The sequence below is a fragment of the Leuciscus leuciscus genome, assembly GCF_965113295.1.
Source record: "Leuciscus leuciscus genome assembly, chromosome: 7".
NCBI lineage: Eukaryota > Metazoa > Chordata > Actinopteri > Cypriniformes > Leuciscidae > Leuciscus > Leuciscus leuciscus.
In genome coordinates, this window is record NC_138731.1 from 8,576,121 (window position 1) to 8,648,209 (window position 72,089).

Sequence of the window (72,089 nt, forward strand, 5' to 3'; positions counted from 1 at the left end):
AGACGATCTGGCACGCACTACTGTTGGCTTTTCGAGTCTGAGCTATGCTCACAGACTCTGTCTCTTTAACCGGTACACCTATTTTACAATAAAATCATCCTGGCTCTTCCAGGCCCAATAATTATACTTTCATTACACTTTTTATTTTTATTTTAATATGCCAGATAACATCCCATTTGTCCCAACACATATTGTTACAGATTATAAGCCCTCCTTTTAGCCTGCATATTTCCACTTCATGAAACTGTCTTCTGACAATGTTAGGTACATTTCTTCTGTTTGTTTAAAGATATTAATATAAACTTGATATATAGCCTGTCTATCCAAGTCCGGTGGTTTAAATTCGTTTTAGCACTCTATCATTCGTAATATAGAAAAACATTTCTTAGCTGTTTGTTAACAGTCATTAATCATTATTAACCATTATTCAGAAGTGTTATTCTGTAATGTTATTACATGTACACATTTTTCCACTTCATGTTAGACCTACCTCAGTCTTTAAGTTTTAACCATTTTGGTCTATCTCTATAGAGAAGCCTCGTTCCATTTTCTAGAACCTTTGTGTCTGCCTGAAAGGCTAGTTTTCATTTTAATACATGAGAATCTCCTCATGTTAGATATCTACATTGCTGGATTTCACTGCTTGCCCTGTCATAAGCGAAGCGTCCTCCACTAACAGGTCTTATCTTTTAGCCAGTCTCTGCCTCTTACTGTCTGAGGCCAGCCGTTTGAGACTTTCTGTCTCTCCTTTTTCACGGCTTTCTCAATCTTTACGGCTCTCTCGCTCATAAAGTTATTTGTTCTACGCGCGTTCAACCCTTTCTGGGCTGTCTATAAATAATCTCTGTTCAACCCTTTCTGGGATTTTCCTTTAAATAATCTTTTCTAGATTATTACTTTCTGGCTAAATTTCTCTTAGTCGACTTTTGTTTTAACCCTTCTGGGTTTTATTATTATTACATTAATCTTTGCCCTTTCTGGGTATGCATTATAGCATTCATTTTTCCACTCTCACGGAATTTTATTTGTATATTTTCCACTCTCACGGAATTTTATTTTTATATTAATATTTGCCCTTTCTGGGCTTTATTATAACAGTAATATTTTCCCTTTCTGGGTCTGTATTTTTAAATACTATCTTTTCCAGAAGTTTCTCTTAGACGTCATTTATTTTAACCCTTTCTGGGTTGTTCCTTTAAATAATCTTTTCTAGATTATTAACATTGTTGGGGTCTTACAGGTTGCCTTTTAGTTGGTAATTTACTTGCATTCAAAGTTCGTAACTCCTATACTCAAGCGTACGAGTGCGGAAGCGAATGGGCAAGCATTGCTCGATCGACCGTGGCCAGGGGTCGATGGATCAATGCCCCTAAAACGTTGGGCGCCATGTTTTACGGTGTGTACTTTACTCTTAACACCTTTTACCTATTTATTTATTATTCTCAGGTAAGGTAAAGAAAGTCAAATCTGACCTAAACCGTAAGCGTTCAAAAGGTAATTTGGTCAGAAGACTCCTCTGTGGTATGTTCTCATTAATAGTCTTCCAGCATCATAAATCTAAGTCTCAGTAGGCAGATTTTGTAATCAGTTAAATTTCTTTTAATTGGTTACTTTTCTTTTTATAATAAACAAAAATACAAAAGGCGAATACAACTTAATCGTTTAAGTATAAAATACAATAGTCATGTTTTGAAACAAAGGTGTAGTAAGCTCTGGGCTTCTTATCTTCTGCTTGGGGTTTCTTGTCCTCAGCTCTGGGCTTCTAGGCGTCGGGGGCACTGGCGTATCAGTATCCCAAGAGACAGTCCGTTCATCAGTCTTTTATACTCCTTGTTTACAACTGGCATTTGGTTGACACTCCTCCAAAGTTTCCCAGATCCTTCTCCAGTCAGGTGCAAGCGGTCCACCTCTTCATGTCCTTGAACTACAGTAAACTCAGCTAAGATGGCTGAGTTCATTTAAAGTTGTAGGAGTCCTCTAGCGCACACACATAATCGCAATTTTCTGCTCCTCTTAACATGGGTTGGCACAGTCACATATACATAACCAATTACTGTACATCTATGCCAAAACAATATAAGCCATCTTTTACAAACAAAATAAATAACAACATTGAATGCAATGCATTACACTGGCTAAATATGTGTAACAAAAAGGCATCTATAATAAATAAGGAGGCAGGTAATTGCATTTTCTTGATATTATACAACAATATATATATATATATATATATATATATATATATATATATATATATATATATATGAAGACTTAATGATGCAAAAGCCTCTCAGTGCCATCTGAAATTTTCTTCTAAAACAAGCATTTTTATCAAGCTTGTATATTTAAGTTCAGTAATTACACTTTAATGATAATTAATAGGTACTTTCATTGCCATTTAAGTGAAATAACTGAACATAAACATACAAGCTTGATAAAAATGCTCTTTTAGAAGAAAATTTCAGATGGTACTTAGAGGCTTTTGCATCTGAAGTCGTCATATATATAAAATTATATTATTTAGATATTTTTTTATTTAAATTACTATTATTATCATAAGTAGATAGGCTATCTTTGCAACAAAAACAGAAGAGACAAGCATTATTTCTGCCATCTGTAGCCCGAAAATTATTGCCTGTCCTTTGGTTTGTATAATAGTAACTTATACAACTACATTTGGATTATTAGACAGTATCGAAATAAAGTGAATCTGCAGAGTGTTGCATTCAAAGGCATGCAATTGACACAGAGAAGAAAGAGTAAAACTCTTCACATGTGCTCGCGCTCATGACTGCTACTTAACATCTGAACACAAAAAAAAAAAAAAAAGAAAAAAGGTACATCGACGGATCTTCTTCTGTCTGTTCTCCAAAATATAATCAAATGTATATTTCTGCAAGCATGTTTAAACTGGTTAACTGTGTATACGGCAGGCAAAGCCATTCGTTTTCAAGTCGAGTTCGTACGCCACTGCGCAACAATACACACAAACTACCGCGGGATGGCGGGTGTTCATAAACAGTGAACAATGGTAGCTTATTTAATGTATAAATTAATGTATATGACCAAAAAACGGGTAATGTCATACTTTCTAGTAGTGCTATCGTGGCGTAGGCTATAATCTGTTTGGTTGTAAAATGTATTACCTGAGTGAAATGAAATCGAATATATCGTCCTGTGGACTCATTCATTCACAGACAGCATACGAAGATGTTCAACTAATAAAGATCTTCATCGCTGGCAAAAATATGATGCATTTGCAGATTTGCTTTCACTTGACTGTACTGTAGGTCCACGGCCACTTCATCCAACGCTCTTGGTGTTCTTAAATCTTCCTGTTACGACTCCGAGTCGAGTGTGAATTGAAATCGCTTCAGACGATTCAGTGCGTGCAGGAACTGAACAGATCATTCAAACTGTTTCGCGAACCGATTTAGACAGATCTGCCAACTTGTTTGATGAAGTCTTTGAACAGAATCGACTCAACAGAGTGATTCATTTGTGAATTGAGCATCGCTCAAGCCCAGGGGTCTCATTTATAAAACTGTGCGTAGGATCCCTACTAAAAGTTTACGTGCGCCCAAAAGCCAAAAATGGCGTACGGCAAAAAATATTCCGATTTATAAAACCGTGCGTACGCACACCTGTAAGCAATGTTCCCTTTATAAATCACAGATCACCCGCAGATGTGCGTACGTGAACCAGCCTCATATCCCGCCCTGTACACGCCCATTTTTAACCATAAATAGTCAATGCAAATCACCTCATGATTGTTGATCGGCATGTAAATGAGATTGGAATCCCATATGTACCTGGAAAACTGGCATGCGACCCGCCAATTAATTAATCCAAGAAAGTGAAAACGTGTATTTCTGTTACTTTGAATAATGGCAACAGGTGAGAAAAAAGGAAAAAAACTTAATTTCTCAGACACTGAGATTGAAACACTTGTAGGGGAGGTGGAGGCTCGGAAAACTATGTTATTTGGTGGCCACAGCAGTGGGGTCACTAATAAAAAGAAGCAGTGCGAGTGGCAAAGTATTGCTTCTGCCGTCAATTGTGTCAGTGGGACAGAATGGACAGTTGCAGAATTAAAGAAAAAATGGTCCGACCTGAAGGTATACAAATTTTTTACCAACATGTAACCGGGTGGTCAGGAAAAAGAAACACACACGGCAACAGATTAACTTATTTGTATAGGGGTTTTATCTGACTGCTGTTTATTTCCTTTAAAGAAGTTACAGCGGTCGGCGGAAACACAGCTGAGCAAAAATAAATAAATGTCAAGAAAATAAGAAAAATTACTAAATACGAATTATTACTCAAAGAGTCGCACAGTGAAATGACACTGTAGACTTACAGAAAAAAAAAGAATAATAATATGATGTTTCACCGGTTCCAATGTAACAAAAAAAACAAAAACAAAAAAACTTAGATTACCAACAAATGAACACTGGTTGGAAACCAGTACGGAACAAACACTCCCAAATAATTTACTTTAGAGTGAACACGAACAAAAAATATCTCCTGCTTGTTCAGGCTGTATAGACAGTCCAAAAGAAAACTTAAATAAATCTCTTACACTTCACCAAAATCCCGAATCCTTATACAAAAATGGTCAAAAAAATGAGGTAATGACACAGTAAAGAATACGGTAGTGCTATGGTACAAAGAAGAGATAAAAGAAACACATTAATAAAGTCATCTCATCTTTGCTCTCACAATAACCACTTTTCTCACATGAACTCACATTGTTAAACATTAACCCCCTGAGGTCTACGGTATCGCCGGCGATACCAGCTCGCTTTTTTTTTTGTCAATGTAAAAGAAACTCATAAATACTCTGTTGACTTTGATTTTCCATAGGAGTTTCATACATCAATCGATTCTGTTAAATGTGTATTATTTTTGTGTATACTCACAATAAAAACAAAGTGTTGTGCTTTTTGACAAATAAAGAAAAATAAACACGAAGCGAGTTCTGCCTTCTCTCTGCCAGTGAAGTCCATTCTGAAACGCGTCCGAAAATTAACAATAACTGAGCGAATACTCAGTCAAACAGGCATACAGACACACAGGCATGAAGCTTGAATTTTCTTCTTTTAAATGAAGTAATTTATATAAAAAAACAAATATTCTAATCTTGTGAAATCTGTATTAAAAGAGAGCGATTCCAGTCGAGCTCATCTCATCTCATTACGTTATAATCGGCCCCGCCCACGGAGAGCGCGCGCTATTCAAACGCAAATGACTGAGACGATCCCATACAAACTGTGAACGCCCCCATATCAGCTCGAGAAAACACATCAAGTTTATTCAGATAAGTGTAGTTGTCTACACTGTCTCGCAGCGCTGTGAGGAATAATAATAATGGAAAACTTACCTCAGAAGTGCTGGTATTTCGAGGAGCAACGGATGGAATAATGTAGTAAGTTTTTTTTTTCATTCTCAAGTAAATCGCGTTTCTGTGTGAATGAATGAACGAAAGAGATGCGCTGTTTACCACAACTCGCAAAAAGACGGTTTAAATTTGAATTGCGTTTCTGTGTGTGAATAAATGATCTGCTTTTAGCAAACTATTTAGCTATACTGAGTAAAATCGATTGAAATATGTTGAAATAAAATGTATTTGTATAAGCAACGTATTAAACTGCAAATTAACATTTATATTCCTTATAATAAAAACGAAAGACCTATGTTACAGACATATGAAAGACAACATTTCGTTGATTAGTTTTGGATAGATTACACATTTTTACTGTAAAATATCTGCCACCTCAAATAAGCTTTTGTTTGCCAATTTTTGCTAATATGTTAAATATAGTATGTTTTGTCAATGTAGGCTATATTCGAAGTTTGAAATATGTATGATAAAATGTATACTTTAATTTTTACAAAGAAAGATTACACTTCAATTGTTGTTGTAATTGTAACCTTTTTAATAAAAAAATATATATATTTACAAGGTAGATGTAAACAAATTTTAAAAGGTAAATATAAGCATTTTCTTTAAATAATTTTTATTGTGTTTTATTATTGACAAATTTGGGGAGAGGATACATATTCCAAAACTGAAAATACAGTATGAGAATTAACTGCACAATTAATAGACATGTTTTCCTTGGATATTATACAATTTGCAAGCAAAATTTGTAAAAAAAAAAAAATTGACATGCTTCCAACTGTGAACCAATTTGGTAGAATATATATATATATATATATATATATATATATATACTGTATATATATTGCTCTTGCATTCTTTCTTGTGGCTATAGGTGACACACCTGAATGAATGGCTCATTAAGTATGCGGGCCCCATTGTCTCCTGAGGTGTGAACCACTACATATGCATGATGCTGTTGAATGGTTGACGCCCCTTGCGCATATTGCCTTTACAAACAAAAAGTGTTTTACAAGATTTAAATCAATGTATTGTGTTATGTGAATGATAAGGGCAGGATGATTTTCACATCATTTTGAAGAAAAAATTCTAGGCAAAGACATCAATTAGTCAAAAGTCTTATTGACACGTATTTAGTATGTGTTTTGTGGCCTTATTTCAGAAACTTTAGTTTTTAGTTTTTTCAATAACCATGCATAAACATTATTCTCTCAAAAATACAAACATGTACATGCATGTTGCTCACATATTATGGTAGCCCTGTTTGTGCTAAATAGAGTGTAATTATACCTTTGCCATTAATATGTTTATAAGCAACTGAAAAAAGCACAAATGTCAGGGCATGTCAGAACATCTCAAGGACCCCAAAAACCCCTCAGACCTCAGAGGGTTAAAACAAGAGTTTTAGCAGCACTGATAACATTTGTACCATTCCAGATACTAACACATGAATAGAAAAATACTGAACTTACACTGGAAATTTCCACTATCATCTGACACGAGGTTCACGTGAATCACACACGATCCGATCTCATCTACAAAGAATTACACATCAAAAGTTTACACAAACAGGTCTCTGGTTCCCTCGGATATCAAAGAAAGGTTTTACAGTAATATTTACCCAGACAGACAGCATCACTTCATAATAAATCTTCCCGATGCCAACACAACGACATTGCACTCGGCTGCTACATCAGATTATCACGAAATGGCTGTTCCGTTCACGCACATGCAAACAGGAAATCTCGCGAGCAGAGATCGGTGATCTCTTAAAGGGGCCATACCCTGTTTTAACACACATTAAAAACATGCTGTATTTATACCTCTGGCCACATTCTCCCCTGCTGAAACCCATCATTGTCCTCAATGACATTCAGTGCTGGTTCCTCACCTCATTTACTGCTTCCCTAAAAAAAACACTACCAAGGCTGGTCAAAACCTGGGAAAAGACTTCAGGGCTGATCGAGACAGAATTTCAAACCGACCTGGGTTCATTAAATGGGTTTGGATGCACACCAGCATTGACACGGCTAGTCCTTCTTGGTGCAGGGACCGGTTTCCTTGGCACAGGTCTATCTGCAACAAGAACAATACCCTCTTCCCCCGTGTGCTCTAACTCCGAGGGTAGCTGCCCCTCATTCTCCAAAACACAATCAGGTCCCACTGCTAACGTTTCCTCTGCTGACCCCGAGGCTTCCATTTCCACATCTCTCGTCTCTTCTATGTGAGGCAAAGTAACCTCTTCCAGTATTACACACTCTGGATCAACAGGTTCAGCTTCCACTGAATCAGAGGGAAACTTAGCTACTGGAGCTGTCACTCTACTCCATTCCTCCGCTGTTTCAACCACGGGTCTCTCGCACGGTCGCAAATCAACTCTGTGGACCTGTTTTTGAGGACCTCCCTCTACAGGCTCAACCGTATATGTGGTACCTTGTACCTCTACTACCCGGTACACAACTGGAGCCCAGGAATCCTGTATCTTGTGTCTACCTACAGGGCGGTGACGCAAGTACACCGTCTGCCCAACACCAACAGATGGACAGTAAACCTTGTCATTAAATGGAGCCAATCTCTGTGCCGCTTTCTGCTCTGCAAATGCTCTCGCCTTTTCATGAGCTTCCCTGAGTCGGCTCTGGTGAATTACCAACCAATCTTGCCCTCTACTTACAGGATGTTCCTCACCCAGGAGAGCATCTACTGGAAGGCGTGGTTCTACACCAAACAACAAGAAATAAGGTGAATACCCAGTTGTAGCATGTGGGGTTACATTATATGCATAGATCAGCTCAGGAAGGTGTTCTGGCCATCGCCTTTTCTTTTCTGGAGAAAGCGTTCTTAACAACTCGTGGAGCGTTCTGTTAAACCGCTCGCACTGAGCGTTGCCTTGCGGATGGTAAGGGGTTGTACGCGTTTTCTTTATTCCATACAAGCGACACAGCTCAGCCACCACCTCACTCTCGAAATTCCTTCCCTGATCAGAATGCAACCGCTCTGGTACCCCGTATTTCATGAACCACTCCTTCAGCAGTATCTTCGCTGTAGTATCAGCTCTCTGGTCTCTGGTGGGGAACGCCTGTGTAAATTTCGTAAATACATCGGTGACAATCAACACATTTTCACGACCATCCGTGGCAGGTTCAAGCACAGTATAATCCACGGCCACCACCTCCAGCGGTCTGGATGCTAAAAATGGCTTCATAGGCGGACGGATTCGCGGCTGTGGCATTTTGGTTAAAATGCACCTGTGACACCTTTTAATCCACCTCTCGACATCCTTGTACATGCCGACCCAGAAACAACGTTGTCTCAACAGGTCGAGTGTACGCTCAATGCCTTGATGTCCCATCTTATCATGGACACTGCTCAGGACTTGTTCTTTTAAACAGGCTGGCAGAAGCAACTGTTTGCACTCACCCAAATCATTCACTACCCTGTAATACAGCCCATTCATCACTTGGATATATTTCCACTGTTTCAGCAGTGACAACACAGGCCTAGGTAGGCTGCTTCTCTCTAGATTCGTTGGTTTTCTCTGACTACCCCAAAACTCATTGAAGGAGCCCAAAACAGGGTCACTTAGCTGAAATTCTTTCAACTGAGCCTTGGTGTAACCTGGAAGAGCAAACATACATTCCTGGATGTCACTTTTCCCGGGACTACCCTCCTGTGCACAGATCTGTCTAACCTTACAGCACTGGCCACCCACAATCAACAATTCAGGGTCCAAAGGTGTACCCTTGTTGACTACGTTACAAATGGCAACACAGTCATCCAACTCTTCAGAACTGTCAGGCTCCCCTGCCAACGGGTGCCTCGAGAGGGCGTCTGCTGCGACATTATGCCGTCCAGGACGGTACTTGACCTCAAAATCGAAAACAGCTAATTGAGCCACCCATCTTTGCTCGATGGCACCCAACTTCGCTGTCTTCAGATGACACAACGGGTTGTTGTCCGTGACGACCACAAATTTCGCACCCCCTAAATTTTTCTGAGACAGCCCACTTGAGAGCTAGCAGTTCAAGCTTCATACTACTATAATGCCTGTCATTTTTCTCCGCATTACGTAGCCGACGACTTGCATAGGCGATCACTCTCCTAGAGTCACCCTGCTGTTGGTAAAGGACAGCACCTAAACCGTCCTTGCTAGCATCCGTCTCAACTACGAATGGAAGAGAGAAATCTGCAAAACCTAAGACTGGGGTCGTAGTAAGATTCTCCTTTAACAGTTCGAAGGCTGTGCAACACTCCTCTGTCCAAAGTGAACAAAACTCAGGTCTCTTCACCATACTCTGTTGTCTCAGACAAAAGTTCACCAGGTCATGAAGAGGACCTGCAATTTTAGAAAACCCTTCAATAAATTTCCTGTAATAACTACAGAATCCTAAAAAGGACCTTAGTTCTTTCACTGTACTTGGCGTCTTCCATTTCCTCACAGCCTCTACCTTTCCTGGATCAGTTCCAATCCCCTGAGCAGAGATCTGATGACCCAGGAACTTGACCTGTTCTTGGAGAAAACTACACTTATCAGGCTTAACTTAGAGTCCAGCCTCCCTTAACCTACTGAAAACCACTTCCAGCCTCTTTAGATGTTCCTGGAAAGTAGATGCATAAACCAGAATATCGTCCAAATAGACCAGTATAGTTTGAAATATCAAATCTCCCATTACGGATTGCATGAGGCGTTGGAATGTGGACGGTCCGTTACAGACCCCAAAGGGTATACGGGAGTATTCGAATATGCCAAACGGGGTGGTGAACGCAGTTTTTGGTTGGTCTTGCTCCCTCACGGCTATCTGATGGTATCCGCTAGCCAAATCAATGGTTGAAAAGAATTTCGCACCTTGCAACGCATCAAAACTCTCATCGATGCGAGGCAAGGGGAAAGCATCTCGCTTTGTCTTCGCGTTTAAGCGCCTGTAGTCCACGCACAATCTCAAGTTCCCATCAGTTTTCCGTACAAGTACTATGGGTGACGCATAAGCACTACTACTAGGCTTAATTACCTCCTTCTGGAGCAGCTTAGTAATATGCTCCCTGACTTCACTATACTGGGTTGGTGGAATGCGACGGTAGGGCTGTGTTATCGGTACATCATCTACCAAATGGATCTCGTGTTGTACTTTGTCAGAAAACCCTAATTCCTCATCACTTAATGCAAACACATCCACATACCTCAGTAACAAAGCTTTAAGCTCAGCCTGCTGCTCGGCAGTTCCACCCAAACACAACCTATTAAGGAAGTCTGGTAAGCCCTCTGTCACCACTTGCCTCTCTTCTGAGCTTACTGTAATCTCCTCCACCCCAGCCTCAACCCGCTGGAACTTTACTTCACAACCCTCTCCAGAACGTAAGGATTCAACAGAAGAGAGAATACCTAGCCTGGTACGAGGCTGCAGCCATATATCCTCTGTGGAGAGATTCACAACTCGTATTGGAAATAACGATGTTGTAGTGGAAACAAGGGAGGGTACCACTATCAAACCCTGAGGGAGGGGAAACTTCCCTGGTTCCAACAACAGGTTGGAATAGCCCCCTGGACAACTATCCCCCCCCCTTCCTTTGACTATCAAGGTCGACATTGACCAAGCAGGAATATGCACTGTCTCCTTTCCAGCTATATGTGCAACAATCTGTTTCTTAGCTCGACTGACACTTTGCATCTGCTGGAAAACTTCTCTCCAGTCAGACTCTAACTCCCCACCTAAAGTAGTATCAAACTCAGCATGCACTAACTGCCTACACCTACTTATAATATTCATGCCGATGAGTGCCGGCACCGCAGAAGAATTTCGTCCATCTCTTACAACCAGGAATCCACACTCAGGCAGGTTAATACCCATAGTTTCCACTGGTAGTTCAAGATAACCCAAATACGGGATGTCCAATCCATTAGCGGCAGTAATTCTTAACCAACCGGATGTGGGAAGCATATCCTTATCTTCACCTGCCAAGTGCTCTTTAAAGAAGTGCTCAGTAATTGTACTGACTTGGCTCCCCGTGTCAAGTAGACATGACACATTCACACTTCCAATTTTCAGGTCAACTACTGGACACCTTCCCACAGCATGTCGGAGTAATCGATCACGATTTGAGTCAAGGTAAGTTGAGCCAATAGCTTGCCCTCGCATCGCCTGGCTCATAGCGACCGAGGGTGTGCATTTCCCTGCTGTAAGGAGGATGACTCATCGTCCTTGACAGCTGGTTTGTTTTTTCTCACACAATTTCTCGCTATGTGCCCGACACCATTACACTTAAAGCAAATAGGTTGGCCGTCATCAGAAAATCTAGGCTGCATTGTAGATTTAGGACGATTTAAAGATTCTGGCTTAGGACAGTGTAGAGTCAGCCTCTGAACAGCTTGAGTTAACTCCCCTATGGCTTTGCCCTGCTCTGCTACTACTTTCAGAACATCATCAAGAGTAACAGGGCTTGCTACAGGCATCACCATAGCCGCACACTGAGCTTCTGTAGTCTCAGAGCTTACACTACAATTACTGGCTACCTTACTAGCACGTAATTTGGTATCTTCAAGAGACCACATTAATGCTTCATCCCTGACTTCAATCAAAGTGCACTGTGGCTTGTCCCTTACCAACTTACGAAGTTCCCTTCGGAGTGCTACATCCCTGACTCCCTCAATGAACTGGTCTCTTAGAGCAACATTAGCATTGGCAATGGCATTAGGAGACTGCTTTAAAACAGTATTCAATATCTGTGAAAGTGCATGAGAGTATGTACGGAGGTCTTCACCCTCCAACTGTTTGCGAGTATATAATGTCTGTAATAGCTGGGCCGGACTACGTTTTTCTCTAAAGGCCGCTCTCAAATACAAGAAGATGTCCTCTGTTCGTGGAGGCTGCCCTCCTTGCCTTAACCTAACCTCTTCCACAGCAGCACCTTTAAGCAAGGAAAGAACAAAATCAGCTTGATCTTCAGGTGTCTGGTTTCTTACAAGCAGTACTCTTTCCACCTCTTCAATAAACTCATCCACATTTCTACCATCTTTGCCTAGTTCGCCACTAAAAGGCTGAATATGACGTTCTCTGGGCACATACACATAGGACCTGGTTGGTTCTCTACTCAGGTTGCTAATAGCTGCCATAGCTTCAGCATGTTTTCTACTGAGCTCTTGTATCTGTTCTTGCACACTAGCCACTCCCCCTGCACTAGCCACACCATGTACTCCCGCAGCCTCTTCCTCTGGCTGTAACATGTTGATGAAATTTTAAAAGTCTTTTCACAGTCCTTTCCCCAGCACAAGTCCTTGTTAAATGCTCTTTGTTTCTCAGTTCAAAGGATATGCTGTCCGTAATGTGTATTTAACACTTTCTTCCTCTTCTGCAGAAGACCCGTCACTGGCTCCCGATCCGCAGCCACACTTATAGTTCAGCAGCAGACAGCGATGTCTCCTCTTCCTCCAGCTACCCGTCCCTTGGCCTCAAAACCCTCGGCCGACGTCTCCAGCAGCTGGATGAACACTGCACAGTTGACCACTCTGACTGCGAGTCCTGCACTCAAGTACCAGCCACTACCGTATTCAAAAAAACAAAAATACGCTCGACTCTATACTGCTCCCGACCGTCAGATGACCCCACTCCTGGTACCAAAAATGTAACCGGGTGGTCAGGAAAAAGAAACACACACGGCAACAGATTAACTTATTTGTATAGGGTTTTATCTGACTGCTGTTTATTTCCTTTAAAGAAGTTACAGCGGTCGGCGGAAACACAGCTGAGCAAAAATAAATAAATATCAAGAAAATAAGAAAAATTACTAAATACGAATTATTACTCAAAGAGTCGCACAGTGAAATGACACTGTAGACTTACAGAAAAAAAAAGAATAATAATATGATGTTTCACCGGTTCCAATGTAACAAAAAAAACAAAAACAAAAAAACTTAGATTACCAACAAATGAACACTGGTTGGAAACCAGTACGGAACAAACACTCCCAAATAATTTACTTTGGAGTGAACACGAACAAAAATATCTCCTGCTTGTTCAGGCTGTATAGACAGTCCAAAAGAAAACTTAAATAAATCTCTTACACTTCACCAAAATCCCGAATCCTTATACAAAAATGGTCCAAAAAATGAGGTAATGACACAGTAAAGAATACGGTAGTGCTATGGTACAAAGAAGAGATAAAAGAAACACATTAATAAAGTCATCTCATCTTTGCTCTCACAATAGAGTTTTAGCAGCACTGATAACATTTGTACCATTCCAGATACTAACACAAGAATAGAAAAATACTGAACTTACACTGGAAATTTCCACTATCATCTGACACGAGGTTCACGTGAATCACACACGATCCGATCTCATCTACAAAGAATTACACATCAAAAGTTTACACAAACAGGTCTCTGGTTCCCTCGGATATCAAAGAAAGGTTTTACAGTAATATTTACCCAGACAGACAGCATCACTTCATAATAAATCTTCCCGATGCCAACACAACGACATTGCACTCGGCTGCTTCATCAGATTATCACGAAATGGCTGTTCCGTTCACGCAAGGCAAACAGGAAATCTCGCGAGCAGAGATCGGTGATCTCTTAAAGGGGCCATACCCTGTTTTAACACACATTAAAAACATGCTGTATTTATACCTCTGGCCACAAACATATTACATTTGTGTTTTATTAGGCTATATACCTATATAAATAGCAATATTGATTTTCAAAAAGTTTTATTTACATGTGCTTACAGTATGCAAAATATGCAAAATATGTGAAATAAAGATTCTCATTCATTCAAGGTGGAGGCAAAGAGAAAACTGTGGCTGCAACTGGTGGGGGCCCAAGTACAGCTGATCTCACATCAGTGGACAGCAAAATCGCGGCTATAATTGGGGAGGTCAGCGTGTGTGGTATTGTGTCGGAAAAGGAGGGAGACACTGACGTGACTGAAACCACAGAGGAGCAAGGTTAAACAGATTTTTAATCATTAACGCTGTGTGTGGAGTGATAAATGGATAAATGCGCTCTGCTCTGCGGATTTGAAAATGGGGTGAGGAGCCAGCGTCTCAGGGGGTAGCCACTGTCGCCCGCAGGTTATAATTATATTAAAAACAAAATTGTTACAGTTTCTACTTTTTAATATTGTTAAACTCACCAAGAAGCCAGCCATCACGTACTGCGCCTGCATTTAGTCTGTTCCCTACACTGCTATGTGTCAAGATAAAGGAATCATGTGTTGAACCAGGCCAGCGTGCCACAATGTTTGTGAGGGTCATGTTGGAGTCACATATGATTTGCACATTAATAGAATGCACATACTTTCTATTAACATAAGAAAATTCATTTTCAGATGGTGCCCTTATAGCAACATGAGTGCAGTCAATTGCGCCGATTACATTTGGGAAACCAGACATTGCTGCAAATTGCATTTTAATTTCGGTCTGTTCTCGCACAGTGTAGGGGAACCTGATGTATCGACTTACCATATTAAGTATACCATTCAAAACGACAGATATTATGGCACTCAGGGACGGCTGTGATATACCAGACCTATAAGGTGAGATGATAGATTCCAATAGAATTATTTCATATACAAAAAGGTCTTAGAGACAAATTTGAGGATTACTTATAGTTTTTTTTATATAAATAATTTACCTGTCTGCCAATTCCTGCTGGAAACAGCCGGTTGCCAAGAACCCCAGAGTGGTGAGGACTTGTATTTGGACTGGGATGGCATGGTTCCGGCGTGTTGCCCTCTCTAATACTGGACCCAATTCAGCACATAGATCCAAGAGCACAGCTCTAGGGAATCTAAATCGGCTTATTAGCCAGTCATCATCATGGGCCAGGAAATCATCATGGTCCCTGAAAACTCTTTCTCTCCTTATTCTGCCATTGGCGTAATCCTCCAACAGTGCCAGCAGTGCCATCATGAAGCATTACATACCCGGGTCACCGGAGGATTTATATGTTTCTAGCAAATAGACTGATCGTTAACACCTTGACAAAATCACATAATTAATTTGTGGGCGAAAATTTAAGACGAAAATGTTATAGTGAACACATGCTTCTTGACGGTTTTGTAATGAACACCGTAATAGTTAGGACCGATGATGAGTAGCGATTGTGCTTCATGACTGTATTTGCAGACTTTGACATTTTATGATATATGTACATTAAGGAAAATATTTCCTTTTTACACTGTGTTCTGCAGTTCTCTAATAAAAGGGTATTTCAAGCTATTCTGTATCACATGTAGTCGCGCCATGTCCTCCTGCGCTCCCGTTGTGGACAATGTGACTGTAAGGCAGCACTGATTATTATTTTTTAATTTTTTTAATACATTTTGAATTACGTTTGGATTTTACTAGATGTATATAGCCTAAAACAATCAGCACAAATAACACTGTTGGATTTAATCTTCATGATAATGTGGATATAACGTATGAAATGGAGTGAAAATTAAATGTCATTAATTCTTATAATCGTTCTTCTCACATTTATTTTCTATAATCTAACTTCAGTTCACGACCTCACCATCTGTGTCGCCAATTCCCTTTGTCTCCAGAATATGCGTACGCACGGCTCAAAGTTTGCTTAAACATTCTCCCGTCAAGTTTGTTTTTGATAGATCACAACCTTTGCGTGGGAACTGGCATACGTACGTTTCCAGCCCCGTTTTGTGCGTACGCACGCTTTATAAATGAGACCCCAGAAAAGAGATACAGCGCGCTTGGAATAAACTACGCATTTAACAACACATATTGCATTAAAATAAAGTAACGAGAGGAACGTCGCCCAATGTAACGAAGTAAAAGTACAGTTTTTTCATTAGAAATGTACTCGAGTAAATGTAACGAAGTAAATGTACTTTGTTACTACCCACCTCTGAACACAACAAACCCGGCCTGTTAGCCTGGATGCCAGCCGAACTTAGCCCCGCCCACAACATTTTTAGGTCGGGAAGTTCGGTCTGGACTCGCTCCGTTGAGGAGCTATTATGCCCGAACAAAAATTGTTCGGACCAATCAAATTGTCAGGGCGGGCTTTATACGATGATGGACAGATGAGCAATGTAACGTAATCATCCACGTCACCAATGAGCGCTTGGGTTGAATTCGTTTACAACAAAGATGACTGCCGCTGGAGAATTGTTATTTCACGAGTTCACACTTACAAATAAGTCAGATAGAATAAATGCATATTTGGTATGCTGTCCGAGGAGAGGCTCCGGGCTCGGTATTCGGCCCGAACCCAAAGTAGGCTACTCCCCCCGTATTCCTGGCTGTGAAAGAACAAGCCGAGAGTGAGGGGAGGGATGCTGAAAACTGTCAAGGATTGTTAGGTGAGTTGACAAAGTGAATAAATATATGCTTCCTCTCATGCTGATAGTGTAGACCAGACGGTCATTGTTTGATTGCAAGTTGATTGGATTGATTATTTGAACGTGCTCCTCTCGAACTTTGTTTATAAAACATCATGTGTAGATTCCGCCATCGCGTCTGTTATAGAAGATATCAACAGCGCATTAATTTTAAAAGAAGAACAGAGAACCACGATCAAGGCATTTGTCGATCGGAAACATGAATGAAAAACATACGTCACTTACTCCGTTGCTCTGATTGGTTATAGGTCTATCCAATTGAGTGCAGAGGCATTTTCCTTCCTAGTTCGGTTGAAACACGCCCCATAATGAAAGCCCAATGGAGCAGTATCAGACTCATATTCTGACTAGACTCTGAGTATGACGACGTCAGGCTACCGGCCTGTACTATCAGGTGTAAACAACGGAAGTCAACAGGTGTTACACTGAAAACAGTCTGTGCTGCAACAACAACCATCCCAACACTGACAATCTGTCCTTAAGATTTGAGTAGACATTTGTCTGGGCCAGATCATGAATTTCTTGGACTTCCTCAATGATGGTCTGAATTACAGATGAAGGTAAAATAAATTTTGCTCGCAGTTTCAAATAAAACAAAGTCAAATTCTTCAGAAAAATATCTTCATCTACACTTTCAAAGACCTCACATGGCTCAGGCCCCTCACTCTCATCTAGAGATGTACAGGGCTGACAGACAGTTTGTGGTGGGTTTGCAAAAACTGCTTCATGTAGAAGCTCAGGTGGACTATTTTTGTGTGTTCTTGACATATGAGATGCAAATGTGGATTTTACACTTAATGTTCTCTCACAACTCTTATAACGACATTTTATTTCTCTGCCCTCATCAATATGGCATTTTAAATGCTTAATTATGTCTGTGACGACCTGTGTCTTTAATAGGGTTTTCCCCAGCATTGGAAGGATTATTCCAGCCTCCTACCTGATAATAATTACTACCTTTATTTCTAATTTAATTGAGCTTTCCTTGCTACAGAAGCGTTCAGTCTTTCCGCTTGCAAATTCCACCATGTAAATAGCTATCTGCCATGGCGTGAGCACAACTGGCTTTTGGGAATGGGAGATGAGACTCTGGTTGGTTTATTGCACATTACCCCCAAAACACACCCATTACTCATTAAGAGAATAGGGTTATTCTAACCCCTTTTCCACCAAGGCAGTGCTGGTACTGGTGCTGGTGCTGGTTCGGAACCAGAGCCTAGTTTCAAATCGGTTCTTAGTTTTTTGACACCCAAAGCACCAGCTCTGAACCAGTTAAAGTGGTTCTTAAGTAGCACCAAAACATTGCTGGGCTAGAAGTAAGAACTGCTTGCGTCAGGGGCTGGGTTACCGTGACCCAAGGGTGTAACTTTGGTTTGAGAAGTGGGGGAGACACAAAATGGTGGAAAATCTTTTCAAACTTTAAAAAAAGCGAGAAAAAAAAGTTTTTTTTTGCAATTTTAATCCCATTTCCTGCATTTACATACCTTTAGGGACTATGGTGATACAAAATAATTAAGTTGATTATAATGATAAATTCTGCCAAAAAAGAATATAGTAGGCTACTAAAGTATAAGAAAAATATGTCTGTCTTTCTTTATTGTTTAATAGGCACCAATTGCCAAGACTTGAAAGAATCATTTTCTAAAGTCAAACATTTTCACCATTAATGTTTTGTGTCAAAGTAAAATTTAAATAATGTGAGACTCAACATAAACAACATAAGGACAGTATATTTTAAATAATTATTTAATGGCATCTTTTTACGAATTGAGGCCAGTATGACTGATATTAATATAGCTACTGATGTCATGATGAAAATTATTTTTTACTTTTGAAAATTATAACAACTTTTAATGTAAGTAAACTTAAAACAATTCTCACATAAACCCAAAAATAAATGTAATATTTACCTGTGCCCTGCCTGTCTAACATATGAAATATACAGAAATTGAATAAGGTTATCAAACAGTCCACACTGCATAAATTATTCCTTATTAAAGCTACAAACGTTGTCAAGAGCAGTGAGTGATTTTCTCTGTTCCCTTTGTTCTTTGGTTAACTTTACTGACAGACAGAATTAGTTGCTGCTGTCACTTTAAGATCTGCCACTGCTGACAGGATCTCACGCATCTCATTTTCTCATTTACTCTTATTAATTTAAGACTTTATTTAACTAATTTAAGACTGCTTTTCTGTTATGAGGATACTCGACAAAACAGACATTTTGGTATAAATGTGTGTTATTGTTCGTTCAAGTGCGAAAGAGAACTGCCCAGCAAAACTGATTGTAGCGCGCTGTCTGTGCGCTCGATACTCGCGCGAGTGTGTGTGAGGGTGTCAAAATGGACATTTTGGCATAAATGTGTATGTATAAAGGTGCCATTCACACACAGCGCGATACCTGCTCATTATAACTTTCAGTGAGGTATTTTTAGTTTGTGCAAGTGACGTTCCTGGACGTGAAAGTGGGGGTGACACGAACGGGATTTTGAAAAGTGGGGGAGACATCAAGTCATCTTCATTTATATAGTGCTTTTAACAATGTAGATTGTTCCAAAGCAGCTTTACATTGATAATAGGAAATTAAAGTAAAGTGTTTTGGCTTTACAGCAACTCTAGAATAAAGTTATTGTCCAGTTAAAGTTAGTTTGATTGATTCACTTCCGTCGCAACGATCATTAGTTATTAACTTAGGGGCTGCTAACACAACACCATTTTAACAGAAAACTCTTTCTGAGCAAACTTCAAAAACGCGAACCAGTGAGAACACCGATGGCATGCACATGCGTATTACGAGTTCAGTCTATAGGTATGCGCGTTTGAACATGTGCGCAGGCGTGTAGTCCTCCCCTACAAATCAACCCTCAACAAACTACTTGTCTGGCCTTAAAATTAATAATAGAGAATTTTTATCGCTTCCACGTAGCCACGCGAACCGGAATTATCCCGACAACGCTTTATCTGTAGACAGGTAAAGGTAGGGCTGGGCAATATATCGATATAAAAAATATATCGATATATTTTTAAACGTGATATGGAATTAGAACATATCGCATATATCGATATAGTTCAAATTTGCGCTGTGATCCCTACTCCAAGCAAGCTGCTGACCCGGAGCTCTCTGCACTGCTCCCCGCGCCCCCGCCATCGCCCCTCCTTTTCCACTCTGCGTGCGTGTTTAGAGCATGTTATGTTATGAGAGGCGGAGTATGTTATGTTATGAGAGGCGAATCATGACTACTTCAGAAAACTCAGCACAATAGGAACTACCAGGCAGTGACATAAGTGAACGCTGAAATAAAGTCTTTCACCTCAGAAAAACTGACTTTCTTGTCCTGTCAGCCGTTATGCTGTAGGCTACTCGTAGCGCGCACACTCATCAATTGCACGCGCAAGTGCGGCGGCGCGCGCTGTCAAGTCAAGTCAAGTTTATTTGTATAGCGCTTTTCACAATACAGATTGCATCAAAGCAGCTTCACAGTATTAAATTAAAATAATACAACAAAGTTTGTTTCAAGAGGAATTTATTGATTGATAAAATTAAATTAAATATCCCCAAAATATCCCCAACTGAGCAAGCCAAAGGCAACAGTGGCAAGGAACCGAAAAACTCCATCAAGTGACCTAATGGTGTCCTAAAACTCCATCAGGTGCCTTAATGGAGAAAAAAAAAAAAAAACCTTGGGAGAACCCAGGCTCAGTCGGGGGCCAGTTCTCCTCTGGCATTGGATAGAGGCCGGATTGTAGTTTGAACTGTAGGATTATATGAATGCCTGGCTGAAGAGATGCGACTTTAATCTAGTTTTAAACTGGGAGAGCGAGTCTGAGCAACGAACAGTATCAGGAAGACTATTCCAGAGTTTTGGAGCCAAATGTGAAAATGCTCTCCCTCCTTTGGTGGTTCTGGATATCCTAGGTATGACCAAAAGCCTTGAATTTAGTGATCTTAAAGAGCGCGATGGATTATAGGGCGATAGAAGATCCGTTAAATAGACTGGAGCTAAGCCGTTTAGGGCTTTATAAGTCAGTAGCAATACCTTGTAATTAATACGGAACTTTATAGGTAACCAATGCAGTGATGATAAAATCGGTGTTATATGATCATATTTTCTTGATCTCGTAAGAACTCTAGCGGCGGCATTTTGGACTAACTGTAGCTTGTTTATTGAGGATGCAGGACAACCAGCTAATAAAGCATTACAGTAATCCAGTCTCGAGGTCATGAATGCATGAACTAACTTTTCTGCATCAGAAACTGATAGCATATTACGTAGCTTAGCAATGTTTCTAAGGTGGAAAAAGGCTGTTTTTGTAACATATGAAATATGATTTTCAAAAGACAGGTTGCAATCGAGTATAACACCCAGGTCTTTTACTGTAGAGGATAAAGTAACAGGACATCCTATGATGTTAAAGTTGTATTGTGCGAGGTTTTGTGGGCGGTTTTTTGAACCGATAAGTATTACCTCTGTCTTGTCTGGATTTAATAAAAGAAAATTACGCGTCATCCAATCTTTTATATCTTTAACACACTCTGTCAATTTGGAAAATGTAGCGTTTTCATCCGGCCGTGATGAAATATATATTTGAGTGTCATCAGCATAACAATGGAAACTAATTCCATGTTTCCTTATAATATTTCCAAGTGGCATCATATATATTGAAAATAACAGAGGGCCTAATACAGATCCCTGCGGCACTCCATAGTTTACTGGAGTTATGATCGATTTTTCTCCATTTAAATAGACAAAATGGTAGCGGTCAGATAGGTATGATTTGAACCAGCTTAGTGCTTGTCCTTGAACACCAGTATAATTTTGTAGTCGATCTAAGAGTATTGTGTGATCTATAGTATCGAACGCAGCACTAAGATCAAGTAAAACTAGTATTGAGATACAGCCTTGGTCAGAAGCTAAAAGTAAATCATTTGTGATTTTAACGAGCGCAGTTTCAGTGCTATGATGCGGTCTGAATCCAGACTGAAACTTTTCATAGATATCATTTTGTTGCAAGAAAGATCCCAGTTGAGCGGACACCACTTTTTCTAATATTTTAGACATAAATGGAAGATTTGAAATGGGTCTATAATTTGCTAGATTATTATGATCTAATTGTGGTTTCTTAATGAGAGGTTTTATAACTGCCAGTTTAAATGTTCTTGGAACATGACCTAAAGATAAAGACGAGTTAATAATATTGAGGAGAGGCTCTTCCACTACAGGTAACACTTCTTTCAGTAGTTTAGTTGGTATAGGATCTAATAAACATGTTGTTGTTTTAGATGAAGTGATAAGTTTATTTAACTCTTTTTGTTCTATAGTTGTAAAGCACTGTAATTGTTCTTTCGGGGTGATAATTGAAGCTGAATTATAAGGCGCGATTGAAGATTGAACGTTTATAATTGTGGTTCTGATGCTTTCTATTTTCTCAGTGAAGAAGTTCATGAAATCATTACTACTGAACTGTAACGGGATATTTTGTTCGGGTGACGTCTGTTTATTTGTTAGTCTAGCCACGGTGTTAAATAGAAACCTTGGATTGTTTTGGTTGTTTTCTATTAGTTTGCGGAGGTGCTCAGCCCTGGCAACTTTTAGGGCCTTTTTATAACGCGACATACTGTCTTTCCACGCGATTCTAAAGACCTCTAAATTAGTTTGTTTCCATTTACGCTCTAAAATACGGGTTTCTCTCTTTAAAACATGCGTAGTATTGTTATACCATGGTGCTTTATTTTTCTCTCTGACCTTTTTTAATTTAATAGGTGCAACCACATCCAATGTTCTAGAGAGAATGGTGCTCATAGTGCTAGTTAGTTCTTCTAGTTAATCTGTTTGTTTGGGTTCAGGCAGCAGCTGAGACAGATTAGATAAGCAATTTGAGAAATTATCTATGGTGGATGGGAGGATTGTTCTGCCTGGTTGATAACGCGACGCCGCATGACATATTACAGCAGTACGTAATATGCAAGTTACCATGTAGTGATCAGTGACTTCATCACTTTGTGGAATGATATCTATATCGGTTGGATCGGTTCCATGTGATATAATTAAATCGAGTGTATGATTAAGACGATGAGTTGGTCCGGTGACGTTTTGCTTGACCCCAAATGAATTTAATAAATCTGTAAACGCAGCTCCTAACGCATCATTTGTATTATCTACGTGTATGTTAAAATCTCCAACAATTAATGCTTTATCGACATTGACTAATAGGTCTGAGAGAAAATCTGCAAACTCTTTTAGGAAATCAGCGTAAGGCCCTGGCGGTCTATATACGGTAGCCAAGGCTAGAGATAATAGGGATGTTTTTCTAACATCTAAGAGCGTAACATTTAGTACAAGTACTTCAAATGAAATAAACTTATAACCCGTTTTCTGAGTAACACTTAGAATATCTTTATAAATGGTTGCAACACCTCCGCAACGGCCAATCAGACGGGGCTCATGCTTATAACAGTATCCAGGAGGAGTAGACTCATTAATACCGAAATAATCATTTGGTTTAAGCCAGGTTTCAGTAAGGCAAAGTACATCAAAGCTATTATCTTTGACTATTTCATTTACAATAACTGCCTTAGGTGTGAGTGATCTAATGTTTAGAAGACCTAGCTTTAGAAATAGTTTTTGTTTACTAATAGCAACATTTTCTGTTTTAATAACAATTAGATTTTTCCTAGATCCTGCATTAGATTTATTATTTGATCTCACTAAACGAGGAATAGACACGGTTTCTATGCAATGTTCTACACTAGTATTTATATCAGTTGAATTGGTGCAGCAGAGACTATGATTTGGACTTTTGGTTACTAGTCAAAGGGTATTTAACATTTTGGAGATGTTATCTGACAGAAGATCCGCTCCGAATCTGCTTGGGTGTAGGCCATCAGCACGGAAAAGCCTAGGACGCTCCCAAAACAGATTCCAATTATTTACAAAGAGCAGTTTCTGCTCATTGCACCATGACAATAACCATTCATTTAGCGCAAATAATCTGCTGAACTTTTCATGCCCTAGTCGGTACGTGGGAAGCGGTCCTGACACAATGATCGTTGTTTCATGCGATGTGCTGCGTACCGTATCGATTAGATTCCTGAAGTCTTTCTTCAGAATCTCCGTCTGGCGCAGCCTGATGTCGTTCACTCCCGCGTGCAGGACCACAGTTCCGACGCGCTCGTCACCGTTCAGGATCTCGGGAACGCGAGCAGCGATTTCAGAAACACGAGCACCAGGGAAGCAGTGACTTTGCACCTTACTTTTACCTAACGTAGCGTGTACGTGCCGAACGATGGAATCGCCGATGATCACAGCATCGTGTTCTGTTTCGCGTAGAGGGGAGAAGCGGTTTTGTGTGGATAACTCGAAAACCGGGAGGGTCGGAGAAAGTCTTGGTCTAAACCTGACTCGCGTCTTCCGCTGCGGAACCACCCAGGCTTCGTGGTGGCGTGTTGGAGCCGGAGTGAACGAGACCATGGCTGATTGCGACCGATGCTGAGGAACGCACGGAGTAGACGCGGTCGGAGTCAGCGGGTTAGTAACGTTAAACACTGATTTGTGTGCATCGGCGCGTGATGTTTCAAGAGCCAAACACCGGTCTCTCAGCTCGGCCTGTCTCAATAAAAGGTTGTGGATCTGTTTCTCAACAGCTTCCAGCTCAGACTGCAGTGCGTGAAGCTCAAATGTGTCCTCACCTGCACCAAGCGGTAGACTACTTACATCTGATATATTCGCCATTTTAACAGATGGACAGTGAGTTAGCAACGAAGCTACCAGTGATGCTATCAATATTAATACTAATTTATATTATAAGTTTGTTTGTAAGTGAGTGTGGAGAAGACGCGTTCAGCCGTGATCCACGGACGTAACCTTTAAGAGTATGCAGCGTTGGATCACTAATAGGCTTGAGACGCGTCTGCTCAACAGTCCGCGTTGTAACTATGAGGTTTTTTAGTGGTAGGGGTGTAGAGTAGACGCACGATAGGCGAAAAAAAGTGTTTGTTTATAATTGAGTGTGGAGAAGACGCGTTCAGCCGTGATCCACGGACGTAACCTTTAAGAGTATGCAGCGTTGGATCACTAATAGGCTTGAGACGCGTCTGCTCAACAGTCCGCGTTGTAACAATGAGGTTTGAGCAGTAGTGCTTCTCAGTGAGGAAAAGTAGAAAATGTTCGTTGTAAGCGAGTTTAAAGAGAAAAATCAAGAATTATAAATCAAATCGATAGAGCTCCAAAAACAACAACGCATTCAGACGCAACGCATGATAATGAAAGGACAAGACATTACTCACCGTGTTTGTTGAGTGTTTCTTATTCACCTGAGCTTTTATGAACTCAAAGGCGCGAGAGAAAATAAATAAATAAAAATAGCTGAGCGCACGGGTGGCGCGTTAACAGGCTAGCGAATTACTAGCGTGTTGTGCGTCAGGGTTGGGTAAGCTGTATTTAGTAGTAATATAAACAACTAGAAATTGTAGTAAATGATGGTTCAAAACAAGGAAATACGAGGCTAAGACGGAGCTTGCAGCTCCGAAGCAAACACACTCACAGCAGGCAGCGATCGAGGCAGAGAGAAAAATCAAGAATTATAAATCAAATCGATAGAGCTCCAAAAACAACAACGCATTCAGACGCGACGCATGATAATAACAGGACAAGACATTACTCACCGTGTTTGTTGAGTGATTCTTACTCGCCTGAGCTTTTATGAACTCAAAGGCGCGAGAGAAAAATAAATAAATAAAAATAGCTGAGCGCACGGGTGGCGCGTTAACAGGCTAGCGAATTACTAGCGTGTTGTGCTAGTAGCAACGGAAGCCAGCGATGTTGGGCAAGCCGTATTTAGTAGTAGTATAAACAACTAGAAATTGTAGTAAATTATAACTAATTGTAGTAAGTTCAAAACAAGGAAATACGAGGATAAGACGGAGCTTACAGCAACGAAGCAAAAACACTCACAGCAAGCAGCGAGGCAGACAGGAGCAATCGATTTCAGGCAGGGAGCAATCGATTTCATTTTTTAGTGCTTAAGTGCTGTGTATCGCCTCACTGTATATAAAGTGCAAAAGAAACTATTGCGCCATTACGTTGCAAATTACACGAAATAAAAGTAATGCAGGTATGATTTTCATTCTATTCGCCAGGAGCAGTTTCCATGTTTCATTAACAGTTCTTGTTATGTATTCACCATGGTAACTGTCGTTTTCATATTAACCCCAAAATGCCACTTTATTTTTCTTTGTGTTATTTTTTATATTTTTAAATGACTGTAGTGGCTCAAACCAACATTGTATTAACAAAAACTAGTTTGGGACTGCTATTTAATAGCTTTAGCATAGGCCTAATGTTTACTTATTAGTACTAGTCTTTACTATTAGTCATATTCTTACAATTTATGTGTATGTTAAATTTATGACCAGCTGTAATTTATTGTAACGGGCAGTGAACAGAGGAGACAATAGCAAGTAAAACTGGTTCTTTATTGAACAACACGAAGAACCAGACTCAGAAAATGTAGGAAGATCATAGGAACAGTCTCAGTCTATTGCAGGCAGATCTCACGATCACTCTCAGCATCAGAAGGAAGAACACAGGAACGGATGTGTTGCTTGCTTGCAGGCTGTTATGGTTATATTGCATGTCCCTAATTAATTGTCGATGCAGCTTATTTAATTTTACAAATGGAGACGCTCCCTCAACCTAGGGGTTCGTGTGACGCACGTTTCCATATATGGACATAACCTGTTGCAGTGGGCGTGGTTCATTGGAGTTTCCTAGGATAAAAGGAATCATGATGTGGAACACGTGCAGCGCAAAAAGAGACTCCATACTGCTATTGTTCCCATTCCCCTTTCCCCACGCAACTCAGAGTTGTAAAGCAATAGATAATAAAAATAATTCAAGCATCAAGAACTCTTCTGGTCGAAATCTTTCCTTGTACACAACACAGGCTTGCGTGGGCAACTCGAAGATGCACGGTCAGATGAGTGAGGTGAAATCCCAGTGAAGATGAGACGTGAAGACAAAACTGCAAAAGTGAATCTCCCAAACGAAGACACAGGTTGGAAACACGGGGAATCGAGTAAGAACAGGAACAGTACTGGGAAACATCCACAAACAATGACCTTACAAACACAAGACTCACGAGGTGAGTATAAATAGGCACAGGAAATGAGAATCACCTGCCGCTGATTCTCCCGGAGGATAATCAGCGACCACGCCCACATACCCACACACACACACACACACACACACATAAACACAACGCAAGGAAGAGTCAATAAATTCATCAACCGTGACAGTACCCCTCCCCCTAGGAGCGCCTCCTGGCACTCCCAGGAGATCCTACCTGCTGATTGTAATCATCAATAAGGGATTGATCCAGGATGTCCCTAGAAGGAACCCAACTTTTCTCCTCCGGACCGTAACCTTCCCAGTCCACCAGATACTGAAATCCGCGTCCCCTCCGTCTCGAGTCCAGAATATGATTTACCGAATAAGTAGGTTTCCCATCTACGAGTCGCGGCGGTGGAGGAACCGGGGCCGGCGGATTAATGGGAGAATAAAATACGGGTTTTAATTTGGACACATGGAACACAGGATGAATTCTCCTGTACGCAGGATGAAGTTTGAGTTGGACTGTCACCGGATTAATGACTTTGGTGACAGGAAACGGGCCAATGAATTTAGGAGCTAACTTATTCAAAACGGAGTGGAGAGGAACATTCTTGGTAGAAAGCCACACTTTGGAACCGACGACGTATACGGGAGGTCTTGACCTGTGGCGATCGGCCTTAACCTTGGTGCGTGCCCCTACCTGGAGCAGAGTCTCACGGGCTCTGGTCTATGTACGGTGACACCTCTGGACGAAGGCGTGAGCAGAGGGAACCGCGACTTCGGATTCCAGGCTAGGAAAAATTGGTGGCTGGTACCCTAAACTTCACTCAAACGGAGATAGGCCCGTAGATGACACTGGTAACGAGTTGTGTGCGTACTCCACCATAGAAAGTTGTTGGCACCAGGAGGAAGGATTCTTAGACACCACACATCGCAACATTCTCTCCAAATCTTGGTTGGCTTTCTCGGTCTGACCATTGCTCTGGGGGTGGTAACCCGAGGACAGACTCACAGTGGCCCCCAGTAATTTACAAAATTCCTGCTAAAATTTGGACACAAATTGGGACCCCCTGTCAGAGACCACGTCCATCGGGAGGCCATGTAAACGAAAGACGTGATCAGTGACAGTCACCGCTGTCTCCTTGGCAGAAGGTAATTTAGGCAAGGGAATAAAATGAGCCGCCCTTCGAGAACAGGTCCACTACGGTCAAAACAACCGTCTTGCCTTGAGAGGGCGGTGATAAAATCTAGCGCAATATGGGACCAGGGTCTCGAAGGGACGGACAGCGGTTGGAGTAACCCATCTGGAGGTCGATTGGAAGTCTTACCAGTGGCGCAAACCTAGCAAGCCAAAACAAAATCTCGAATGTCGCGAGCCATCAAGGGCCACCAGAATCATTGCTTGACCAAAAAACTGGTACGGTTTACTCCTGGGTGGCACGCTACGTTAGAACAATGACCCCAACAATGGCCTCGGCTGCATCGGACAACCTGAACGTCGTCCTGGGGGAGGTCAAGGCTGTCAGAGGAGCGACTAGTTGGCTGAAATTACGGATGAAACGTCGGTAAAAATTGGCAAACCCCAGAAACCTCTGTAGGGCCTTACGGGAATCTGGACTTGGCCAGTCCACCACAGCCTTAACTTTGTCAGGATCCATACGCACTCCCTCAGACGAGATGATGTAACCTAAGAAAGGGACAGACTGTGCATGAAAAGCGCATTTCTCCGCCTTGACAAAAAGCCCATTCTCTAGCAACCTCTGGAGCACTCGTCTGACGTGCTGAACGTGTTCCTGGAGAGATGAAGAAAAAAATCAATATGTCATCCAGGTAGACATATATGAACTGGTCTACCATGTCTCTCAGCACGTCATTGACGAGTGCCTGGAAAACCGCTGGGGAGTTGGAAAGCCCGAAAGGCATGACCAAATATTCAAAGTGCCCCCTGGGGGTGTTAAACGTGGTTTTCCATTCATCCCCCTTCCTGATGCGGACCAAATGATAAGCATTAAGCAAATCCAATTTTGTGAAGACCGAGGCTTCCTGCAACTGCTCGAAGGCTGAAGACATCAACGGCAAAGGATAGGTATTCTTTACCGTGATGTTGTTCAGCCCTCGGTAATCAATACACGGTCGCAGGGAACCGTCTTTCTTCCCCACAAAAAAGAACACCGCCCCCGCTGGAGAAGAGGAAGGTCGAATGAACTTGGATGCCAGAGAATCAGAAATGTATTTCTCCATGGCCTCCCTCTTGGGAATAGAAAGAGAGTATAACTTGCCTTTAGGCGGAGACGTACCTGGCAGAAGATCTATAGCACAGTCATAGGGACGATGCGGAGGAAGAGAAGCAGCTCTGGACTTACTGAACACTTCCATCAGGTCAAGGTACTCTGCGGGCACATTTGACAAATTCACCGACTTCTCCTGCAAGACAGAACTGGACAAAGACGAACCAGCAGACATTAAACAAGACGCATACTAGCTGTGTCCCAATGTGAAGGCTGCATCCTTCGAAGGACGCAGACTTCGAAGCATGCAGCCTACGTGGCCTTCGAAGGAGGCTACGAATGTCGCCTTCATTGGATATCTAATTGAGCCACCAGGTGTCCCCAATTACCGCCTTTTAAACGGTGCGAGAGGAGAGCTGCCATCCTACATGACATTTGTGAAATTTCAAATTGCAATTGAAACGAGTAAATATGGAGCCAGAATTGCTCATTTTTATTTTTATTTTTTATATGTTACTGGAGGAGATGTTGGGGATTCATCCCCGGCGCCGCCGGGTGATGTATCTCAGGCTTTGCCAAGACCATGGGCAGGTAAATTTATCTGGTTTGCTGGTCCTTAATTGCACTTTTAAATGTAGCTAATTATTGGTTCAACTCACTTGAATAATCTAATGATACATATGAAAATACAAAATACACAAAATGGTTTGAATGTTGACTTAAATCTTACCAAGATTCAATTTTATATAGTTTATTCTCTTGACCATGGTGAACATATTTTGACAGGTTTTTAAACCCGGTTTTGTTTTTACACAGTTTAAACATAAAAAAAATAAAAATAAAAATAAAAATAAAAAGTTTAGGATTTGCAGCTGTCACAGTTGCTAGGCAACAATACCTCCATAAGTTAGTTGGCAACAATTTGTTAATAATGTGATGGACTGTAAGGAATTACATTTGTTAAGCATTCACATACAAATGTAAAGTACTGAAGTACTTTTTTCCCCTCATAGGACAGCAATACTACAAAAAACATGGTCGTTTACAATATGATGTATTTTTGTAAGTTAAACTACCCAACAGTAGGCTATATAAAGTACTTTAAATGTAACAACCTTCAACCTATTCAGAAGTAAAATGCAACATAGCAGAAATATTGATGCAAAACCATATACATATATGTATATGGTTTTGCATCAGTATTTCTGCTATGTTGCATTTTACTTCTTTACTTTTACTCTTTTACTTTTACTCTTGATGCATTAGAGTATGCAAAATAACACATTTACTTTTAAATATGACTAGAAGTTTTTCCCCAATGTGGTACACAATTCATTTCTCTTTTCCTTCTTTCCCTAATTAAGACCAGACCCCTGTACTGCAGAATAAACCTGGACGTTCCAGTGCTGGACAGGTTTTTTAATGAGATGGAAGACACTCGACCTGATTTTCGGCTGAGCAGGGAGGCCCTGAGAGTGCTGCTGGACCTGTTGAGAAATGACCGGCAACACGGATGGGGTTCCACAATAGAGACCCTGGTATTTCTTTTCTGGCTGGCGTGTGGTACATCATACAGGGTCGTCTCCAGAGCATTTGATATGCCTCGTTCCACTGTCCACCGCATTGTCCACCGGGTCGCTGAGGAGGTGGTGGCCATTCGCCACCAAGTCATTCACCTCCCAAACACCCCAGAAGACCTGGAGGCAGTTTGCCGTGGGTTTGCAGGGCTGGCAAGACACCGGGCTTTCTTGAAAGCTGCAGGAGCAATCGACGGCTGCCATGTCCGCATCAAGCCTCCAAGCGGTCCTGTTGGTCAATGCTACAGGAACAGGAAACTGTTCCCGTCCATCATCCTCCAGGCTGTTTGTGACCATCAGGGCCGCTTCATTGACACCTACGTGGGCTGGCCCGGGTCAGTGCATGACGCACGAGTGCTCCGCCACAGCCCACTGTTCAGGAGGTCAGTGTACCCTCCTCCAGGGCAATTCATCCTCGCAGACGGCGGGTACCCATGTCTCCAACACCCACTTCCCCTCATCACTCCCTACAAGAGGCCGGTACGAGGTGTGGGAGCCCAGCGCTTTAATGTTCATCATTCCAGGGCACGCTCCATTATAGAGCGTGCTTTTGGGATGATGAAGACCAGGTTCAGGGCCATCTTCCTGCAAGCGCTGGAGGTGCACCACACCTTTGTACCTCACGTAAGTGAATTAAAAATACATTTTAAAAATACTGCAAAATAATAAACGCAATCTGTTAAAAAATATAAATTAATTCCTTTATTCCATTTCAGGTCATAACAGCCTGTGCCATCCTCCATAACATCTGCCTTGGGGTTGGTGACATCATGGCCCCGGAGGATGAGCATGAGGAGGATGATGCAGAGGATGAGGGGGAGCACGGTTTGGAGACGGTCAGTGGTGCTCCGTGGCGTGACCAGCTGTCTGCAGAGGTGTCTGCCCTGGAGGAGGTGCCAATTGACCACGACTATTTGTAACAGGCAAGTAAGAGAATTGTAAAGTTACAATGCATGAGGAAAAAAGTTGAGTTTATTTTTTACTTTTCCCTCTCTCTGAAAATATCTCAGTGAGATGGCAGCCGTTGATTGAGTCAGCCCTGCAAACCTGTTGATATACAATGCAGTGGACAGTGGAAATATGCACTCAAACACTCTGGAGACCATCCCAGATGATGTCCCACCAGCAGGAGGCCTTACCAGGGTCTCTATTGTGGAGCACATCCCAGTCCAGCAGCACCATCAGGGTCTCCCTGCTCAGCTGAAAGTGTACATACATTTTTTTTTTTTTAATCTGATTTATGTACCATTAATTTGAATTGTTTTCCTGTTGTTGTAAATATTTGTAAAAAGTACTTGAAATCATTTTACATGCTAAAAAAAAACATGTATACAAGTCAAGAACAATTGTTTTATTTCCAAATGTATTTTTTTTAATTCCACATGTAAAACGTATTACAAAAATAAACAATGTACAAAAATTGCCTTGCCTCATTTACAAATAACTTAAATTCCATATAGGTTTTAACTCAACACAAACAGTGTACATAAATTACTTTGTATCATGTAAAAATAAGTGACAAAAAACATAAATACCAAAATTGCTTAACTAAAATTTTTTTTTTTCTACCATTCTCTCAAGGAGAGAAAACAGTCTGTCCATTCTCTCCCTGCTCTCTTGTGCTCTCCTCTCCTCCGTTTCCCTCTGAAATTGCATGTCCTCCCTCATTAGCTCAATGAGCTCGTCGCTGCCTCTTTTTCGGGCTGCCGGGGCTGCTGGGGCTGCCGAGGCTGCCGAGGCTGCCGGGGCTGCCGGGGCTGCTGGGGCTGAACTTGGCCCTGGTTTGTCCTCAGGGAGGGAGGCAATTAGGACAGGGGGGTTGTTGGAAGGCCTCTGTCCCAAAACCTCATCCATGAGGAGAAACCATGGCCAAGTTTCCGCAGTGGATTTCCCGCTCACCCGCTCACCCGCTCACCCCCTCACCTGTCCCAGGACATTTGCAATCCTAAGGCAGAGCAAATACACCATACCTGTTGTTAACAACAAGAACACCACAATACATTTCAGCAAAGATGTGTCAATTAACTTGCTTACCTTGTATTTTTTTTTTAAGTTGTCCCATTTTCTTTTGGCCTGCAAGGGAGTGACCTTCCCCAGCAGGTCCATTTTCTCCAGAATTTTCCTAAAAAAGAAGAAAAAAGGAAAGCCTTATGAAAAATATTAAGACAGGGTTGCAATCTTAACATTAGAAAAAAAAAGAAAAAAAAAATCACACAGCAGTACATGCATACAAAATACTCCTGGATTATATTCCTGGATCCTCAAGTTTCCTTAAAACGTTTGTAGACAAAAAAATACAAAATAGAGAAAGACTATTGCCTTAACTAGTTGTCTCATTGCTGTGGGCTTTGTATAGGGTGAGGGTTAATTTTTGCATACAAGAGGCAGCTAGTGGAAATATTACAAATGGTTAATGACTTTAATGACTTTATGACTTTTACCTCCAAGCCACAGTGGCCAAGTTTTTTGCCCCTGTAAAAAGAGAATCATTTTCGGCCCTTAATTTAATGAAGTCAGCCGTCTGCTCCTTGGTCCCTGAAACAAAAAGAATTACAACAGGTTTTGCCTCAGACCACCTGATAAATGAAGCTGCAGTTTTTTAGTTTAAGTTCAGGTTTTTTAAGAAACACCCCTGGGTTTTAACACTTGTTTCGCTGGCTATTTCAGGTAAATTAAACGATGTATTGCAGACACCGCTATGTTTTTCAGGTATTTTTATCTACCACATTTCAGATGGATTTGTGCTCCTGTTTTATTTACTTGAATATACCCTCCTACTTGAAATTCACTGCAAAAAATATTTTCTTACTTAATATTTTGTCTTGTTTCTAGTTCAAACATCTGAAAATTCTTAAATCAAGAAGCATTTAGCCTACAAGTAAAACATTTCCTGTTTTGGGGGAAAATTAGGTGAGTATTGCTTAAAACAATAAAATAATCTGCTAATGGGTTAAGCAAAATAATCTTAAATCAAACTGAAAACAAGATTATTTTTCTTACCCCATTTGGCAGATTATTTTGCTTATTTTAAGCATAAACTCACTTAATGGAGTTATTTTTTCCCCAAAACAAAACAATAACTTTTGTTTGTCTAATAAATGCTTCTTAATATAATATTTTTTTTGGATATTTATACTAGAACAAAACCAAACAACTAAGCAAGAAAAGCATTTTTGTTGATATTAAATGTAGTATTTGCTTAATTTAACTCAGTTGATTGTTTTCACACAGGGGTTCAGTGATTGGTCCACATTCATGCTTTTAACACTTGTTTCGCTAGTTATTTTAATAAATTAAAACACAATACTTACATTTATAAGTGAATTCCTCGGCCACCACACTACAGACACCCGACATTTTTTTTGGAATAAACTTGCGTGAAGTTGCGTCGTCACTCACCGTTTATATACTGGTCGTCACCGGCGCGCTATGAATTCTGGGGAAGGGTAGGCCATGAAGTATCCATTTTTGTATCCTTCGTTTGTCAGAGAAATGAAGTGCGCATTTGGCGGCGCATTTGAATGACATACCAAACTGGAGCAGCCTTCGTCGCGCCGCGGTGACGCAATCGGCCTTCCAAGCGTGCAGAGTTTGAATTGGGACAGCCTTCTTAGCACTGCTGTGACGCAATCTGCCTTCAAACGCGGCCTTCGAAGCGTGCAGTGTTTGAATTGGGACGGTCTTCGTCGCGCCGCGGTGACGCAATCGGCCTTCAAATACGGCCATCCGGCCTTCAAATACGGCCTTCGAAGTACGCAGCCTTCACTTTGGGACACAGCTAACGTTCAGTGCTCCAGGCAGAAATGGAGTTATGTCCCCAGTCAACCCTGGGGTTATGCTGCACGAGCCAGGGATGACCGAGGACAATGGGGATGTGAGGGGAGTCCAGAAGCAGGAATGACAGTTCTTCGGAATGATTGCCAGAAGTGATGAGAGTTAACTGAATGGTGGTGTAAGAAATAGTGGGTAACTCTTGACCATTGAGTGCGTTAACGGAGATCTCGTTGGTGAGTGGTATGGTGGGTATCTGAAGTTTGTGTGCTAGAGTCCAGTCCATAAAATTACCTTCCGCTCCAGAATCGATAAGCGCTTGACAGTGATGAGTGAGAGTTGCCCACTGCAATCTCACCGGAAGGAGAGTGGAAGAGGATTTCTGGATGGAGACCCCGCCTGACAGAATCCTCTTCTCTACTGCCGGGCTCGCTCTTTTACGGGACAGTTATTGAGAAAGTGACCTGAACCTCCACAGTAGAGGCATAATCCCCGGGATCTCCTTCTCTCCTTCTCCTCCCGGCAGAGCCGGGCTCGACCCACCTGCACAAGCTCGTGATCGTCGACGGGGCTGACCGCATCATGACCGCTGGGCTGAGGGAGTCCAAAATCTCTATGAACCGGAGTCGTACGAGTACGCTGCTCCAGGCGATGTAGGCGAGCGTCCACTCGCACAGCCAAGTCAATTAATCCGTTGAGACACGTGGGTCGCTCCAGGGTGTAGATCTCACATTGGATGCGGTCAGCCAGCCCATGCAGGAAGATGTCCCACTGCGCCTCCTCGTTCCAGCGGCACTCTGCGGCGAGGGTGCGGAACTCGATGGAATAGTCAGCGACAGGTCTTTCTCCCTGAACGATGTCCGCGAGCTGGCGAGCCGCTTCTCACCCTGCGACTGCCCGGTCGAACACCCTCTTCATCTCCTCCGAGAGTGCCACGAACGAGGAACAGCATGTTCGTTGGTTTTCCCACACCGCCGTCCCCCACAGAGCTGCACGCCCAGACAGCAGTGTAAGCACAAAAGCCACCTTCGAATCTTCAGCAGGCATAGCCAGTTGTTGTATTTGCTGGGTGAGCCCGGACACCTGCGCTACCAACGCCTGAACCGCTCGACCAGTGGCGGCAAGATTCTCTTCCTGCCGTTCCATACGAGCCGTGCTGTGAGCGAAATAATCCGCGAGCTCGGGTGTGCTTGCTGCCTCCATGATGGTCAGATCGTTTTGTAACGGGCAGTGAACAGAGGAGACAATAGCAAGTAAAACTGGTTCTTTATTGAACAACACAAAGAACCAGACTCAGAAAATGTAGGAAGATCATAGGAACAGTCTCAGTCTATTGCAGGCAGATCTCCCGATCACTCTCAGCATCAGAAGGAAGAACACAGGAACGGATGCGTTGGCAGCGCAAGCTTGCGTGGGCAACTCGAAGATGCATGGTCAGATGAATGAGGTGAAATCCCAGTGAAGATGAGACATGAAGACAAAACTACAACAGTGAATCTCCCAAATGAAGACACAGGTTGGAAACACGGGGAATCGAGGAAGAACAGGAACAGTACTGGGAAACATCCACAAACAACGATCTGACAAACACAAGACGCACGAGGTGAGTATAAATAGGCACAGGAAATGAGAATCAGCGGCGGAGGATAATCAGTGACCACGCCCACATACCCACACACACATAAACACAACACAAGGAAGAGTCAATAAATTCATCAACCGTGACATTTGTTTATTAAGCGTGCAGGGCAACCACCCATAATAGCATTACAATAATCAAGCCTTGATGTCATGAACGAATGGACTAATTGTTCTGCATTTGTCAATGAGAGCATATGACGTAATTTAGATATATTTTTAAATGGAAAAATGGGGTTTTACAGATACTAGACACGTGACTTTCAAATGAAAGATTGGTATCAAAGAGCACACCCAGGTTCCTAACCTACGACGAAGACTTAACAGAGCAGCCATCAAGTGTTAGACAGTATTCTAGATTAGTATGTGAGGAAGTTTTTTGCCCAATAATTAGAATATCTGTTTTTTCAGAATTAAGTAGTAGCAAATTACTACCCAGACAGCAAGCCAACATTGAATAAACATTGTTTTTCCATCTGAATCATCATTATGGTTGATATTGAAATTTCAATGCAAAATAAATGTTGAATCACCATTACCATATCGATGAAAACCTGATGTTATTAATGTTGATGGCAACAATATTGGAACAACATTGATCTACAGTTATCTTTAGGATTGATTAAGCATTGATATTTGGTTTACCCGGCGATCGCTGAATGTGTTGAAAAGTCGATTTATAGTTGACCGGGAAACTACGCTGTTGTTGAAAAGTCATCGACACATAGTTGACCGGGAAATATGATTGAAAATGCATCGATTTATTGGTTGACCGGGAAATATGATTGAAAATCCATCGATTTTTGGTTGACCGGGAAATCAACACCAACGTATTGCACCGGACACAGCTCATTTCTGGACCCTTGGCTCAAGCGTACAGGTAAGCTTGCTTAATGTTCGATATGAATGAATTGTACCAAAAAAAATACTGTTAGGCTGATCGTTAACATGATGGTTAGTGTAGTAACCGACGCAGTGCTGCAGTCACTGAAATGATTTTACCATTTCTTTTACCAAGTCACTGATTTTTGTTTTACCAATGTCTCAAAATCTGCCAAAAGTACTTTGTGGTTCTCTTCTAGGTTATAAAGTTAGCAAAACCTCAGAGTCCAGTCTATTTTTGTGATAGCTAGCTCAAAATACATGTCTGTACCCATTGCTAGTGTCGTGAAATCTATTAACACAGCACCGCTATTTCTTCTGACCGCCGGAGAACACCGGCGGAACCAACGCTAGCATAGTGCTCCACCTAGCGCTACCCACAGAAGTGACCGCGGCGGGACAGAATTACACAGAAGACATGACTTGCCTTTACTTTATTCAATGCAGAACTGTCTCGAGTTGTAACTGGAAATGCCGATTAGACCATCTCGTCGTAATACAAATCCAAAATATCAATAATCCTCGAGCAGGGCAGCAATATGCGTGCGATACGGTTTTGAAACTCCATTGTGTTTGTTTTCAGAAATGATAACAGTCGTTTTATACTAGTGCTTATGCGATATCACGATTTTTGAGGATCTTCTCCAAGATCTGCTTTTGAGGAAAACATTTCATTGGCGTTCTGTTCTGACATGCACCTTTTCTGAGCGCGGGGAAGCGCGCGCACTGTTACAGCGCCTGACAACCAGGCCTGGCGTCAAGGGGGGGCTTGGGGGGGCTTAGCCCCACATACTTCATATAGAAACAATTAAAATGCCTCGTTAATTTTAAAGACATAGCCTATTTATTATTATTAGCCTGTTTTTGCTGTGAGATTTATGAATATTCCTCCATGCACCCAGTATTTAAGCAGAAATGAATATGTGCGATTAGTCGACCAGAAAAATCTTTTGTCTATGGTAACTCTAATCAATGACCACACAGACGCGTTTCAGCCTAAGCCATCATCAGTGTGTGGTGTGAAACACCAAAAGGATTGCTTTTTAAACATCACAGGTGAACCCCATTAACGTCATCAAATCATCTGCACCGTCAGGTGCATCAGGTTACCAACATAGCAGAAACACACAAGGAATAACAAAACAAAACAGGCCATAGATAAAATGCTCACATGTAACCTCTATAAACAACCACAAAAAAAAAAAAGACGAGCAAAAATAAAATAAAATAAAATACAAATTACATTAAAAATTTAAAATAATAATAATAATTAACATATTAAATAAATTGAACACAAATTTAAACATAAGAATTAAATTGATTACATTTAAACCATTGGGGTATACTGTTTGAAGCGTATAAATCCAAAAAGCCTCTAGATAAAACATGCCAATGCTTATTCACTATTGATTTAATCTCACCCGAAAGTGGAGAAAATGTCGTAGATAAGACAACTCGATTATCTGAAATGGCTGTTTTTTTTCTTAAAAAGTGATTCTCGTTCAATGCCACGTACATATCCAAACTTGAGTCGAGATTTGTATTATCGTAACCTTTAGAAAGGAAACGGTCATATACTATTTTCACCTGGTTTTCAAATTCTTCATCAGTACTACAAATCCTCCTTATACGCAAAAACTGACTATACGGGAGGCTTTTTTTCATAGATGGTGGATGGTAACTTTTAGAATGTAAAAAATTATTCTTATCTGTGGATTTACGAAATACTGCCGTCTGTAGCGCCTGTCCAGTAGATCTAAAAACCTTAACGTCAAGAAAGGATATAGAAGACAAACTGTATTCCAAGGAAAATCGTCAGCCTTTGGTGACCCACCACCTGTGCCTGTCTGTGGGTATTCTTTTTCACTGCTAAAACAGTACAGACAATGTGTGAGCAGGCACCTTCTGGGTACAATATATGCTTGTGCTTTGTTAAATATTAGTCAGGGACCATACCATTCTGCAGAATGTTCTTGTATTTGATTTTGACCTGCTGCCATGTCCGTTTTGGCCCGTTCATGTTTAATCTACATCACACACACACACACACACACACACACACACACACACACACACACACACACACACACACACACACACACACACACACACACACACACACACACACACTTTATCACAAGAACATTTAATGGAGTCACACTGCAAAAAATTACTTGGTATTTTTGTCTTGTTTTCAGTAAAAATATCAACAACAAAAAAAAAATCTTAAATAAAGATGTATTTTCTTGATTTGCTAAATGACCTAGCAAAATAAGTATAGTTTAGACAAAAAATATAAACTTTAAGTAAATGTGTGCTTAAAACAAGCAAAAAAATAAAATAAAAAAAATCGGTCAATATAATAAGAAAAATTCTCTTGAAATAAGTTTACTTTTTCCATAAACACTTCATTTTAGAAAAGTTCTCTTGTTTCACTGGCAGATTTTTTTGCTTATTTTCCTAGGTAATTTTGCTCAAGAAAATATTTAATTTTTACTGAAAACAAGACAAAAATACTAAGTAAGAAAGACATTTTTGCAGTGCAGTGAGCAACCGACCTTGGGTCCTTTGAAAGGCGCTATATAAATTAAAGTGATTATTATTATAGCTCATCTATTTATTCAATTAAATTTTATTTATATAGCACTTTTCACAATTGTTTCATTCTGTCAAAGCAGCTTTACATTAATAAAAGCAGGAGAAACACAAAAAAAAAAACGGTGGACAACATAAGAAGCAGAGTACAACGGCTAAGATTAAACCGTACTGAGCGTAGTAACGTTAAATAATAATGTAAGGCTTTAATAATAATTTATCATAGCTTTATACAGTGTGATGGAGTTACTTTACACAATTTCACTCATTTCTGCAGTGCATTTCAATTAAAAATTTAACCGTTTCATAATTACAGTACAACTGCGTTTTTGGAGATGTGAATTAAATATTTGAATTGTAATTGTGATGTTTCAGCGGAGCGGTGAGTGTGTAATTGTGCACTACTTACGCATTCAGGCGGTCTGCAATACTTTGCCACGCTTTTTCTCTTTGCTTTATCACTGTGGCGGTGTTGCCTTTCTTCTTAATTATATCTTTTACCTCCTCGTATGCCTCCATGAGGATTTGTGCTTCCGACGGGGAAAAGTACGCGGCTCTAGTTGCCATGGTAAATCAGTTAATCTGTGATCTGTGGCGGGGTCTATTTGAGTGAGCCGTGAGCGCGCACCTATCCAGGATTGGTTTCACCTGGCTTAATGAATCCGTGTCTGTATGGAGTTTCTTTTGTGTCTTTTTTATTCAAACAAACATATTGTGTTTGAGAGTAAAACTAATTATTTTGTAATTAAAATATATATATATTGCAAAAAAAGTCTTCCTAAGGCTCAAAAATAAAGAAGTTGATAACAGAATTATTTGCAGTGCGTGTAAATCTTTGAAAACCTTTATTTTTCCTTGTGCACTTCGAGAACTTTTCATCCCAAACCCACACATTTTGCTCTCTTTTCTGCTGTCTTTTTTGCGGGTCAAAATATTTTGCTTGCGAGGTGAATAGTTTTGCAAGTTGAAAAGTTTTGCAAGTTGAAAAGTTTTGCGAATTGAAAAGTTTTGTTTGCACGTGAAGCTGTAGCTCAGTGGGCGGTCTCTACCAACCAGGATGAAAGGCCTTTTTCTATTGGTCACCCTCGATTGAAGTGACTAGTTGGCCACGCCCACTGCGGTTTCCCGCCGCTGCTGCTGCCACCGAGAAGATAAGAGAAGCGAGAATGGCGAGCAACAGGTCGTTTACTGGGTAAGATAACTAATTTAATATCATAAACGCAGTGACAAGTGAACTGAATGATTCTCTCTTCTTATGCTGTCCCATTTAAATACTTAACGTTGGCTAGACCAGTATGTAGTTAGTGTTACCGTTGACTAGATTTTATCTATTAGCCAACACTAACGTTAGCAGCCAGAGCCACCATTAGTAACGTTTGCTGTGTGATCGTCGATGTCCAGTGTTGCTAGCTGAGCTGACATTCATGATGACATTGGATTTTCTCAGCGTAAAGGTTAAGAGGCACTATTTTCGATGTTCGTAGAGTTGGGCCTAGGTTCTGGAATAAAAATATAGGCGTCCCGCGTGACGTCACGCCATTTGGAGTAGCCATCTTGGCGGAATAGAGAATGCTAAACCGTCGGCGAAATATTCCTATCATGCCCGAGCGATGCTGTGCAGTTGGATGCGATCAGATACGTGATCATACAAAAGGAATATCTTTATAGCGGGTGCTAGAGTTTTGCGTGTGTTCGGCCAATCAGCGTGCACTAAAGTCACTGGTAGTTCATATTAGTGCTGGTTTAGACCCTACTCTTCTGCCATTAGTTCAAGAAACTATGAAAAGGTTCCTCCGGTGCACCAGTCCATTAAAGTCATAGGCACGTTATTATTTTCACCCCCAAAAAATAGTTTTAAGCCAGTTATTTATATATTTTGCAATAGTGTGTCAGAAGGAAATATCAGTTTACTTTTCCAAACATTAATTTTGCCATTAATTGTAATAATTCAATGAGATTTATATATGCACAAGGAGTCTGACAACAGTCGAGTATGATCTGATCTCACCATCATCGAGTTTGTCTGGGATTACATGAAGAAGCAGAAAAAATGGAGACAGACTAAATCCAGAAGGACTGTGGCTACGTCTCCAAGACGCTTCTGTTTCTTCATGTATTTCCAGACAGACACAGACAGATTATTTAGCACAAGTGCATTGAGTCTGTTAACGAAACTGCATGTCTCTAGAACTCCAAAAGTTACATAGTACCTTTAAAGGGACAATGTGTAGCTTTTTAGGTATTTTATTATCTAAAATCTATATTTTTATTCATAAATATGCCCTCAATGGTGTACAAATACCTATGCCAATGTTCAGACTAATCCTCGTAAACGAAGAATTTATTATCTTTATATACATGGGACGGGTAAGTCCACAGAGGCTTCCATGTAGTTCCGCCATCTTGAAAAACTATAATAGCAGAGAGGGACAAAAAGTACTAGGCCAACGCGTTTCCACAACGCGTTTCGTTCAGAGCCAGCGTCACGTGACTGAAGCCAGCAGAAGCGGAGGAGCAGAGCAGTGAGAGGCGCTTGTCACCGCCGCGGCAAGTTTAAAAGGCTGCACTGCACGGTTATTTATACACCGTTCATTCATACATACATATGAGTCACAGGATAAGGAGTCCTCGTCGTCGAAAAAGTCCAAAATAGATCGTAAAAGGAAACGTGACCGGAGATTACAAAAACAAGGGTTACTGTCAGGATAGCTAATGCAGGAGAAAGCTTTCAAAAGAGACCCTGAAGTTGCCTGCTTTCTTCTCGACAGGTAAGTCAATGTTACAGTCTTAATTACAAGCTTTTTTTTCATTGCTTGGTTGTGTACTTTATTATATAGACAGTCGAACATTTATAGTTAAAAGTTAAACAGGCTCTTTGATGAATAGCAGCTATTGAGTAAAGTAACGTTAGAGAAGGCTCTGATGATGATGATATCTAACAATGCACATACTTCAAAAAATATAACGAGTAAAGAAGGCATTACTACTAATTACCATAGTTAATGTTTTTGACAGTCAGTAGTTCATACTGTAACATTCTTTTTTTCGTTGTTTCAAGTTTCAGTTTGTTTTAAATAACAAACATGTTCACCCGAAGAAAAACTCGAAGTGCTATTATAAGACATACTGTCATAGCTTTTAGGTACATAACGGCTACCGTAGATGCAACGCGCATTTGAAAAAGTGAGGCGCTGGAGAGCATTATTCGTTTGAATGCAAAATACAATTTCACCACTAGATGGGAGAAATTCCTACACAATGTCCCTTTAAGTAAAGGAATAACAGTGATTGTAATTTGTGATCAATTAACTGAATTTTGATTTAGTCAAAAACTAAGTGCACAGTTAAAATATATATGCTTCTGAATGTTATGTATTTGTTACATCAGCTAATTTTGTTTTTAAATGTTGTTTCTCTTTGCAGGACTACGCAATGGCAGATTTTGCATAGGTCTGTGGATAGACTTGGTTGCATTGTTAATAGGCATCCCATTGACTTTGAATATCTCCATTTTGTTTGCTGTCAGGAGTTACAGTTTGTTCGAGCTGGAGCATCATATATAGACATACCCCAGGGTGTGGTGGATGCTCTAGAACAGTTAAATGAAGTTATTGCCAATTACCTTTCAAAGAGTGTTGTCCCTCCATTGTTGGACAATGTAGCTGTACCTGAATGGAGTGGAAGTGTGGGGCGTCCCAGACTAAACATTCAAAAAGAAACTCTCCAAGATTTGCTCAGCATGCACTTACCTCTGGCCTCTTTGGCTGAAGTGCATGGCATTTCAAGATCAACCTTATACAGGCGAATGAAAGAGGAAAGTCTGTCTGTTAGGAGCAACTATTCTGATCTTTCTGATCATGAACTTGATCAGAAGGTTAGATCTATAAAGGGAAGAACACCTCATGCGGGATACAGGCTGGTGAAAGGATCTCTACAAGCAATGGGACATCGAGTTACATGGAGAAGAGTGAAAATGTCTTTGCAACGTGTGGATGGTGCAGGAGTACTTTCAAGGATGGTCCAGCTGTCATGCGTCGCAAGACGTACATACTCTGTTCCTGCTCCTTTGTCTCTTGTCCATATAGACACGAATCATAAGTTGATAAGGTAATTTTTAATACTTTTATTTTTAATTAAATATTAATCATAGCTTTACCATACGTTTGTCTTGTGTAATTTGTGATGTTGATGTTATATCGCTAAATCTCATTATACATACCAAAAGTTTGGGATCTGTAGGTTTTTTTAAAATATATTATAGAAAAAAGTCCCTTGGCCTCATCAAAGCTGAATTTATTTGATCCAAAATACAGTAAAAACAATATTATTGTGAAATATTATTACAATGTAAAATAACTTTTTTCTATGTGAATATATTTATATACAGTAAAGTGTAATTTATTCCTGTGATCAAAGCTGAATTTTCAGCATCATTACTCCAGTCTTCAGTGTCACATGATCCTTCAGAAATCATTCTAATATGAGTTGATGCTCAAGAAAAATGTCTTATCATTATTAGTGTTGAAAACCTTTATGTACAAATTTGTTTCAGTATTCTTTGATGAATAGAAAGTTCAAAAGAACAGTTAATTTGAAATAAAATCTTTTGTAACATTACACACTACTGTTCAAAAAAAGAAATTAATACTCGGCAATGATGCATAAAATTGATCAAAAGTGACAGTAAAGACAATGTTAAAAATATTTATATTTTAAATTGTCAAAGTATTTCACAATATTACTGTTTTTGCTATATTTTGGATCAAAGAAATGCAGAAGAGACTGATCATCAATTTTTTTTTACTTTTTTTTTATGTGTGAATACTGACTTTTTTTTATAGGTACAACATAGTGATTTTTGGGGCTGTTGATGGCTTTTCAAGGAAGGTACATATTTATTAATCAACCCTTCATCATTTCTCTTGTATATCTTGCATATCGATATTAAGCTGTTGTGTCCAACTCCTGAACAGATCTTTTACCTGGATGTTGCTGGGAATAACAAAGCCAAAACAGCTTTTGGGTTTTTCATGGATGGAGTAGAAAAAAATGGATGGCCATCAAGGTATGCACATTATACAGATTGATTTCTCACAAATTCTTTACAAAAATGGTCCCACTGATAATTAGGGATCTTATGACTACAGTTTTAAACATTTCATAAGGTATCCAGAAAAAGAGCCACATTATGTTACAAACCTTTTCTTTCAAAGGAACATTGTTAATAAAAGATCTGTATAAGATCCTTTTCCATATAAAAACTTTGTTTTTACCCTTTTTACAGATGTACTATGAGCATAAATATTGTGAAGAAAAAGTTTTTTTGTAAGATACTCTTTTTACAGATTACTCATAGTACCCAGTCATAATCAGGTACTGGAACTGCCCGTGCTATAAAGATTGTTTTAGCCGAGTTTGGTGATGTGACTATCGTGGATGTGCACATCGCAATATCGATGTTAAAACAATACATCGGGCAGCCCTAGGTTGTAGATTTAAGGCTCTTGACTTGGAACCAACACACATAATACTTCTAATAATCAAACTGCTCTTTCTGACTGTTTTAGAGTACGAGCAGACCAAGGGGTTGAGAATGTAGACATTGCTCGGTGCATGTTACTGTGCGAGGAACTGGCCGTGGCAGCTTTATTGCTGGCAAAAGCGTGCATAACCAGAGGTAATTAAATAGGAGAGCATGGTTAATGTATATTTCTTATACTTTAAAAAAAAAAAAATTATGTAAACTTTTAAAATGCTTTGCAGTTAAATCAAACACCTTACACTTTTCTCTGCCTTAGAGTGGAACGGCTATGGAGAGATGTTTGGACTGCTGTAACATCAAGTTACTACAATGTTCTCCACAGCTTGGAAGAGGAGGGATTAATTGACCTGTCTAATGCTGTTCACCTATTCTGTGTGAGATATGTTTTCATCCCCAGAATACACACAGATTTGCAGCATTTCATAGAGATGTGGAACTGTCATCCCTTGCGAACGGAGGGAAATTTGTCACCGAATCAGCTTTGGAATATTGGGATGTTGCAAGCACCTGTGTCAGAGCCTGATTTTGCAGAGGTATGCATTACTTAAGATAGATAAAACATACTGCCTTATGGTACTTTGTAAGGTGATTGTTCTTGTAATCAATGCCTGTCCCTCCCTCCCAGATTTTGCAAGCAGAGGAATTATTCTTCCAGAATCCACAGATTGTTGACTCTGAACATGGAGTCATTGTCCCAGAGATACCTTGCCCCTTGTCACCTGAAGATTTTGCTACTTTACAGAATCAAGTGAACCCCTGCGTTGAGTCCACTTGTTTTGGCTATGACATCTACGTACAAGCATGTCAATTAACTTTAAATTTAATGTTATAAATATATAAAGCCCAAGCAGTGTTCGTTCATGCTTTCTCTCGATCGCGATTTGTACTCTCTGTAGTGGACTGAGCTCTTAGTAGTGGAATGAGTTTTCTGTAGTGAAATTATTTTTCTGTAGCGGACTGAGTTGTGTGCTATGTGCTTTGTATTGTGTGGTCTACCTTTGCATTTGCTCTGAGGTATCGGGCAACAGCTGATATAGTGGGAAGAGAACGCAGGTCAGTATATCGCGATATACACTGCACCCGTAGCAGATGATTGTCTAGATACACTAGGTAAGAAGTGAGCGCCACTTAATGTATTTTCTGTTTTGTTAGGTAGTTAAGTTAGGGTGCCGGATGCACCGAAGATTTCGGTTTATTTTCTACCTTTTTCTTTGGTTAGATTAGGTTTAGATTAAGGATTGTTTTGTTATATTTTGTTCTTTTCTTTGGTGCTGCTTTTGTTCTTTTCCCATTTATCACATTGTACATAGCGCACATTATTCTTGTTATTTTACTGGATCTAGTGGCTTTTATGTGAATAAAAATTCAGTAATTTTTCTCTTTCAAAGATTGTTTGTCATGTTCTTCCACCTCACTTCACATCCAGCAGCATATTAATATATAAATGTTACAGTACATTCCCTACTTTTAAAGTTCGTAACAGTACATGTATGAAAAAAAGGGCTCCTGCTGTATGGTTTGCCTTAAATGTAATTTATTAAGTTGATTTTAATTTCTTAAGTATTTTGCCTTTAATGAGAAAAAAACCACAAAAATAAATTATGCAATAAGGAACTTTTTTTATTAGAACTTGTTTGTGGCTCCCACAAGAAATTGGAAGATATTTGTTTAGTTTTTTTACATGTACACCAAATGGAGGGAAAGATCTCTCAGATTTCAATAGAAACATTCATTTGTGTTCCGAAGATGAACGAAGTCTTACAGGTTTGAAAAAACATGAAGTTGAGTAATCAATGACAGAATTTACATCTTTGGATGAACTATCCCTTTAAAAACTTTACAAAGAATAACACAATTAAAGAGAATGCTTTGATATACATTACACTCTGTCAAAGCTTGCCCCATATGTAACAGCAGTTTGCATGAGTGTTTTGAAAGACTCGTAATCTACCATATGGACTACAGGAAATGTTATGGTATTGGTGCAAGCACTGACAATTGGGTAACACACAGTGTGGTTTGGCATGTGCTGTAGACAGCAATGGTCAAATTTAAACACTATATTAAACTTCTCCCTTTCTGACACAAGCAGATGCCTGTGAGCTTGCCCAGTCATCCACTGCATTATCTTTGGCACAGACAAGTTTTCTCCTGCTGCTGCATCTTCTGCTTGTGTGTCTTCAGAAGAAATAAAGAGATGTAATGAGAATTAATGTTTTAGTTTACTTATACTCTTTTACATTGGGAACTAAAGTAGCATATTTACACACCTGGTTATCAAATAACATAGCACGTTATAAAAACATTTTAAGTCCATACCTTCAAGTTCAAGTAGGAAATCTTGAAAGAATTCCATGATTTTTGACTCTTTCACTTGTTTAATCGAACCAATTGGGCTCATCTCTGGGGCCAGGTGGGATAAAATGTAATGGGAGTCAACCTAAACACCAAAAAGAAAAGCATGAAAATGTATTTCAACATTTGCAATTTGTGACATAATACAAAAAAAACCCTAAAATGCTCAAAACAGAATTTCTACATACTTTGTCGTCATATCCTATGACAAAGAGATCATGACACTCCTGTGGCTTTTTCTGCATGACTTTGATTAGATCGTATATCTCAAGGCCCACACGCAGTTGTTGCAGCATTGGGATGCGTTTTGTAGTAATATGTAGAGCAAGAGCTCTGGCAAAACAAGAATAAAGACAAAAATAAAACATTAAAATGCTTCAAATTTAAAAACAGGGCATTCAAAACAACAAAGTAAATTATACAATTTATTTGCATAATTTAAATGAATTCCTTTTTTGTTTAAAGAACAATTATAATGTATGAGTCTGTATATATAGAAAGACCTATGAGAAAGACTCATAGCTCCCATCAAAGAAGTCTATAATTGCGAGTGTGATATGTAAGTAATAAGGTACGAGAGGATGTGCTGTATCGTGAATAAGTCACGGCTGAAGGGCGCTGTTAAGTGCCTGCAACCCCTTCAGCCGTGACTTATTCCTGATACAGCACAGCCTCTCGTACCTTATTGCTTTTAGAAAACGGTTTTCACAATGCAAATATTAAAGCAGAAAAATATTTATCTATGCAACTATCATGAAGTAAAATCACTTAAAGCCTTCCTTCCGCTGGAAAAAATAGTTCCTGATCGTAAAAACAGCAACAGAAGTTACATACATTATTTCACCAATAGATGGCGGCAAAGATTGTCTTATTGAGTGAGTCAGTCAGTAGAGAAGACTTTTATATTGAAAGGACTCAAACGTGTGATCACAGAGAAGGAAGATCACAGCGGACTGATTTTTTTTTTATTATGAATATAGGACTGACCTGAAGGAAAATGCTATGTCTAATGTAAATGCAGTTACCCTCGCTTACTCGATCTCTCACAATACTCTAGCTTCAATGAACAATATCAATGAGATCAAACATGTTTTTAAGTTGCTATGTGTGGTTGCTAGGGGTGTTGTGTAGTGAAAAATGTAATCGTTGGGCGAAGCGGTCATAGCCGTGTTTGGCTATATCTGCTTTAAAATGTACCATATTACAACTCAGCAGGCATTGTAATTCTGTTAAGTATTGATGATTATGTAAATGAACCATAACCTTTTTTTCCTCAGTGCTGAGTCTGACATACCTCAATATGCTTTCCTTGTGGTCAGTGTTGATCGGTCCAGTGTAGCCACAGTCCAGGATTTCTTTTGTGAAGTTGGACAGGTCAGATGCATCTTCAATCTACAAGTACAATTTTACCTTTAATAAATATTAAACTGCATGATTTCACTGCTGATTTTTAAAGCAAAACCAATTTGTCAGTGGCTTTATAACATGATAACAGCAAACTAATTTCCTTATGGATAGAGAACTTGTATCTAATGAAATGAAGTCAACCAGACCTACCATTTTGATTAGTGGTGATATCTCTGTGTCATGTACACCATCCCTTTTGATGTTACCGGTAACAAGGTATTCGTAACACCACTCTTGCATAAACCGTGGTGGCGGTCCTCCTTGCGCAATGCTCACAGCAAATATTTCACCTGCAACTCTAGAAATATATACTGTTTTATATATGGACAACAGTTCTTGGCACTAATATAGAGTGGTATACTTGTATAAATGTCTGTATATAGAAGTACTATTATGTTACTTCAAATAAAGAAAAGAAAAATATGTATTTACTTAGGCAATTTCAAACTTTTCTTTCTTCTACAGGATTTTTTTTTTTTTAAATAATGTTTCATCTGACTTGGGTATATTATAAAATACAGTTGAGTTTTAAACCTCATTGATTTTTATTATGTGGACAAAAACAGCTGAAACTTTCTTCAAAATATATTTTCTCCTGCAGACCCTCATGGCATACCAAACTTTTCTTTCATCAATGATTTAGAAGGAATTGTTTGAATATAAAGTTAACCCAAAATCCAAATGGCAAGACACATACTTGAACAGCTCATTGTCCAGATCATTGAGGGAGTACTTCGGTGTTTTTCCTTTCTTCGCATCACCTTCAAAGAGACGTTTTTCAATGCCAGCAACCATTGCTAAATCCAAAAAAAGAATAAATATCATTAGGCTAGGCAGTTAGGGGCATTGAAAAAAAAAACAGTACAACTGTGATATTTCAGATACAGACTGTATTTTTAGAATAATGAAATCTAGGAATATTTTTTAATTTTTACATGTCAACTAAATGTATGATTAAAGCAAACTACCCACTGGACAGAAATTCTTTCCTCAGTGCCCCTGTGTCAACTCCTGGCTCTCCCAGGAAGATGATTTTCAAGGGATTGACTGGGCTTCCCATTTTTTGACGTTTCCACAGCTTCAGACCTCTCTCAACCATGTTGTCTCGTGACACACAGATTTCAAAGGTCTTTGTGGTATTCATCTGTGCTGCTGCATGACGAATCACATCCTCCTCACTGAAATAAATATATATCCTTTGCAATTTACTTTAAGAGCAATGATAATTTACAGAAGCAATGAACATAATCAGATAGGATACCATGAGATATGATCCAAATCAGAGCAGGGTATTTTTTCTGGCACTCCATCTGGACTAATGTTAAAAAAAAAAAAAAAAATTATATAACAATTAATGTATATACTTAGGTTTTAAACATTTCATCACTTTTAAACATTTTCAAACACTTCAGCAATAGTGTAAACAAATATTAAAGAAATATTATACCCATAGATGATCACTCAACATGCCATTTGCCCAGAGAAACACAATGAATTTTATGATTTCTTTTATAAAGACTTTTTTTTTTTTTAAGGAGAATAATATATGGATATATTATATGAATATCTACATATCTGTGAATATCTGGCCAGATTTAATTTGGTCTATATTGTGAGTGGTTTAATTAATAAGTGCTTCAAACCATATTGAATCAATATGGTTGATTTTTTGTGAATAAATAATTACATTTTGACTTGTTCATCATACAGTGATCATATGGATTCAGAGAACAAAAGTTATAACTAGGTGTTATTTTAAAAGGGATACTCCACTTTTTTTCATATTAAACTATAGCCCCTTTGTGTGTGAACGCAAACTCGTCCCGGAACGCGCGCTGTGTGAACAAAAGCCGTAATAATGCCGTGTCGTAGTGATGACGCTGAAGCCGGGATCGTTCGCCAGCTGTGAAACGGTACGTAATGCGCAAGTTTATGATCGAATCAGAGAAACAAATGCACAGGCGTGGTTTCTCGAGAGAGAGAGATCGCAGCTCATAAGCAAACTTAAGACACTGCTGAGATTACAAGTCACATCGATGTCACGTGTCTTTACGGCATTTTTACGGGTTGTGTGTGAACGCACTCTCTGATTCCGGAAAATCACTGGCAGTGTGAATGAACCAAAATCAAACGAACCCGGGTCAAATCCCGGGTCACTTTATCCGTGTATTTTCCGGAATCTCTGTGTGAAAGGGGCTTATGTTATTCCCTTAACTAAGATGAGTTGATACATACCTCTCTCGTCTCAGTGTGTGCACTCAATCGCTCTGGCGCGCGGCGACATTTTGATAGCACTTAGCTTAGCCTAGTTCATTCATTAGGGACCAAACAGAGATGAAGTTAGAAGCGACCAAACACCTCCACGTTTTCCCTATTTAAATACAGTTACACGAGTAGTTATCCGACCAAGTATGGTGACACAAAATAAAACGTGGTGCTTTTATAAGCAGGTAAAAAGGATAACTATAATGTATGGCGGATTAGCACTTGGAAGCACTTCGACTCGGCGCAGTAAAAAGTCACGTTGGTTCTAATGACAGAATTGAGAGGGAGAGGATTTTTCAGGAGTGATGATATCACTGCGCTGAGTCGAAGTGCTCCCAAGTGCTATTCCGCCATACATTATAGTTATCCTTTTTACCCGCTTAGAAAAGCGCCATGTTATATTTTGTGTCACCATACTTGGTCGTGTAACTACTCGTGTAACTATTTAAATAGGGAAAACGTGGAGGTGTTTGGTCACTTCTAACTTCAACTCTGTTTGGACCCTAATGAATGAACTAGGCTAAGCTAAGTCCTATCAAAGTGTCGCCGCGCGCCAGAGCGATTGAGTGCACGCACTGAGACGAGAGAGGTATGTATCAACTCGTCTTAGTTAAGGGAATAACAGTTTAATATGAAAAAAACGGTGCAGTATCCCTTTAAGCTTTATTGCGAGTCACTATTACTATTACCTTTCTCCACAAAAGCTGGCATGCAATTCTAAGTCAGAAACTGGAAAGGTTCCTAAGCATATTGGGCACCGGGTCTCAAGTGCCTAAAAGTTAAAGACAAAATGTTTGCAGGGCCAATTTTTTTTAGAAGTAATTGATCATTTACAATGGCTACGTTTACATACAACCAAATAATCCATTAGTAATCTGATTGAATTAGATTTTTCGTTGTTTCATCAGTCCATCTTTCATACTCATCCACAGACACTTTATTTTGGGCGTTTTTAATGTTTGATAAATATAAGCAGCACGACAGTTCATGTGCTCATCGTCTCCTAATCAGAACCCGAAATAGATCAATAATGTCTGCTCTTTAAAACAAAGAAAAGAAGCAATGTAGGAGAATTGTATGCGCAAACAGCAGGAAACACTAAATATTCATGCAGTGAGCGCATTTTAAATAATCATAATTTGAAGCTTGTGGCATATTAACACACACATCAACCTGATCACTTTATGTATCGCTCATGTAAACTATGTTCGGATTCAATCAGTCAGAATGACTTCGTTCCAGTTGAAACAAAAGGTGTCATGTAAACATAGCCAATGTTTAATTTAGCTTTTGCTTGTGTACCTCCTGAGGGTGATGTATAACATTAGATGATGTTGCCTCCTCTATAAACACCAAGGGCCCTATCTTGCACCCAGCGCAAGTGACTTTGTACACCGACGCATGTATCATTCCTATTTTGCACCCGCGCAAAGCGGACTTTTCCCTCCACAGAAGCACGTCGGTTAACTAAGAAATACACTTGCGCTCCCGGGGGCGGTTCAGCGCAAAGAGGAGGCGTGTTCCGGCGCAAACGTTCCTTCTTGCTATTTTGCAGGTTTAGAAAACAATTGCGCCACTAACCAGGAAAAAATTGTTTAAAGTCAGTGGCGCGTTGCGCATGTTATTCATAGGCTATTTTAAGGGCGCATGCTTGGCCATAATCAATGTAGCGTGTGCACAACACGCACTTTGATTCTCTCATCTACACAGAAGCAGCAGTTTTCATTTTTGCAAATCATACATTATTACGATAGATAGATAGATAGATAGATAGATAGATAGATAGATAGATAGATAGATAGATAGATAGATAGATAAACAATTTATTATAAAAGCATACATCTAGCTTACACATTTACCCAAATTAACCGAAGTTAATTTGGGTGGGTTTCTCCATTTCAATGTAACTTCTCTCTTTTACGGCCGTGACGAGAGCGTTGCTCTCCTTGGCTGTGAACCGCTGCTGGCGCGCGCCTGGCAAATCCGCCGTTACAATAGCAATCCGCTATGGAAAAAGCGCATCTGCTCTTAAAGGGAATGTGAGATGACGCTCTGATTGGTTTATTTCACGTTACGCCCAAACCACACCTATGAATAATGAAGCTACTTCAGACCAACCCATTTTAGATTTGCGCCATTTGCAAGAGTCATTTATCCCGCCGGGAAAATAGCAACAGCGCCGAGACCCGCCCACAAAGTTACTTGCGCTTTGCGCTTTGACACTTGCGTTTCAGATCGTTAAAATAGGGCCCCAAATCTTCTTCCTGCAAAGAGAAAAGAAAAAGACAATTTCTATTGTCAGCGACAGTTCTTAAAGATAGTAACCTAAAGCCTACACAACATAGTTTTACCTCAATTTCAGAGTTTTCTGAGTTTTGCATGCTGTCACACTGGTCAACATGCAAAGCCAGTGTCTGAAGTGGCATCAGAGTCTTGCATTTTTTACAAGTTGCCTTTGGCATTCGGGCAAATTCAGGTGCATCTGGTGGCAGTGGTGTCATATCAAGTTCATCCTGCAATGGCACGACGTACAGCAAGTTCTTCCCACCACTAGAAGCACTTTTGATCACTGATCCTGTATACCCCTCTGCCTCCAATGGTATTACAGATATTCTTCTCCTTCCATTCCCACCTATATGTGGCCGTGTACATGTGTACACTATATAAAACTCAAACACAACCAAACATCTAAAAAAAGGGGTTCTTTATTTTCGACCGCGTATGAAAGACGCAGCGTTAATGTCTGGAGTTTCCGCTTGTGGTCAGGAATATAAACAAAAATGTATACAACGAGTTACAATAGGAAAATAACAAACAATAAAACTTTCAAACAGAGCTCGCCACGTACAGTGTAAATTACAATGATCCACAAATGTACAAAGAAACAACCCAAAATAAAGGATAATAGTTACACTTCCATATTTTTCCCTCAGTAAGTTCTCTTTCACAATACTCAATTTGTGTTAATTTTCCCTTTTTAGCTTTTTGCAAATAATTGTATGTTCCCAAAAATAAAACAGAATACACAAAACGGTTTATGTGAGCACTTATACCCCAAATAAACAACGGTAGTGGCTTTTTATGTTTTCTGCATAAAGAACAAAACATAAACATGATTAAAGACACATTCTCATACAGTAAGCCACTGACACACTTGTAAGACAGGAATAAACATAGCCTACTTAACACTCTACAATTAACATTACTATAGGCTACTCATTCTCATCTCTTACAGATTATCAACAAACTCTGACATTACAAACAGTGCAGAGCTAGCCAAATACTTTCTTTGAGTGAAAATAAGCATTTACAATAAAAGAATGAAATAAAATGACACTCACTCTGTGAAGCGATGCAGCGCACTAGAAAGCCCGCGCAACGGTCACCTCACGTGCACTAACGTCTCTTCGTTCTCCCCTCTGACATTATTTTATCACAGAAACAGAAGTATTGTTTATATTTCTCCTCAATAATAACATGAGCTGTAATAATGAGTTCAAATAACATGTTACATTTCTAATAAACAAACACTCACGCTCAATCGCCGTCACTGTGGAATGTATTTGCTCGTTTCACACAGAACTCTCTGGCACTCGGGAGAAACAAAGATTCCGTGCGATGAATCACTGCTCCAACCGCTCAACAAACAGAACACCAAATTGGGGGTTTCCTCTTTTCGCTTTCGTATAAGCAAACGGTACAAGTTGGTGTTAATTTCTAATGCGCCTCAGCTCACGCGTTCTCCGAAGGTCTATATAAAAAGGCAAAACCGAAACTTCTTGTTCTTTCCGTTACTGCACTACTCATGTGCACCAGAGTGCCCTCTAGAGGCGGGAAGCAAGACTACAGGCTATTTTTGCCCTGGTTACACTCTCCCCTGCCATAAGTCAACGTCCACGTGGACTTCCCTTTTAACCGTCAACAACACACTTCAGTTTTTCAGACGTGTACATTACCATGCCCGCCAAAACTTGAGACAAAACGTCTGGACTGAATGACACAGAGTTACAACCGGACTGGGGTAAATGGTACGGGTTACTGTGTTTACCCGCATTCTGCCTTTGAGACCGACGTGGCATCGGTGTAGGTGCTCTTGGCTCTTCTGGGACGCCCAAATTATGTCTCTGAGCCGGGGTTGGATGCTTCACCACAGTATCAGGAACTGAGTATGTTGGTACCACTTCCCCACTATCAATTCCTTCCTCTGACGCAGTTAGTGGTTCTTCAACACCCTCGCATCGAGGCTCTATCGAAACCTCTGCTTGCGGATTGGATTGCTCGTGACCTTCTTTCACTAAAGGCGATGACTGCCCTCTTGCCGTTTGCCATGTCTCATCCACAACTACACACTCAAGGTCTAAAGGCAAAAACGGTCCTTTATCCAGGGAGCTAACACCTTCCTTCACCTGCCGTACCTTGCTACGCGGTGCTGGCACCGGGGTTGGTAATGGACAAGGTTGAATATGCGACCGATGTACTCCTCTTTGTACACCTCCTCCGACAGGTTCCACCGCATACGTAGTTCCTTGAATGTCTTTCACGACATAGACCTCTGGCGCCCACGCGTCCTGAATTTTATTTCTCCCTGCAGGACGGTGCCTTAAGTACACTTGCTCTCCAACAGCAACTTCAGGGCTATACACCTCCCTCTCATGTCTGGTAGTCCGTTCCACTGCTTTTTTCTCTGCGTACTCTCTCGCTCTAGCGTGGGCGTCCTGGAGTCTCTCCCTGTGAACAGCCAACCAGTTGGTTTCCGTGCCTTCCTCAGGCTCCCTTCCCAACAAGGCATCAACTGGAAGGTGCGGTTGTGTCCCAAACAACATGTAATACGGGGAATATCCCGTGGAGGAGTGAGGCGTCACGTTGTAGGCATACACCAATTCTGGCAGGTGTTCAGGCCACCTCCTCTTCTTGTCGGGCGGTAATGAGCGCAGCAGGTCATGCAGCGTGCGATTGAATCGTTCACACTGGGGGTTCCCTTGTGGGTGATACGGAGTAGTTCTTGACTTCCGTACCCCGTACAGTCTGCACAGTTCTGCTATAACCGCGCTCTCAAAATTCCTCCCTTGATCGGAGTGCAGTCTCTGCGGTACTCCATACCTGAGGAACCACTCTTTCAAGAGGACCTTTGCGGTGGTATCAGCTTTCTGATCCCGGGTGGGGAAAGCCTGGCTGAACTTGGTGAAAACATCTGTCACCACAAGGACATTTTCTCGACCATCAGAGGCAGCCTCAAGGGTAGTAAAATCAACAGCTACCACTTCTAATGGACGGGAAGCCAGAAAAGGGGTCCAAGATGCCCGGATCTTAGGCTGAGGCATCTTTGCCAGCACACAGCGTTGACAGTTTTTCACCCATTTGTCTACAGCTTCATGCATACCTGCCCAATAACACCTTTGCTTGAGCAAGCCCAACGTCCTCTCAATTCCTTGGTGTCCCATCTGGTCATGAACACTCCGTAGCACTGGCTCAACCAGACAAACGGGAAGTAACAGCTGTTGACACTCACCTAGAAACACATCATTGAATACCCGATACAATAATCCTCCATCTTCCTTGAACTTGTCCCATTGTTTGAGCAATGATCGCACTTGCCGAGGCAAAGTCCGTCTCTCGCGGGAAGAAGGCTTCCTACTCGACTGCCAAAACCGTTTTAGGATACTCAGAGAAGGGTCAGCATCCTGAAAGCGACAGAGCTCCTCCTTAGTATACCCAGGTAACGTTGGAGTGTTTCCAAGGGCAGGAACCAAGCTAGCTTCCTCTTCCACCAGCTCCACTGGACCCAATTCAGCTGTTGCAAGGTCTGGTTCTACAGCAGTTCCCACCTGCAGCTCATTGCAAATGGCCACACAGCCATCATACTCCGCATCTTCTGTCACTATCTCCCCCTCTTCCATTTCTGGCCTCCGGGAGAGAGCATCAGCAGCTGTATTACAACGCCCCGGCCGATAGCGTACCTCGAAATTGAACACAGCCAGCTGTGCCACCCACCGCTGCTCCACCGCTCCCAGCTTAGCCGTGTTTAGATGGCAGAGTGGGTTGTTGTCCGTGAGGATAGTGAAACGAGATCCCAGCAGATAACCTCTGAACTTTTCGGCTACAGCCCACTTTAACGCCAAGAGCTCTAACTTCATGCTGCTGTAGTTCCGGTCGTTGCGTTCGGCACCTCTCAATCTCCGACTAGCGTAGGCTATGACCTTCTTTCTCCCATTCTGATACTGATACAAGACAGCGCCTAAACCTAAGCTACTGGCATCCGTCTCCAGCATGAACGGAAGAGAGAAATCGGCATATCCCAGCACTGGAGCGCAGGTCAGCTCCCTTTTCAGACGTTCAAATGCCTGTTGGCACTCCGATGTCCATGAGTCCTGGAACAACTTATTACACTGGGCCCCACTGCCCTTTTTGGTGCACTTATTCACAACATCGTGCAAAGGTCCTGCCACCTTGGAAAAATCTGCTATAAACCGGCGGTAATAACCGCAAAACCCCAAAAAGGATCGCAATTCCTTCCCGGTGCTAGGTGTTGGCCACTGCTCTACCGAACTGATCTTGTCGGGGTCCGGGCCTACCCCTTGGGCCGATACTCTGTGCCCCAGAAACCTCACCTCTGCTTGGAGAAAGTGGCATTTCTCCACTTTAATCTTCAACCCGGACTCCCTCAGTCGGCGAAGCACTGTTTCAAGTCTGGACAGGTGAGTCTCGAAAGTACTCGAATAGACGAGAAGGTCATCCAAGTAGACAAGAACCATTTGGAACACCAGATCACCCATTACGGCCTGCATGAGTCTCTGAAATGTCGCCGGTGCATTGCAGAGACCAAACGGCATCCGTCGATATTCATACAGTCCAAATGGCGTGACGAAGGCGGTCTTATGCCGATCCTTCTCGTGAACCGCTACTTGGTGATAGCCACTTGCCAAGTCTATGGTTGAAAACACCTGGGCCTTACCCAGCGCATCTAGGCTCTCATCTATCCGCGGCAGGGGAAATGCGTCTCGCAGAGTCTTCGAGTTCAGTTTCCGGTAGTCTACGCATAGCCGCAAACTCCCATCGGCCTTCCTGACTAAGACCACCGGGGAGGCATATGGACTTGAACTTTCCTTAATAACTCCCTTCTTAAGTAGTCCAGAAATATGCTCCCTCACTTCCTCGAACTGATTTGGTGGTATCCGTCTGTACGCTTGGGTAACGGGGATATCGTCGGACACAGGAATCTCGTGTTTAACCCGATCAGTATACCCAAGATCCTCATCACACATTGCGAATACATCCGCGTACTGCCTCAACAATGCCCGCAACTCTGCTTGTTGATCTGGAGTTCCCCCCACCTGTACCCTGTCTGAGGGACACTGCAAGTCACCGTGGGTCTCCGTCATCGCCCTTACACTGACAGTGACTTCCTCATGATCTCGGGAAATCCGTCGGAATGCTACATTGCAAGAACCACTCTCCACTGGGCAACCTTGGGACAGTACTCCAAGTCTTGCTTTCGGCAGTAGCCAAACATCTTCTGCAGCCCAATTTAAAACTTGTACTGGAAACACCCGTTTACCAGCTGACACCACCATGGGCACGAGGATCAAACCCCCTGGCAGCGGAATTGCCCCTGGTTCAAGTATGACCACACCCTTAGTCTTGGGTAGCTCTTTATGTACTCGAACCTGAACCGTGGCAACAGAGGCTGCAGGTATGCACGTTTTAAATTTTCCTGCTATTCGAACTGTAGAGCTTGCCGCAATTAGTGCCTCTTCCTGTACTTTACTGAAAGCATCTCGCCAGTCCGAGTCTAGTGCTCCCGCTAGGCCATTATCAAACTCGGCCAAGATCAGCTGTTTGCAGCGCTGAGCAATATTCATGCCGAGAATTCCTGGAGGTGAATGATCAGCTTCTCCATCCTTCTGGTCTCGGATTATCAAGAATCCGCAGCCGGGTATTGTTACCCCCAACACCTGGATATCCAACTCCACATATCCCAAATACGGGAGGGGCAGTTTGTTGGCGGCCGTAATCCGCAACCACTTCATCGTGCTGTGCATATCCTTATCTTCCCCATGTAAGCGCCCTCTGAAAAAGCTTTCCGTCAACGTGCTCACGTTGCTGCCCGTATCTAAAAGACACTTAACAGCTATTCCCCCTATGCTGATTTCAACCTCGGGGCATTTGCCCACGGCACGTTCCAAGAACCGCTCTTTAGTCAGAAAGCTGCTGTTTGAGCCCTGGGGCGCCCCTCTCATTGCTCGGCTCTGCGCAATGAAGGGAGCACGTTTCCCGGCACTAGGGCTTCTGCAGGGGCCGCTACCTGTCCTTCCTGCTTACGTGGCGTGGTGCAACTGCGGGCTATATGTCCCACACCATCACACCTTAAACAGATTGGCTGACCATCTGGGGTATATCGAGGCTTAAATTTAGCTCTTTGGGGCCTTTCCGGGCCAAAACTGGCTCTTTGAGTCGTAAGGCTACGGACGGCATCAGTTAGCTCGCCGATTGCTTTTCCTTGTTGTGCCACTACTTTCACGACGTCTTGCAAGACAGCATTCAGATCCTTTGAAGAAGATGCAGACACATTTGTGGATCTAGCAGCCTCCTCAAACCCCACGCCCATCAGGTAACGGTTTCTAGCGACGCTCGCCCCCCGGGGACGCTCCTCAGCACACCACAACAGAGCCTCTTCTCTGACCTCAATTAGAGTCACACAGGGCCGGTCCCGCACCATTTTGCGCAATTCCCGTCGAAGTACAGTGTCCCTTACCCCCTCTATGAACTGATCCCTTAACGCTAGCTGCCCATCGGGCACTGCATCAGGTGACTGTTGGAGTGCCGCGTTTAACATCGTCGACAAGACATGCGAATACTCTCGTAGATCTTCCCCTTCTAACTGCTTTCGTGCATAGAAGGCGTGTAACAGTTGAGGAGTCGTCCGCTTCTCTCGGAAAGCGGCCTTCAAGCAATCAAACAGGTCCTGAGGCGTTGCATCCTCCCTCCCCACACACAATTTAACCTCATCAAGCGCTGATCCCCTTAAGTGTGACAAAATAAAGTCTACTTGATCCTCTTCACTCAATCCCCTTATCCGAATTACTCGTTCGAGTTCCTCAATAAACTCGTCAATGGTCTGACCGTCTTTACTAGAGTCACCACAGTAGGGAACAATTTGTCTTTCTCTGGGAATATAGACATACGACCTAGTGTTAACAGTGTTCAGATTAGCAAGTGTCGACATCACCTGATCGTGTCTCTTCCCAAGCTCCTGAATTTGTGATCGGAGCTGTAGGAAAGGGTTATCTCTATCATCATCATCAGCCCTGAAGCCGGCGCCAGCCTCTTGGCTATCGACCATCTCCTCATGAGCGTCTTCCTCCATACCTCTATATCTGCGTTATCAAGAGTCTCAGTCTCTACAAAGTTCACCTGCAAACACAGTCCAATGCAGCCTCCTCGTTCCAGCCGGTCCTGGCACTCTGACTCCTTGTCCTCCCACAGTCCTTCCTGGCTCTGTGCACAGCTCTCTCTGCTGACTCTGGCACGCAATCCTCCTTGACCACTACCGTTGTTTATCTACCCACTTAGGCTAACGGTATGTTCGACTTAGTTTGTGTATTCGTTTTCAAAGAAAAACCCTCCCCACAAGAGGAAACCAGCAGAAAGAAATACCCCACTCCTGGAACCAAAAAGATGTGGCCGTGTACATGTGTACACTATATAAAACTCAAACACAACCAAACATCTAAAAAAAGGGGTTCTTTATTTTCGACCGCGTATGAAAGACGCAGCGTTAATGTCTGGAGTTTCCGCTTGTGGTCAGGAATATAAACAAAAATGTATACAACGAGTTACAATAGGAAAATAACAAACAATAAAACTTTCAAACAGAGCTCGCCACGTACAGTGTAAATTACAATGATCCACAAATGTACAAAGAAACAACCCAAAATAAAGGATAATAGTTACACTTCCATATTTTTCCCTCAGTAAGTTCTCTTTCACAATACTCAATTTGTGTTAATTTTCCCTTTTTAGCTTTTTGCAAATAATTGTATGTTCCCAAAAATAAAACAGAATACACAAAACGGTTTATGTGAGCACTTATACCCCAAATAAACAACGGTAGTGGCTTTTTATGTTTTCTGCATAAAGAACAAAACATAAACATGATTAAAGACACATTCTCATACAGTAAGCCACTGACACACTTGTAAGACAGGAATAAACATAGCCTACTTAACACTCTACAATTAACATTACTATAGGCTACTCATTCTCATCTCTTACAGATTATCAACAAACTCTGACATTACAAACAGTGCAGAGCTAGCCAAATACTTTCTTTGAGTGAAAATAAGCATTTACAATAAAAGAATGAAATAAAATGACACTCACTCTGTGAAGCGATGCAGCGCACTAGAAAGCCCGCGCAACGGTCACCTCACGTGCACTAACGTCTCTTCGTTCTCCCCTCTGACATTATTTTATCACAGAAACAGAAGTATTGTTTATATTTCTCCTCAATAATAACATGAGCTGTAATAATGAGTTCAAATAACATGTTACATTTCTAATAAACAAACACTCACGCTCAATCGCCGTCACTGTGGAATGTATTTGCTCGTTTCACACAGAACTCTCTGGCACTCGGGAGAAACAAAGATTCCGTGCGATGAATCACTGCTCCAACCGCTCAACAAACAGAACACCAAATTGGGGGTTTCCTCTTTTTGCTTTCGTATAAGCAAACGGTACAAGTTGGTGTTAATTTCTAATGCGCCTCAGCTCACGCGTTCTCCGAAGGTCTATATAAAAAGGCAAAACCGAAACTTCTTGTTCTTTCCGTTACTGCACTACTCATGTGCACCAGAGTGCCCTCTAGAGGCGGGAAGCAAGACTACAGGCTATTTTTGCCCTGGTTACATATATAAGCAAGTAACACAACAACTGATAAAGAGAATAACTTTACAGTATAATGCATTAATGTTTTCTGTACTGAATGGACATTCATATTAATGAATTTTAACACCAAATGTTGATAAAAGTTGTGAAAAAGCACACCTGCAGCTTTGAAAAGAAGCCACCTGTCTTCCAAATGACTCATCTTTGAGTATGCTTCCCGCAGCAAACTTGATAACTACATTAACGTTAAAGAAAAACCCTTAAAACACAGACACAACAAATAACGCTATTAGAATATGTGTTTGCTTAAGATCAGGACTCCTCACGTCGGCATGTGTTGTATCTGATGTTAAGGACAGGGTCCTCTTTCCTAGCCCTGCTTGCATGAGCTCCAGCTCTTCGGATATAGATGGGGTCGTATCAGATTTAGAGCCCAGCAAAGACACAGAACAATCAAAATATTTATGCGCCTTTGCTGGTACTGTTGGCCTGTGACATCTGGCAAGATGTCTTTTATTTTTGCCAGCATTTTTTAAAAATCCAGGAAAAGATCTGCAAATTGTAGAACAGGTAAAACTATGAATGTGTGTGTATTCGGTGTTTATTTTTGAGTAGCAAGAAACACTATGTTTAGCTGCGGCATCCTATGCCAAACTTATATCGCTATAAAAAAGGAATGTTTGACTATTCTGTGTAACACCTGAACTGGCCCTTTTAAATATGCTTGCTATCTACCTAGCCATTTCATGTTCCACAGTAGGTCTTCCTGACTGCTGGATCTGGCTCTGAGTCTGACCCTGCCTTGCATTTTCCTCAGGGATAGCTCTGGCCACCAAGGAAATTAAATGTTGTGCTGCTTCGGTTACAGCACGTTGGTCATACTGGGGAAAAAAGGTTTAGGTGCAAAACACTAATATTATAATACTGAGCAAAACAAACTGTCATCTGATTAATTTGTAGAAATAAGCTAATAGCTTACCTGTGGTTGTGATCTGCCTGTTTGGTTTTCAATTCTGCCATTAAGTAAAAAAAAAATAATAACTCAAATTCAATGTAAAACATACAATAAGTATATGCAATACACTATGAAAATCAAAAATACAATCCATGTGGCTAGATCAATTTACACACACACACACACACACACACACACACACACACTACCAGTGACTTTAGTGCACGCTGATTGGCCGAACACACGCGAAACTTTAGCACCCGCCATAAAAAAAAATAATAAATAAGAAGTCGTGTAAATACAGATCTCCCAGTCACGTGACCCCTAGCCGCGTGTTAGCCATTTTGACGGAATACATCCGTCAACAACATATTGCAATACAGCAAGTATTGCGATTCGATTCTGCGATATATTGCGATTCATGTCCCCCATATTATTCAAAGGCATTACAAAAAATGAGGAAAATAAGACTGCTCAACTCACTTCAAATGTCACATTAAATCTGTGAACATCGCATCTTCAATGCTTTCCAGGCTTTAATGTGTTGCTTCTTTGACGGAATTGCTCAAATAAATATTGCAATACTTTACGCTACAGTATATAATTGCGTGCGCAAAATATCTCGATACTGAACAGAATAGATTTTTCCCCCACCACTATTATTACCGTCAGCTAACGCTTCACGTCATGTCATCGCACTTACGCTATAAAGATATTCCTTTTGTATGATCACGTATCTGATCGCATCCAACTGCACAGCATCGCTCGGGCATGATAGGAATATTTCGCCGACGGTTTAGCATTCTCTATTCCGCCAAGATGGCTACTCCAAATGGCGTGACGTCACGCGGGACGCCTATATTTTTATTCCAGAACCTAGGCCCAACTCTACGAACATCGAAAATAGTGCCTCTTAACCTTTACGCTGAGAAAATCCAATGTCATCATGAATGTCAGCTCAGCTAGCAACACTGGACATCGACGATCACACAGCAAACGTTACTAATGGTGGCTCTGGCTGCTAACGTTAGTGTTGGCTAATAGATAAAATCTAGTCAACGGTAACACTAACTACATACTGGTCTAGCCAACGTTAAGTATTTAAATGGGACAGCATTAGAAGAGAGAATCATTCAGTTCACTTGTCACTGCGTTTATGATATTAAATTAGTTATCTTACCCAGTAAACGACCTGTTGCTCGCCATTCTCGCTTCTCTTATCTTCTCGGTGGCAGCAGCAGCGGCGGGAAACCGCAGTGGGCGTGGCCAACTAGTCACTTCAATCGAGGGTGACCAATAGAAAAAGGCCTTTCATCCTGGTTGGTAGAGACCGCCCACTGAGCTACAGCTTCACGTGCAAACAAAACTTTTCAATTCGCAAAACTTTTCAACTTGCAAAACTATTCACCTCGCAAGCAAAATATTTTGACCCGCAAAAAAGACAGCAGAAAAGAGAGCAAAATGTGTGGGTTTGGGATGAAAAGTTCTCGAAGTGCACAAGGAAAAATAAAGGTTTTCAAAGATTTACACGCACTGCAAATAATTCTGTTATCAACTTCTTTATTTTTGAGCCTTAGGAAGACTTTTTTTGCAATATATATATATTTTAATTACAAAATAATTAGTTTTACTCTCAAACACAATATGTTTGTTTGAATAAAAAAGACACAAAAGAAACTCCATATGTCTGCTCATCCTGGCTTGGTCTTTGTGCAACCAATTAAGCCTGGACGCACATGTTTTGGCTTCATTGAGCTCAGCTGAGTCATTTATCCCGGATGTCTTAATTCTACTTTTGTGCAACACATTGTCTATACACATTGGCAGATGTCTATTTTTGATGGATTTTTAACATTTTACCTTTCTATTTTAATATTTATTTTCTTTCAGAAATGTATTTATGCATACCGGTACACAAAATAGTTACACCTGGGACCTTAAGGACAATAAATAAATAAATCACACTATAACCCATATGTCAATGTAATATATCAGAGATAAAATACTATATTGCAAATTACAAATACAATGGCAGTGTATACAATTAGGCTTTGTTGGCTGGAAAAATTAGCGGGCTTTGATTTTCTAACAGCTTTTTTTTTTTTACATGTTTCATGAACTACATTCTTTTTAGTTTACTTTTTTCTACATCAACATTATTTGCAAAGGATTTTCTTTAAAGGCATAGTTCACCCAAAAAAATGTAATTGTCATAATTTACTCACCCTTATGTTGTTCCAACCTGTATGCATTTTTTTTTCTTCTGCTGAACACAAAAGATATTTTGAAGAACGTTTGTAACCAGGCTGTTTTGGGGCACCATAGTAGGGGAAAAAAATACTATGGAAGTCAGTGGTGTCCCACAAGTCGGTTTTCTACATTCTTCATAAAAATGTCCTTTGTGTTTAGCAGAACAAACACCTTGAGGAGATGTATATGACAAAATGCTGACAGGGGTTAATAATACAACATATCTGTGGGGTCATTGCCAACATTACCTTAACCGTCACTCTCACGGGACTTTATAGTACGGAAAAACAAAGACAAATATTGAGCCTACACACAATCACAACTGAAAATAATTTACCCTTTTCTGGTCCTCTCTTTCAGTCTGTCAAGAACATTGAGGGAGAAGAAGTCAGGCTTCAAATTATTGGTGACCCTGCCTACCCCCTCCTGGACTGGCTCATGAAAGGCTATATCAACTCACCAAATTTGACCCCAGCACAGCAGTCATTCAACGTGTACCTTAGCGTAGGCGTTGAAATGGCTTTTGGTATCCTCAAGTCAAGATGGAGGGTACTTCTTAAGAGGAGTGACTTCCACTTCACGTTTGCACCGACTATGATCGCTACCTGCTGTGCCTTGCACAATTTTTGCCAAAAAGAAACAGATTTCTGTAACAGCAACTGGGTGGAGGAACTTCGTGACTCCACAGTAAATTACCCACAGCCAAGTCTGCAAATGTACAGGCAGGAAACTGCTACTGGCAACACAGCAAGGGAGGCTCTAACCCGATATATGGCTAACCACTTTCCCCTTCGTACAGGACACCTACTTTAACGTCTAAATAAAACACACGGCTCATACTATGTATGAACATGTTTAATGAAATTCAAAAGTATTTAATGTTCTTAAATCAGAAATCTTTCATACAGAAAAATATGAAAAGCACCAAGTGACAGTGCAGTATAGTGCAATAACGCATTTACCTACATTCAAAATATTTCTGAATCTTGCATCAGAAGTCTTTCATACAAAATAATAAATAAGTGACAATGCTGTCAAGTGCTGTAAAAAATAAAATATATAAAACAACTTTTGGCAAAACTGCCTACAAAAGTGCAATCTTTAGTGCTAGGAACAGTGGCTTTTCTGTGTACAGTATATGCTTGAGGTAGTGTATGTGTGCTGTGCATGTGTGATTTTGTTTTGTTTAAGAGTGTGTGTGTGCATGTATGCTTGAGGTAGAGGGTGTATGTGCATGTATGAATTTATGTATGTTTGAGGTTGTGTGTGTTTCTGTGTAAGCAGTTCTAATCTGTTTTATTGTTCATTAAACAAGGGTTTTTCGTAGAACAATCAATTTTAACAATATTTCTCATAAATGAGGTAAACTTTTGTTCTTTATTCATTTGTTATCCTAATCTAGGTCGGGATGGGGATGTTGATATGGCTGAGAATGTGGGTATGGATGCTGGGACTGTGTGTATGGATGTTGGGACTGTGTGTATGGATGTTGTGTGTGGGGGTGATAAGGGTGCCGATGTGGAGCTGCCTGTGAAGAATCATGGAGGATACCTCTCAACCCATCAAAAAGCTGGCCAATTAGACGTTCTGTAGTGCGTGTATTTTCCTCAATAAAACGAAAAAAAAATCTCTCTTCATGCTCTCTGTTCTGTTCTTGTTGTTGCTCTACCCATCTGTTCTGGGATGACTGTAAATATTGTAGGAAGGCCTGCTGATCAACCGACCAAGTCCTCAGTGCTCTCTCATACCCGGAAGCAGACTTTGATTTGCTTCCTGTTAAAAACAGTAAACGTTTCAGTTGGCCTTAACACAGTTGCTGCATTGCAAACACCATATTTTTGACATACTATGTACATACATGTTTATTCATTATGTGGTATATTTCAAAGGTAGTGTGGGGACGGTAAAGGAGCATGTTTTAATGTTTACATAAAATTAAGCATTAAAGAATTTCTGTCGGCTAATGTGAATGCAACTTACTTTTTTTGGCAGTGCTCTGCACGGTCGAATCGCTGGCATGTGAACTCCCTTCACATGCATCTTGTGTGGGATCATTCTCTCTCGCCTCTGTGATGCTGTGCTCATCATCTACATGTGATGGGGATTAAAAGAAAATACATTAAATAACAGTAGCTGTCTGGACAATAGTAGCATTACAAACATAATATGCTTCAATTCTTCACACTGCTGAAATTAACCATGGGTTTACTTTTAAATAAAACAAAAAACATGTAAAACCATGGTATCAACAAATTAACACTGGTTTTGCTACAAGAACCATAGTTTAATCATGGTATTTGCGTAGTTATACAAATGATAATCAAAATATGGCAAAATAACATGGTTTAATGTAATAAAACCATGGTTCATTTTTGTGAAGGGTAGCTTTTAAGCAAGCAAGTTAGTCCAATCAAACTACTTTTAGTACTTTTATAATTATGAACTTTTAGTAAAGTAGCATTTCCTGGAATACTTTCACTTGTAATTCAAAACTTGTACATCGCTGTATTTATAATTTTGGTTGACTGACTTAATTATTTTCCTGACTAGTAAAGGGGCCATGTGGTGACGTTAAGGAAAACTTACCAGAAACGCTAACATTAGCCTCATCTAAGGTCTCCACATCAGGGCCTTCTTCAAAGCCAACATCCACTCCGTTTTCTCCCACGTTGGATAGTGGTCGCCCGCCCATGACTTCGTCCATTTGGTCATAGAAGGGGGAAGTTCGTAGGATCCACTCCACTCCTGTTGTTGTGCAGTTTAGCTTTGTAATACGCCGACTTTAACGTTTTCCACCTATTTCTAATTTGTTCAACCGTACGGTCCACACCAACTTCTTTCAGTTTGTCGTGCACGTTTTTGAAGAGGTCAGTATTTCTAAACTTTCTACCATCCAGTCGTTCAATTATGTTCTGTTCTTTTAAAATACTAATCAATACGGTTGTCTCCGTCGCACTCCAGTTTGATTTCGCCGCCGCCATTTTGTATTCTGACGACACAATCCCGGCCGGGATGTCAAAACCAGGCATGCGCAGAAAGACGCACACTCAAAGTAATCGGATCAGCTTGTTTACATGGTGTAATCTTTCGTTTGATCGGTTCATGAAAAGGTTTATTCCACCCCCTTCAATCCGACTGAAATTTCAATCGGTTTGAGCATTTTTATTCCGATTGAGGTGTTTACATGGAGCATTTTCATTCTGATTGGACTTTTAAACGGGTTATAATCGGAATACAATGCTACATGTAAACGGGGCTACTGATGATGGCTTAGGCTGAAACATGACTTGACACATGACTAGAGAGTGCGGTTTTTCATCTTTATTTTTTAACTCTAATCAATACATTTACTATTTAATTAGTTATAAGTATCCAGTTATTTATATTATATTTGTTGAGTTAACAATTAATTCTGAACTAATACAATAATAAACCTGATTTTTTTTAGAGTCACTTGCCTCATAAATTGTCCTTATGAAAGATGTCACTGCAAGCTAATCCTTTTTACCTCCCTTTAATTCGAATACATCCATGAACATATTGGGCAATTTTGAAAAGTGCTTTGAATGTAGGGGAAACATGATAGGATAGCCTACAACACATGGACAAATATCCGATCATTGAAAAATCATAGGCCTATAGGCTATACTGAATTTGTTTCAAGTGTTCAAATATGTGTTCTGTTTAACTTAAATGATCATTTTTTGCATTGTGATTTTATTTTCTGTTTTAGATGCTCTTACGATCTCAAACGGCTCATCACCACAGGTACTCACAAATCAGGCAACCAACTGGACCTGGTTTACACACGCAACTGTATCACAGACAACATTTTGGTGAGATCTCTCCATGTTTCAGATCATTTCCTCATAACTTTCAGTCTACAACTTTCTACCCCTGCACCACCAATCCTCCCACCAGTAACTTTCAGACGAAACCTGCGCTCACTTTCTCCCGCCAATCTTTCCTCTGCCGTGTCATCTTCTCTTCCCTCACCCTCACAATTCTCATCTCTGGATGTGAATACCGCAACGGATACCTTATTCTCCACTCTAACCTCTTCTCTAGACAAAATCTGCCCTCTCTCCTCCAGGCCTGCACGCCCTACTCCCTCTAACCCCTGGTTATCTGAGGTTCTTCGTGAACATCGGACCGAACTCAGGGCAGCAGAGAGGAAATGGCGCAAATCAAAAGACACATCTGACCTGAGTATGTATCAATCTCTCCTCTCTTCATTTTCTGTTGATGTTCATGCTGAAAAATCTTACTACTTCCACAACAAGATCAAAAGCGCCTCTAACACACGATCACTCTTCAAGACATTCAACTCTCTCCTCTGTCCACCTCCACCACCACCAACCTCCTCTTTAACTGCTGACGATTTTGCTAACTTCTTCAACAAAACAACAACTATCAGCAGTCAGTTCTCAGCTCCACACACACAGGAACCCAGACCAACCTCTCCCACAGCCAATAACCTTCTCTCCTCCTTCTCTCCGCTAACCAAGGAAGAAGTATCTAAACTTACTATGTCCAGTCATCCTACCACCTGCCCTCTAGACCCTATCCCCTCACACCTTTTACAAGCCATCTCTCCCACACTTCTACCAGCACTCACACACATCATCAACTCATCCCTCCATACTGGCACTTTCCCTACTGCATTCAAGCAGGCTCGGGTAACCCCACTGCTTAAAAAAACAACACTAAACACATCATTTGTAGAGAATTACAGACCTATCTCTCTCCTACCATTCATTGCGAAAACACTTGAAAGAGCTGTTTTCAACCAAGTAACATCATTCTTGTCTCTGAACAACCAGCTGGACGCCAACCAATCCGGCTCAACTGAGACTGCATTACTGTCGGTCACAGAAGCCCTACGGATCGCAAAAGCTGCTTCCAAATCCTCAGTTCTCATTCTTCTGGATCTGTCTGCTGCCTTCGACACTGTGAATCATCAGATCCTTAGGTCCAGCCTCTCAGCACTGGGCATCACAGGAACTTCCCTCCCCTGGTTTGAGTCCTATCTCACAGGTAGGTCCTTCAGGGTCGCATGGAGAGGCGAGGCATCCAGAGCACATCATCTGACCACAGGGGTTCCTCAGGGTTCAGTTCTTGGTCCCCTCCTCTTCTCCATCTACACCACATCACTGGGACACATCATACAGGCACATGGTTTCTCCTACCACTGCTATGCTGATGACACACAGCTCTTCCTCTCATTTCAACCAGATGATCCCACAGTAGCTGCATGGATCTCAAGCTGTCTGGCGGACATCTCAACATGGATGAAGGAACATCACCTGCAGCTCAACCTGGCAAAGACTGAGCTTCTCGTCCTCCCTGCCAATAGGTCTCTGCAACACGACTTCACTATCCAGCTAGACTCATCATCAATCACCCCATCAAGGTCAGTCAGAAATCTTGGAGTAACAGTTGATGACCAGCTGACCTTCACAGATCACATTTCAAAGACAGCTCTATCATGCAGGTTTGCACTGCACAACATCAGGAAGATCAGGCCTTTCCTAACTGAGCATGCAACACAACTTTTCGTCCAGGCCCTGGTCATTACTAGGCTTGACTACTGCAATGCTCTTCTGGCTGGACTTCCATCATGTGCAACTAAACCTCTACAAATGATTCAGAACGCTGCAGCTCGTCTTGTCTTCAACGAGCCCAAGAGGGCCCACGTCACTCCTTTGTTCATCTCACTGCACTGGCTACCTCTCTCTGCTCGCATCAAGTTCAAGGCATTGACGCTTGCTTACAGATCTGTCACAGGCTCAGCTCCCTCCTACTTTCACTCACTCCTACAAGTCTACATCCCTACCAGAAGCCTTCGATCGGTCAACGAGCGACGTCTCGTGGTTCCATCACAGAGAGCCAAAAAATCACTTTCCAGAACATTCTCATTCACAGTTCCATGATGATGGATGATCTCCCCACCCACATCCGGAATGCAGAATCCATGACAACATTCAAAAAAGAGCTGAAAACTCTTCTCTTCAGTGAGCACTTAACCTCATAATTTATTTATTTTTTTATATATTTTTTATAAAAAAAAATTCCTGTAAATTCTCACTTATCGGGCTTATGCTACTCTGAATAATGCCTGAACTTCATATTTTGAGCACTTCTTGCGTTGTTTTTGCCTCTTCACAATGACTCGCTTAATTTAGTCCTAATTTGTAAGTCGCTTTGGACAAAAGCGTAAATGTAAATGTAAATGTACTCAGCAGATGGGGACAGCCGCTGTCACCCAATTCACTTTTGCACAGGCTGTGCAAAAGTGGCTGCGCTATGCGCCAGACCGGGCAGGAGGGACTGGACGACAAAATATTCAGGCGTCAGAGGACATTGAAGTGTAAATAAAGAGTACAAATAATTAAATAAAAGGCCAATAAAAATGAATTTGTTTTTAAATAGTGTGGTGTGTTCAGTGTTTTATACAAGATTTCAAATGTTCCATTACTTTTTAACATCCTGGCTGTGGATAAAGCAGGCTATTTAATTTATGGCATTACATTTAAAATGGACATTTAAAAACAATTGAAATTCCATTGAAATCACGTTGATCCTTAGTTCAGTTGAAATTTCAACATTGTTTCAATATTCCTGATAATTGAAATACCATTGAAATTCCGTTGATCTATGGACAGGATTTCAACGTTGTTTCAATATTAAAACAGGGTGCAAAATGATGTAGAATCAACATCAGAGTTAATGTTGAAAACGGAATGTTGATTTAACAGTTTCAATGACTGTTTGCTATCTGGGTAGTCATCCAATTTTTTATATCACCTATACATTCCGTTAATTTTGTGAATTTGTAAGTTTCGTCAGGGTGTGAAGAAATATAGAGCT

At 40.9% G+C, this 72,089-nt stretch overlaps 4 protein-coding genes across 6 annotated transcripts; 2 read left to right on the forward strand and 2 right to left on the reverse strand.

Moving 5' to 3' along the window:
• Positions 1-4,314: 4,314 nt before the first annotated feature.
• LOC309502550 (uncharacterized protein) lies at positions 4,315-8,633 on the reverse strand (the record flags this gene model as incomplete). The annotated part of the gene is made up of 3 exons (XM_082174954.1): positions 4,315-4,660; positions 6,877-6,939; positions 7,026-8,633. The coding sequence occupies one exon, from the start codon at positions 8,631-8,633 to the stop codon at positions 7,380-7,382; it is 1,254 nt and encodes a 417-aa protein (XP_082031080.1). The 3' UTR covers positions 4,315-4,660; positions 6,877-6,939; positions 7,026-7,379.
• Positions 8,634-29,415: 20,782 nt separating this feature from the next.
• LOC309503414 (putative nuclease HARBI1) lies at positions 29,416-31,916 on the forward strand. Its single transcript, XM_082176231.1, has 4 exons — positions 29,416-29,686; positions 30,460-31,296; positions 31,389-31,599; positions 31,687-31,916. Exons 1-3 carry the CDS (start codon positions 29,567-29,569, stop codon positions 31,590-31,592), a joined length of 1,161 nt encoding a protein of 386 aa, XP_082032357.1. The 5' UTR covers positions 29,416-29,566; the 3' UTR covers positions 31,593-31,599; positions 31,687-31,916.
• A 7,455-nt stretch (positions 31,917-39,371) lies between these two features.
• LOC309503432 (uncharacterized protein) lies at positions 39,372-46,564 on the forward strand. Of its 3 annotated transcripts, XM_082176262.1 has the most exons (8): positions 39,372-40,505; positions 40,540-40,750; positions 42,982-43,665; positions 44,400-44,445; positions 44,532-44,623; positions 45,126-45,235; positions 45,357-45,633; positions 45,726-46,564. In XM_082176262.1, the coding sequence occupies exons 2-7, from the start codon at positions 40,725-40,727 to the stop codon at positions 45,392-45,394; spliced, it is 996 nt and encodes a 331-aa protein (XP_082032388.1). In that variant the 5' UTR covers positions 39,372-40,505; positions 40,540-40,724; the 3' UTR covers positions 45,395-45,633; positions 45,726-46,564. The 3 variants fall into 3 exon arrangements, with proteins under 3 accessions (XP_082032388.1, XP_082032387.1, XP_082032386.1); XM_082176261.1 differs by having other exon boundaries at positions 39,372-40,750; XM_082176260.1 differs by lacking the exons at positions 39,372-40,505; positions 40,540-40,750 and having other exon boundaries at positions 42,389-43,665; positions 45,726-46,501.
• Positions 46,565-46,753: 189 nt separating this feature from the next.
• LOC309503421 (G2/M phase-specific E3 ubiquitin-protein ligase-like) lies at positions 46,754-52,475 on the reverse strand. The gene is made up of 10 exons (XM_082176242.1): positions 52,430-52,475; positions 51,817-51,899; positions 50,124-50,177; positions 49,835-50,040; positions 49,560-49,659; positions 49,013-49,160; positions 48,750-48,847; positions 47,644-47,788; positions 47,420-47,540; positions 46,754-47,278 (listed from the first exon to the last, which is right to left on the reverse strand). The coding sequence occupies exons 4-10, from the start codon at positions 50,004-50,006 to the stop codon at positions 46,980-46,982; spliced, it is 1,083 nt and encodes a 360-aa protein (XP_082032368.1). The 5' UTR covers positions 50,007-50,040; positions 50,124-50,177; positions 51,817-51,899; positions 52,430-52,475; the 3' UTR covers positions 46,754-46,979.
• Positions 52,476-72,089: the final 19,614 nt, after the last annotated feature.

Bases quoted from the DNA above. Each gene is read 5' to 3' on its own strand.
- LOC309503414 (XM_082176231.1), top strand. From the start codon at position 29,567: ATGGAGCCAGAATTGCTCATTTTTATTTTTATTTTTTATATGTTACTG. The intron at 29,687-30,459 runs GTAAATTTATCT...TCCCTAATTAAG, and splicing joins TTTGCCAAGACCATGGGCAG to ACCAGACCCCTGTACTGCAG. The intron at 31,297-31,388 runs GTAAGTGAATTA...ATTCCATTTCAG, and splicing joins ACCACACCTTTGTACCTCAC to GTCATAACAGCCTGTGCCAT.
- LOC309503432 (XM_082176260.1), top strand. From the start codon at position 42,914: ATGCTTCTGAATGTTATGTATTTGTTACATCAGCTAATTTTGTTTTTA. The intron at 43,666-44,399 runs GTAATTTTTAAT...TTTTTTTTATAG, and splicing joins ACGAATCATAAGTTGATAAG to GTACAACATAGTGATTTTTG. The intron at 44,624-45,125 runs GTATGCACATTA...TGACTGTTTTAG, and splicing joins AAAAATGGATGGCCATCAAG to AGTACGAGCAGACCAAGGGG.
- LOC309503421 (XM_082176242.1), bottom strand. From the start codon at position 50,006: ATGAATACCACAAAGACCTTTGAAATCTGTGTGTCACGAGACAACATG. The intron at 49,161-49,559 runs GTATGTGTCTTG...ATATATTTCTAG, and splicing joins CTGGACAATGAGCTGTTCAA to AGTTGCAGGTGAAATATTTG. The intron at 48,848-49,012 runs GTAGGTCTGGTT...TTGTACTTGTAG, and splicing joins TATCACCACTAATCAAAATG to ATTGAAGATGCATCTGACCT.